The sequence below is a fragment of the Ciconia boyciana genome, chromosome 4 (assembly GCF_034638445.1).
Source record: "Ciconia boyciana chromosome 4, ASM3463844v1, whole genome shotgun sequence".
Lineage (NCBI taxonomy): Eukaryota > Metazoa > Chordata > Aves > Ciconiiformes > Ciconiidae > Ciconia > Ciconia boyciana.
Genome location: NC_132937.1, coordinates 29,807,975 through 29,880,063, shown reverse-complemented (window position 1 = coordinate 29,880,063; position 72,089 = coordinate 29,807,975).

Genomic DNA, 72,089 nt, shown 5'->3' with positions numbered 1-72,089 from the left:
GAATCACTTGGGAAAGCAGCAAGCTTAGTGGAGCCTTTGCATTTTTACTACAGGAAAAAAAAAAAATCCCTATCTGCAGCAGGTGGAATCTGTAAATTAATCATTCCACAGGTGCCACAGTGGGCCAGACGTGTAAGAATATTTAGGGACTGTGAGAGAAGTACTCTTTAAAATCATAGCAACTATTGTAATTGCCTAAAGGTATGCACAGAGGTACCAGAATGCTCAAAAACCTTCAGATATCTGAGCACCCCCCACACCATTCTCACAGGCAGTTTCAAGGCTGCAAAAGTGAGGGAGAAAGTAGAGATGCAGTATAACTCGGCCTCCCCCAGCAAGCAGCTGGGAAAGATCGTTGCAGAGTATCCCTGGCCTTCAAACTCTCCTGCTCAGGCTGGGAAGGACTGATAGGTGTAGCAAGCATGACCTCTCCTACCCACTGCTTCAGACAGGGCTGGAGGAAAGAGCAGTGAAGTGCTGGGTCACTGCATGGTGCTTGCTGGTTTGAAGGAATCACAGAAAGAAGTACAGAGGTTAACGTGGACATGGAGGCTACAGCTACGCTATGCAGGGCAACTTGTCTGCTACAGTCAACCACAGGACTATGCAGCTGTCAGTTGTTATAGGGTTTCTAGTCCCAAGTGCTACTGTCCACAGGCATGTCTGTGGTCAGCATCTCTCCACTGCAAAGAGAAGGACAAGGGGCGATGCCTAAACGCTCAGCCTGATCACAAGCATCCAGACAGTTTAGGCTTAAGCCATCGTTGGCACAATGGAGACAGAGCTGAAATATCCCATTTGGTGAAGAGTGCCTGCTGCTGAGAAACTGGGTATTCCCTAATTCAGTGGTTTGAAGTTTTTATTAAATATGCAGAAGAGGCAGCTGGAGCTTGTAGACAGGAGGGTAATGTGTGTGTACCAACAGGTGCTTGCCTTTAAAGGTCAACTGCAAGAAGATTAAGCTGAGCAAGCCACACTCTTGGCTCAAAATAAAACAGTAAAACAAAGCAAGCCACTCTTGTCATTTCAGCACTGATTTCTACTGGAATAGTCAAATACTTAGATTTTATAACCAGATTACTTGACTTTTGAAACTCTCAGGAGATGCCATATCTTGTAGCTGATTCTGTCTAAGTAAATGCTATTGCATTATGGAGCTCTGGGTAAAGGCCTCAAGTAACTCCTGTATCCACACAGGACATAGTAGCTTCAACTTGCACATAACTATATAATGTTCACCAAGTACTTGTGTGTCTTAGTATTTACCTACAAATATATCTCCATTGCAAGCAACATTTTTTATCTTGAATTAGATTTTGGTAAAGATGATGAATTAACACCTGGATGAGTAACATCTAAACAAAACACTTATATTAATTAACCATGAACTCCTTTGCTGTTTAAGCACCAGAGTTAACAGGATGAGGGTCAGCTAATAGATAAAATCTTAATTGTTTTCAAGCCTAGACTCCTTTAAATTAAAGCAAATCCACTGTTCCTGTAAGAAGCTGAAGGTTCTTGCAAGTCAGCCACAAAGACAGCACTGAGGATGGTTCTGCAATCCTAACCAAAGACTGGGGATTCAGAGCTCATTCTGACCAAGTCCTCAGTGGTATAGTCAGTAGGCTGAGGAAGTGATTATTCTCCTCATTCAGGCCACACCTGCAGTACTGAGAAGGCCAAAACTGGAGGCAGTGCAAGACAATTGTACTGACAAGGCAATGTCAGACATTGACATCTTGGAACAAGCCCAGTAAACAGCTATCGAGATGGTCAGGGGCTGGAACACATAATGTAACAAAGACAGGCTGAGAGATGTGTTTGTCCAGCCTTGAGAAGGCTGTCTGGCTCTTCACGCTGTCTACAGCTCCCTAATGGGAAGGCGTAGAGAAGGTGGAGTTTGAACCTTCTCAGGGATAAAACAAGAGGCAAAGGACAAAAGTTAATACAAATTCTGCATTTATCTGCAAGTACCTTCCATCTAAGGTACTAGCACTTTTGGGCTGAGACCAATTTTTCTACTCTTATTTCTTCAATATTAGCAACAAAATTTGTAGTGTAAAGATGCCACTCAGGAAGAGTAAGGCAACCAGAACCTGATCCTTGATTGAAGAACACTATTTATTTTAATCACAGTTCACTTATTTTTTTATGAAGCACAAAAGCAAGGAAGGAAAGTTTCATACAAGCTCGTGATAACATTTACATAGGAAGGACAACTCAGTCCAGCTGGATTTATGAAGTTATCAGAGTTTAATTAAGCTCTGGTCAAATGTAGCTGTTACTTAAACTAAATTAAAGGGTAGATCCAAAATTTTTTTTTTCCTAAAAATGATGCATGCCATCTGAAAGAAAGAGGCCTTGTTAAACAATAGTGGGCTCATGTACAGCAATCCTATCTGTATCACAAGGATAATATTACTTTGGGAAGCAAAGCAGAAAAGCCTGCTTTTAAAGGCACATCATGTATGCATACAGAACAAAGAAAGGATGATCTTCAATACATCTCTGTACAAGAATAACCTCCAAGACCAAAGAAACACTGTTGAACTCTCTTACTAGGCATTCCTATGAACTCTTCCTTCAAGTAATAAGCTTTATCATTGACAGAAGGAAATAGGAAGCACATCTACAAATGGTTTGGCTCTCCTGATAACTGTGCAGGTGCCTGGGATCCACCTGGCACAAAATAAAATGATGTTTGATCCTCAGCACTAGCTCCAATCATGGGTTTGCTCTAACATTCTGTGTATGTGATCCGTTACAGCTCCATTTTTCTCCCTCACAGCTAATACATGCCCAAAAGAGCTTCGTCCTGAAAATAACAGCTCTTTCCATACAGCAATGTGTACACAGAGAAGGGCATTGTACTTTTGTATTGTATAAATATCTTCCTTAAATGCTGTTATGTGCACAAGGTGTTCTTCATTTTTCCTACAGAATAAATGTTTCACATCCAGTTCCTTCCCCTTTCCATTTAGGCAGGAGCAGCAAAGAGGATACCACCCATGTGGTCTGTGTTGCTGACCAGAAAGACATTTTTGTTCTGCTGCTGCTGGCTGCTTCAGTTGCCATGCTTGGAGAACTCCTGCATGGTATTCCATAAAAGACAAAACACATGTCATCGTCATCCCTGCAATGCACACACACACATTCTGCCTCCCTGGGCCTGCAGAGAGTTTGTGCAATATTACTACAGGAGCACCTCTTTCCTGTGGTCACCACCAGCTTCAGAATCCCTGCTGTGGGATAGTCCAAGTTTCATCTTTGCGTGTATCCTCATTGTTAACGTATATGTGATTGTCATGCATCAAATCAAAGATTACTTCCTTCATGAGTAGGTTTGCATGAAGAATTTAAGTTCTGTTGCAGCATTGCTTATATCTACATTCATAACACATCTAGGAAGATTTCAGAATTCAACACCAGCCCCTATGGAATGAGCCTGTGGAGGGAACCAAAGAGCCCAAGTGCTTTCACCGACCGCACCTACAAGTAGGAAGAGAGAAAGTGCTCTTCCCCAAAGTGTTAACCCTCCTCAGTACATAGCATATCCTATATGTGATTCTTTTTGCTCAGTAAAGGGATGATATGGCTCTGTAAAAGTACAGCCTTTTTATTAAATCAGTAAGAAGTGTAAAGCATAGATAGACTTTCTGATTACAGCAAAAGTATAAACATTACTACTTTTGAGAAACTTACTCTGCTGGTCTTTCAAATATAATGCAGCAGTTGTCAGCCTCAGCCAGCTCCCTATGACAAAGTCAGCTTCTGCCACTCTGGTCTATTCAAAAATAGTAATTTCTGAGTTCTCATTCAGAACAACATTTGAAAATATCAGTTAAACAGCCAAGAAACCTGAAATATGTCTGAGCAGGCCACATGGAAACATTTGAACTGCATTTCTCTGAAAATCAGGTGGGAAAAGCCTATTATTAATCCCAACTCATCAGTCTGGCTATTTTAAGACATGTTTGTCTCCTTGTTACTATAACAACATTTTGGTTTCACAAGGGGTCCCTGCTTCATCTGTTCCAGGCATAAACTGGAAGTCTTATTTACCACTTGTCTATATCCAGGATGGAAGCTGCTGCTTTGCACCAAGTTAATATTACCTACCATAAATGAAAATACACATATTCAGAGGTTAGGCATAGGCATAGGTACCTTCCCTACATATGTTTAATCCTCTGCTGGAGTTACCCATGCAACAGGGTCAATTCTGCCTGTAATTTAAATGAGCTAACTTTATTTCAGGGAAACTACTCCAGAAAAACATAGATACCAGGGACACTTTTTCTAGAAAGGTAGAATGGATGGCTTTTGGACTACTTCTACCTCTGTGAAAAGGAAGTACACCCTAGGTAACATCTAGTCTGTGCAGAAGAAGTTGCAAGTACGTATGAACAAACGTAAAAGGACTGAAACGTCAAGAACTGGGATGAGAAAAACAATCTTTGTTCCTATAACCATTCTGGGAGTCAGGGGAATTGAAAATACAAATTTAGGAAAAGAAATTTGAGTTAGCTGGTATTACTCAATTGCAGTGGTATGACTCACATGACTGGATATTAAACTCATTCGTTACAGACTATTTAAGAAAGACAGCAGGGATATTATATAGTTTAGAGTTACAAACGATTCAGAAAGACAGGACTGTGATTGTATACTAATTCATATATTAAATTATAAATCACAAAATGGGACAATGCTAAGACACTGTAGTAGGCTATTGAATAGGCCGAGGAAATAGAAATAGCAGTCCTCCTACTTGCTAAAACATTCAGGAAAAAATGTGTCTGTCTACAGGACATCAATTTAGGAGGTTTGGGTGCTATGTAAGTACAAGTAGATGTAATTATATTGATGCTTTCCCCATGCAGAAATAGAATACAGTTCTGATTAATATACATACTGGGTGCTTTAAAAGATCCAGTATCTCAAAGCTGAAGACAAAAGTTGAATGGAAAGAGACATTTAAGTACAAAGAACTGGAAGGAATTACCTCTGCTGCTGCGTGGTCTTTCCGGTGTCACAGCAACCATGTTCTTGAATTAGTTGAGCATGCTTCACCAAAATGTCTACTCCACCTACTCCATATGCTACAGGCCTCAAAAAAATACAGTGGTTTCTGCCAATCTGATATGGGTGGAAATTCTTTCTTAACTCCTCATCTGGAGATCAATTTAATTTTGAGTACTTGAGAAGATATTAAGCACCTATAAGGCCTATAATACTAACAGTGCCTTGCCACATAGTTGTAGTCAGTTACTAAGTACTCACAGGAAGGCACTCTGCCTTTTTCTGCAGCTCATAAACAATGAATAAAGAACAAAATATCTCCTACACCACAAGGCGATCAGTAGAAACCCTGGGACTGATACAGTTTGGTTTAACAACCAGAACAAATATTGATCAGGAATCCTTCAAACCCTTTTTGGGATACCAGAAAAAATATGAAAGGTAGTTGGAAATTGGTAAAGACGGTTTTCCTAGATGCTCCAAACTGACAATCATTACTGAAGCTGGCTGTGACTATAAAAAACAACATCAAAAGGAATGAAGATATTTGTAACAGCTGAGTATGTATGTGGGTATGGAAAACACCAGGCCACCAGAAAGAATAGTATTGGATAAAAACACAGATAAAGGAAAGAGGAAGTTAAAGAAATCACTGAAACTCCATGACCATTAAAATTAAAGACTAAAAGATGGAATTACTTGAACTTACCAGGCAAAAAATCTTAGCTAATAGTTATAAATGTGGTAAAATTATTGAGCATGTCAGCTGGTGATGGTCATCAACAGAGTAATTTATACATCAATGTTTTTGTATTGAGCTTGGAGTGAAGCTGAATTTGGAATTAGTTTCTTCCAGTGAAAATTACGTAAATTTTATTCCAGAAAGGATTGAGAGGATCTTAAACACTCTGTAAACTGCATTTTTGTAAACTTGCAAAATGGCAAGCTATCATCAACCACAGGCAAAATAATGGAAAGACTGTTCCATCAGAAAAATATTAAAATGTTATAACACAATGAATGCAAACAATTTTGTCTTATGGAAGCCCTGGGTAGCTGATATATCAAAAAGAGTATGTGTGAAGGGGAAATGTAATGGGATCAGTTCAAATCACAATTTGACGAAAACGTATAAACTCCTAGCAAAATCTGCATTTATCAGTATGATTCATTGGAGAGGTAAATGAGATGTGAACTGATCAGTTATATAGGCTGGCCTGGGTGTCTTCTTAAGATATATTCATTTCAGCAACATCATTTTAACACAGCTAAATGCTATGCCATATACCTAGAAACACAGGACGTAAGGCACATTGTTAGGGTAGAAGATTGTATCCTGGAAAGCAGCAACACTAAAAAGCATATTCAAACATATGCTGCCTGTGCAAGAAGTTAAATGCAATTCTCAGATGCATTAGCAGGAAACCTGAAGGTGGAAGTAGGGAAGTACTTCATACAGAAATTACAGAGCCTCTCTTTGGAATAATCTTACCAGATCTGGTATCAACACTTTCTTTTAATAAGGCAGCTGACAACTTGGAAATTTTTCAGATAGACCTGCAATAGTGATTCAAGGAATTATAGCGAAAGATTGAAGAAGCTCAATTTATTTTGCTTGATCAAAAGATGTTGTAAAATATGTGGGGCAGAAAACTTTCCAGTAAGATCAGAGACTTGTGTGTGAGAGTGGTATGTCATGAAAGATATAATCTGTCCAGGCTTATAGTACATGGAAAAATGACTTGAACTCCAGACTTGTGAAAACAGGATTTTTCAACCATTTATTGTTTTCTAAATTTCTGTTGGAAAATCAAAAGCATCTATGGATTTTTGGCTGGAACTAGTCAAGAGGCAAATTCTTCATACTCCATGTATCAAAGGAAGATCCTTCCAACAGATAGCGTCTCTTTAGTTTAGAAAAAAAGGTATACTTTGATAAAAAAATGAGGAATATTTTTTGTCTTTTGCCCTATTTTTGAAAACACAGGAAATTTCACCAATCCTCTATCCTTTGAAAAGTTTCTTGTTATACATCTTGAGAAATGGAAGACAATTTTAGTGAACAGTTGGTGTATAACAAATAAATTTTATACCCTGCTAGCATATTGTATTTATATCATATTCAGAACCTTCAGTCCTAAAAATGAAGCTCTGTATTACCTGAGTTAAAGGAGAAGTAGTTACTAGTGCTCATCTTCTGATCATTCAGGACAGGTCATTAGTAGGTGAAAAAAGCACATTTGCTTAAACAAAATGTTATGTTCCCAAGTGAGTCCTGTTACTTTTCCAGTAATGGCAAAACCATCCCACCCCACCTGTATCATTACTTCACTGAGATTTGGTGAGGTAAATTTACTACTATTCTTAAAAAGCCTTAATTTTCCCTGGAGCTGAATTAGAGAGTGACTACAGCAAAAGAATTGCAAAGCCTTGCAAGAAGAATATGAAGTCACTCAGTTTAAGAGTTGTAAAAGAGCCCTAGGATCTTGGACTTGCAGTCAGATGCCTGGAATCATAAGTAATCATAATCCATAGAGGAAAAACATAGGAGAAAGAAGTCTTTTGTGGATGTCACAAAGGAAAATCTTGTAAGAAACACTTTCTTTCATGAATTTCCCACTCTCGGGATCTGAAAGCTAAGTCAGGAATGAATGGTTTGAATTTGCTTATGTATGTCAGCAGCTCCTCATTTAATAATCACTTCTGCAAGCAATGAAAGAGTAGCGAATATGTATTCTCAGAACTACAAATTAGCTCAAACCACAATTTTGGTTTATTGGAGGCTTTTGTTATTCATATATGGAAATATTTGACTCATACAGATTTTTTTTCAACACAGGGAAGATGCACTTCTTTATAAACACATGCAATGTAATTTTGAAAGTACACTATACATATGATGAATGGACCATGTCTCTGCATACAAAATAATCCATGGGTTTTTTTCAGACAAAATCTGAATTGACATCGCCACTGATTTTCATTCAACAATACGGCAGCCTGCTTCCTGTAGCACAGCAACTGTGAGTGATGTTGAGTCAGATTCTTGTATCAGATACGGTGGCATAAAGTCAGGATTACTTCAGTTACAAATCAATGTAACTGATAGCAATGTTCAGTTTATCATGCTTTGGTTTCTGAGAACTTCACATACCCCATGAGCCCTAGAAAGCCTGCTTGAATTGTTTTCTTAAGAAAATGTAACTGCAGAAACATAAAGATACAAGCCTATGAAGGCATGTTAGCTGTGTTCTTGTGAGGGACGGCACGAACAAAAGAACACGAATTCTTCCTGAAAATAGTTTCCTGTTGGAATTCATAATCTGAGACTATGGAACATTTTCTGTGATGACTTTATACTGTGACTTATTTCTGTTTCGGTGGAAAATGACAAATTTGCTCTTTAACCATTTTTCTTTTTATATTATAGTGAAGTTTCTTGATTAACAGCTGCATTATCATATTTACCACTGCTTATTTTCTGTCTTGTGTGAAAAAAATACATCTGTGATCCTTTCTTATTTCTTCTAAAGTGTGTGTTTTTAGATAAGTAATAAAAGGGAAGAAGACACATACATTTAAAAAAAAACCATGAAAATGCTCATTAGTAATCTTTTAAAGTGAGATAACAGGATGGTTTTCCTGTGTAGGAAATACCATAAAAGAATCCAGGAAAAATTATCCGCTGAGAGTGTAATCAGATGATTCCCACAGGGAAGAAAAAGCCTGGTTGTTTAAGGTCACAGTTCAAGAGACAAAGCAGTTGATGTCTGTATCCCATCAAAGCTGAGAGCTTGAATTGCACTTGTAAGACATTCTAAAATTATACCACAATGACAAGGTGTGACTGCATGGTTGGGCCACAAGGCTAAGAAAAAAAAAAACATTTTGTATGTGAGATTGTTCCTGGGGAAAACAAATTATTAATAATATAGTAATGGTTTTCATAATCTGGGTTTTCAAATTTTAGCTGAAATATATTATTGTAAGGAGTAACATTTGTGCAACTGGCTGTGACAGAACTCTCAAAGTAGAGACATGCACCTCCACTTTTCCAAATGGAGCATGTTAACAGAATAGTTTCAAGTGGCAGCTATATAAAAACTTGAAGAACTTATCTTCTTAAATAGCAGCAGTCTGTAAAAGAAATTTATTGGGAAAAAATATGGGGTTTATTTCACATGGTTTCCCTGATATGGATTTTAGATTGCACTGAAGCTTCATTAACAATATATTATAAAATTATAATTGAGGACAATGTCATGGTATCATCAGTTGTTTAACAGTATAAAACTTCCACTTGAACAACAAAGTAAAATGATAACAGTATGCTCTATATGAACTATGGTAAATGAGAATTGATATTTCCACTGAAATACTAATTGATCGTGTTCAGCCAGATCCGTAGCTGGTGGGCAGAAGCACATTTCTGTTGAGGTCACTGTCACAGATTTTCCTGGATCACAGACCTATGATCACTGTTTTTGGAACTCTGCAAAGAAAAGGAGAAGGCCTGGGGAGGCCTCTCTTCACTGCATAGCCTCTTTTCTAGTCTCACAGCACTGATTATTTCAAAGCATTGCTATCTTTGAAAGCTGAAGTTCAATTCATGCTTATTCTCTTAACCTCATACCAATTCCTCATAATCCAGAGGAAAAACTGATGTATTTTATTCCAGTTCCTTTCTTGGTCCTGTAAAATATTTGTCAAGAACCCTTGGAGCAAAGAAGGAAACTCAGAGCAAGCCGTGAAGTGAGATGGTCCATGCAGGAATAGTTTGAGCCCAGCTAACATCTCTCAGCCGCTAAGTGCCTGTCTCCACAGACTCGAGTCTGCTGAGAGCAGTGTCCTTTGCCATGCTCCCTCACCCTGCTTCCATTTCCTTTGAGCGGGCATAAGGGATTAATGAAGAGATGAAAGGAAAAAACCACAACTGCAATGTTAACACCTGGAATGAGGGATGGTGAAGGGTCAGTTTGTGATTTTAGCCAAAAGAATATAGTGAAAAAGGTGAAGATCTTGCCTACCTAACTAATGGGTCTGTTCTGATAAGAGATACATTGGTTTTCTGGTTTCAGTTTTGATTTTTGCATAATTGCTAAAACATTTTCTTTCAGAACCTCCTGCCAGCTGGCCATGTCTTCCTCTCCCTCTTCCACACTGTGTAAGTCCAGTGGTTAAAGCAGCACCCAGCGTGTAGAATAACAGATTCACATCTCCTCTGTCCAGCTTGGAGGAAGGTTTTGATTTCTTACTTGTCAGGCGAGCATCCTAAATTTTAAACAGTGCAGTATGAAGTGGAGGGCCTATCCAAGTGTCTCCCATTGAAGGGACAGCAAAATAAGAGACTGAAGCAGCAAGGGATAAATTCAGAAGAGGTATGAGAGGAGAATGGAAATGCCAGCCTGAAAAACTCGGATTCTCCAGCTCTGTTGGAAGGCTCCATTGTCACCAGCGCATGGTGACAACTGACACCATGGTGGCATAGACACACATGCACTCAAACACCAGAGCTGGCTGTGGGCATAAGGGGGAGGAGACAGTAACATAGGGAAAGAACAGAGAGACCTCAGATCAACCATCTTCATTCCTTCTTTTCAGCATCTGGATCTGGTCTTTAAGCTCAGTGGTACCACTGTCTTTGCCTCTGACCTTTGAGACTCAAATCATAGTTGCTTAAGTGCAGGAAAGAGAAAATCATTAAGGCAAAATATTTTTAACAGTGAGGCGAGGAACACAGCACTGGCAATGAGGAAGAATTTATCTAAAAACAAAATAATCAAGCATCCTAGAATAACTTCCAGACTGTTTCATTTTATAAATGAGGACTACCAGCACAATGTCTGTATCTCAACGCATATTGTCTAATACACACAACTAAATAAATGTTGATAACCTCTAGCCTGACAGAACATGAATAGAAAAGCCTATGCTGCAACATTAATTTGATATATTGCTCTACTTTATTTTGTTTTCTGCAGGTGCTATTGGCAGCTTTGCCTACTCTGAGAGGAAAATTTCCAAAAGTCACTCTTTCCCTGCCAGCACAATGTTTATATTCATGCTACAACTTGTTGGCATGTAATACTGATTACTATGAATGATTATGCACTGGTGCATTTTTTCTTAATGAGTGGGATACATACACAAAGGATTAATATTGGCCATTAATTCTTGTCCCAAAGTTATTTTTAATTTTATTTGTGCAAAATATAGGAAATTCAGTTCATAAAGCGAGATTCAACTTACTTAACATTAGCCATCTAAAAATTAGAAATTTAGTATAAACCATTATATAACTTCCCTTTATAATCAGTGATCTATCCATCTAAAAAGTCAGGTAAGGTTAATTTTCTTCTAACAGTTCCTGTGACTCTACAGTGTTGGTAGAGGAAACGACTAGTTTAGGGTACCTGTTCTAAACTGGTAAAGCTAGGTGAGATAGATCCCAGCTAGCTAACGCCTGGGTAATATATACCGAGAAAACTGTGACAACATACGAATTCTATTCACTACCTTGGGATAAGACTAATTTTCTCTCTTACGGATCAATCTCCGTCCAGTAAAATCCCACTGAATATGACTAGGAATTAAATGAGAAACAAACTTATTTGAGTTCATGGAGCAGATCATCCAAAATTCAGCTGCTTTTTCAGCAAACTGAGGAAGCAATGGCCAGCAGAATCACTTTTCCTGAAATATAACCACCAAAGTATTAGCATTATGAAGACTGAAGTAGCCTCTGCAGTGTTTTGGCACTTAGCAACAAAGATAGTATTTCCTTGACTCAGTCTGCAGAATACCAATACATTATCTTAGAAAACACATTGCTAGTTTGGATTCTTTAGCTCCATAAATTACATGAGAGCAATGGGCAATGCTGATTGTCTAATTCCATAGTGAAAGTTACCCACAAGAAGTGATACTACATAGAAAACCAAAGTATTTGGGTAATAATTCATGTCTGCATGCACACAGGCAAAGAAAGTAGCCAGTGGTGCCCACTTGTGTGCACTCCCCATTTAACCATCTGAATGGCAACAGAGTTGAAAATGGCATTTGGATATGAAAACATAAATATATAGAACCAATTGGCACTTCTCATGTTCACATATAGTTGCACTAAGCCATAGTGTATTTTCCTGATAGCTCAAAGCCCATTCCACTGTCATACACTGTTCCTTTACAACCCGACAGAAGTTGATGACATAAACACATCCTTTTCCCAAACGCTTGGGTTGTGTGTGATTTAACCTTTAACTCCTGCTTGTTGTTATAGGTGAGATGTCAAATATTTCTTGCGAGTCTTTGGCAAGGGTTTGAATATGTTTTCATTACTCTTCCCCTAAGTAACGTAGGCTGCAGTTGGAGAAGCATGGCAGGGAGGCCTCCCTTCCCCCATCCCTCTGGCCACTTCCTCCAAGCTCAAACAGGAAAGTGAGGACAATGCAGAGGGAGCAGCCATGGGCTCACAGTAAATCTGCAATTACTTGAAATGTCACTTCCTGTTTTTGAAGCCTACAGAAGAATAAATACCCTTCTGGGCCGCGCTGCGAAGCCAAGGGGCCCCGGCACGTGCAGTCCTGGCGCTGCTGGGGCTGGGGGTGGCAGGAACACAGAGCTGCACGGCTCGGCCAAACACTCTGACACGTCCAGGGGTGACAATCAGTCTTCCTCTAGGGGCATATAAATGCTCTTTGAAATGTGTAAATGGGATTTTATCGCCACTAACACTGCTACTTTGGCCTTATAAAACTGGGCTTTGATGGGAGAGTAGTTTATACAGATAGTAGAGGCCAATTTTCACTGCCAATCTGTATGGAGTTTAATTTACCAGAAGTCTTGGGCCATGGAAGTCTCTGCCACTCTGTCCCTTACAAACATCTGTGTAACTTTTCATTAGATCCTGATGAAAAATACCATGCCCCCCCAAAGTGTTTGCCCTAATGTTTGGGGTGAATTTTTTCCAGCTGTATGCGGTCTTGAGTCCAGTTTATCACAATGGCAGTCCAACGTAGGCTTGAGCATAGGCTGCAGAGAGGCAGGAATGGGTTAAGTCAACACTAGCTTAATAGAAAACTACTTATAGAACTGTGGTGTTAGTGTAAAGGATATTTCAACCCTGTAAGCAGTCTCCAAGCTGTTGAATATGAATTTACAGTAAGTTTTGACATCACATGAATGCTTTCCCAACCCCATGTGTTTGTAGACCAAGTTCTGTGCTTTAGGAGAACGCAGAAGAAAGCTCTGTGAAATACTTCTTCACACCTCTAAGTAATATGGCAAGGTGCAGTTCCACCTCTAGCTCATCGTGCCTTGCCAGATTCAAATATATTTAATTCATAAAGCAATACACATGCATGTTTAATTTCAACCCATGATCTGAGAACTTCAGATCGGGCATAAGGGGGAAGCCAGTGCTGCTGGTTTTGAAAGGCTGACAGTGGAAAACATGTTGCCAAAGTGAGTAGATATTGAGTAAAGTCAGGAACTGTTCTGTAGAATAAGCATATGTCACTCACTCCCTAAACTGTTTTCAGAGAAACACTGCTTAAAGAAAATTGCTTAAAGTTCTCCAGTAGCATTTAAAAATACTTAGTAGTATTTAAAAATACTGGATGTTGTTCCTGGAAAACCCCAATGAACCTAGAAATTCACCAGAATTTTTAATTTGTTGCTGTTTTCCTTATTTATATTTACCAGTTATTCTTGCTGCTTTTATCTAAATAGTCATTAAAGAAGGAAAAAAAATTACAAGGATGATATGAAAAATCTTATTTTGTTGTTGTTGTTGTTAGAACATAGTTGTTTTTCTGATATCAAAACCGCATGTACAGGACAACGAGGTGATCAGGCCCAGTCAGCATGTGTTTATGAAAGGCAGGTCCTGCTTGACCAACCTGATCTCCTTCTATGACAAGACGGCCTGCTTAGTGGATGAGGGAAAGGCTGTGGATGTTGTCTACCTAGACTTTAGTAAAGCCTTTGACACTGTTTCCCACAGCATTCTCCTGGCTGCTCATGGCTTGGACAGGCGTACGCTTCACTGGGTAAAGAACTGGCTGGGTGGCTGGGCCCAAAGAGTGGTGGCGAATGGAGCTAAATCCAGTTGGTGACCAGTCACAAGTGGTGTTCCCCAGGGCTCTGTGCTGGGGCCAGTCCTGTTTAATGTCTTTATCAATGATCCTGACAAAGGGATTGAGTGCATCCTGACAAGGTCCGTTCAGATCTCTCAAATTTACAGGACAACGTACTCTGTGATTTAAACTTTATTTAATGAGCTCATTAAGAAATATAATAAACAAACATGACAAACAAGGGCTCAATCCCCTTTTTCCCAGACTAGTCTATCACATTAATTCACTTATTCACCATTCAAGTCATAAGATTTTATAACTTATAACCTGTAACTCTTAATATCATGCACCTATAAGCAGAAGAAAAGAATTAGTTACCTAGCCGATGGTGAGAGTGCTCATCCTTCCTCTTCCATCATGGTGCAGGTGTCCCCTGTTCACACCAGGAAGCATGAAAGCCTCAGCAGTCCAGCTGCCGTTGCATCCACTTCCAAAGCTTTTTGGGTAAGCTGATGTTTTACACCCTCCAGCTTGAAGGTTTGGTCTGTACGATTTCTGTAAGTTAGTGGATTCTGAGGAAACTGCCAGACAAAGGATAATGGCTGCAGGAGATGCAATTTGCACATGATCATGGCTGCATAATGGCCCTTTAGTTCTTCCTGACCACCTGTCCTGCCTACGTGGTGCTACCACTTTGACCTAATGGTGCTGCTCCCAGCACACATCAGGCCTTAGCATGACCTGGGTTAGCCAAAATCTAAAGAGGAGTTGAGTGAACAGTCACACACTCTCAGTAAGTTTGCAGATGACACCAAGTTGGGCAGGAATGTTGATCTGCTTGAGGGTAGGAAGGCTCTGCAGAGGGACCTGGACAGGCTGGATCAATGGGCCAAGGCCAATTGTATGGGGTTCAACAGGGCTAAATGTTGGGTCCTGCACTTGGGTCACAACAACCCCATGCAACGCTACAGGCTTGGGGAAGAGTGGCTGGAAAGCTGCCCAACAGAGAAAGACCTGGGGGTGTTGGTTGACAGCTGGCTGAATATGAGCCAGCAGTGTGCCCAGGTGGCCAAGAAGGCCAACAGCATTCTGGCTTGTATCAGAAACAGTGTGGCCAGCAGGACTAGGGCAGTGATCATTCCCCTGTACTCAGCACTGGTGAGGCCGCACCTCGAATACTGTGTTCAGTTTTGGGCCCCCCACTACAAGAGACATTGAGGTGCTGGAGTGTGTCCAGAGAAGAGCAACGAAGCTGGTGAAGGGTCTGGAGCACAAGTCTGATGAGGAGCGACTGAGGGAACTGGGGTTGTTTAGCCTGGAGAAAAGGAGGCTCAGGGGAGACTTTATGGCTCTCTACAGCTACCTGAAAGGAGGTTGTAGAGAGGTGGGGGTCGGTCTCTTCTCCCAGGTCACAAGCCATAGGACAAGAGGAAATGGCCTCCAGTTGTGCCAGGGGAGGTTTAGGTTGGATATTGGGAAAAATGTCTTCACCAAAAGGTTTGTCAAGCATTGGAACAGGCTGCCCAGGGAAGCGGTGGAGTCACCATCCCTGGAGGTATTTAAAAGACATGTAGATGTGGCGCTTAGCATTTAGAGGTGGACTTGGTAGTGTTAGGTTAACGTCTGGATTTGATGATCTTAAGGGTCTTTTCCAACCTAAATGATTCTATGATTGTATAAAACATGCTACAAAAACAGTTTGGTTCCTGTTCTGAGGGAACCCAAACAGGAACCAAAGAGATTCCTTCCCATGGGGCAGACATTGGAGCATGCCCCAACTCCTTCCAGCTCACCTGCCTGCTCTGCAAACACCCAGCAAGGCGCTTGCCAGGGCCTCAGAGCTGCCAAATTCCCAAGAAAGTTCCCTGCCTCTCTGGGAGCAGCCCGGACAGGCTACTCAGCAAGGGAGGGCAAGCTGGGAGCTGAGGGGATGGTGAGGCAGTCAGGTCTGTGGCCTTGCAACAGTAGCCCCATCCCACAGCGACCAAACAAGATGAGCAGTGAAGGGATCTGTGCATTTAGGAAACTGATAAACCTTTAAACACAAATGTCCTTCCATAACACTGTTTTCCTCAGCCGGCCTGTTTTGCAGATGACCAAGGCAAGCAATTGTGGCTTCCAGTGTCCCCACCACTGGGACAGCCTGGCAGGACTGGCACAGAAGTCTAAGGCCCTTTCTCATTCACTGACAGTTTCAGCATTTTGGGGTTTCATCCCATGCTGGAATGAAACCAAAATACTAAATCCTCCACACCACAAATATCATTACAGAAAACTTTACATTATATAACCATTAAGAAACACAACTGAGACTGCTTGGAAATGGAGTTACACACCATGTTTTGCATTCACATTTTCATTCCACATTTTTTACCCTACAATCATATTTTATTCCACATTTTTAGATAGAGTGTTCTACCAGTACTCCTTTGATACTATTAGGACTAAGGCTTCTTCCTGTGGGATGTATGTCCCAAATATATCCATGCTGAGGATTTAGGGTGTATAAAGCCCTATTTATATCCCTGCTCAGTTTGTGACCACAGCCATACTAATGAGAGCAGAGGTGACTCCATCAGAAAATCCTCAATATTGTGTGCTTTTGCAATTCAAAACAGTCTTTTAGGAATACAAATGGGAGTATTGGAGACATACTAATGGGTCTGTTTTCAAAAATGCCGTAGTTTTTCATGAAACACTATTCTGCCAAAAATATTAGAAGGGTTTTTTTGGAAGCGTGCATTGTTTCCTGCTAGCTCACCTGTTGGCTCTGGAGGCTCTGTGCTCTGACATAAACTTATCACCAAGATCACACTGAAGTTAGGGATGCCAAGGTTTCCATATTCCCCTTTAGGGAGCTGGAGCCACAGTTCTACTGAGGGCTCTCAGGGTCCATGCTTAGCTGCAGAACCCCTATGAAATAGTTTGAAATAGGGATCCTAGGGTTTTGAGACTTTCTACACCTTAGCTGGTAACCTAGAAAATCATAAGATTCCCAAATTAAATTTGAACCATCATCATGTTAGAAACTTCTACTTCCCATTGCAGGACCCTTCAGCTCTGCCTTAATCAGCCAGGACCCCAAAGCAGTGGGAGATCTGAGGGACACCAATTGTTCCTAGTTTCTTTAAGAAAAAATAAAAACCAAAAATGCTTACATTTTTCCATAATTATAAAACTCAGAAATTTCCTTTCTGAAGAGAACATCACCATTACCAGTAAATTTTGGGGTTTTTAATTACTATAATTTACTAAGGACAAGAAATGCTAATTGACCACTTCATGGCTTATATGCTTTAGACTTCAGGGAATTCTGCAGGATATTTTTTGTTGCTGTTATTGAGTAAAAATGAAAAAAATAGCCAAAACCTACAGAAGCAGATGCATTGATATTTAGGTAGCCAATATGGACCTGCTGAGACCCAGTGGGTTCCACCATTTTAAGATGGAATTGCCCATGTTGTTCCACACCAATAACAGGTACATAGAGCACTTGAAAATCAGAGAAACAACTAAAATTAATGACTGCAAAACTCATAGGAGATATCCTTTTGCTAAGCACAAATTATTTGCTTCAGAGAAGGACATGGATTTTTAAGAAAAGTTGATTGGCTAAAAATGTGTGTACGTTAGGTAGAAAAGCACAGTGGTACATTTTCCCTCTAATTCTCACTACTTTTAACACAGGTGTACAAATACCTGGTACTTTATGGAGATCATCCTTACCTACAGTGATAACAGAGAGGACATAATCCCATTCACTGGGCCTAATTCTAAGTTTCTATTGCCACCAATCTGGAGCACAGGAATAATACTTATGAACTGCAGTGCTCTATAGATGTGCACAAATAGGGGCTGGCTGGATCCTGCTTTGCTGTTACTTCAGTGCTTGCACAGTTACAATTACAACACTTCTTTGTTTTTGTATGTGCATTTGATGCCTTGATAGTAAAAAATACATTAAGGAAGAAGGGGGTCATATAAGGCTAACTTTGAAGTTGGAAGTGTCCTACACAGTAACAAATATGTCTGTCATCATGTCGCAGCAATGCATAGCATAAGCAGGTATCAGAAGCATTTATGTAGGTTTTAACAGAGCTCTATCTGCTCTGTGCTGCTCACATCTTTTTTTCTTTCCTGTAAATGAGAAAACAGCACATTTTTTTCTTAAAAATCCATATTCTGTTTTGACCAGATATGAAACTTTTTGATTTGAAAAAAAAGCAATGTGAAATGATCATCCTTTGCTGTCACAATTCCTTGCTGGTTTTTAGCTGGCTGTCACAGCTTGAGCCAGTCTCCACATAAGCAGAGGTAAAACTGGTTCTCTGCATTGCACAGCAACTGCAATACTATGTGATTGATATAAGATATAAGGGGTGCACCCAGTGCACCTGTAGAGACTAAAGACAGGATTTGAATTCTTCATATCCTTCTCCCTAAGAATGAATCCCATATCTGACCTCTATATTGAACATACAGGGAGCTCTTGAAGATGCTGAAAATAAGAATTAAAGTGTACCTGCCTGATGATACATATTATAATCCTTTGAACAAGTGTCTTTGAAAGGCTTTTTATTTCTTATTTCATTGTTCATCTCTGGCTTTTTCAGACTCACTGGGCTACCCCACAGGTATTTATAACTGGGAGGAAATGCAGAGATTTAAATTTAGCTCGCCATTTATTTCTGGGGATTTGGTCAAACTGGAGTTCATACTTCCAGACATTCCCTTAAGACTATAATATGATCACCCTCCAAAATCAGAGGATTTAGGAGACTTGGTGATTCAAGAGGCTTACTTCTAGTTTATAGGAATACAATTAGCATCTGCAAGGAATGGTAATTTTACTACAATACTCCCATGTTAAGAATCTGTAAGAGCAAATTCACAGAATAATCACGATATTTTTCATATTAGTTCTAACTAAGGGGCTTAAAACTGTTCCTTTCTAATACACTGATTTAAGTGCTGTCTAAATGATCAGTGAGTTTCACTATTGTCTCATAGCAAGTCCATGGTTTAGTAAAGTTCAGTTAGGCTTTGATTTAGATGAATATATACATTCAGGAAGTCATTGACATGATTAACTTTATTTATAAGGACTCACTTAGACAAAGGTCTCAACTCCTGCTGTGAGCTGATCCATACTAAAAAAAGCCATCATTAAAATTGGCATTTAATCATCACCTTTTATTGATTCAGCCTGGAAAGTCTGTACAATTAATCAGGTGGAAATAAACTCCTTTGTTCCTCACTTCTCTGACTATATTAGACTTTCGTATTATTATTAGCACATAAGACCATAGTTTGTTAGCCAATATATCCTAGTTAGCAGGTATCCCTACCTTGATATTTAGTAGATTTAATTTCTTTATGCAGGCACAAAGGTTAGCAATATTTTTTGTACTGTTTCATACTGTTTTCAAATGGATGGGGGTGGCTTCTCAGATTTCAACATATTCTCGAGTATGTCCAAGGCCAGTCATAAACATAAAATAGCAGATTATATGAATTCCATAAATTATTAAGGGTCATCATCAGCCAACCTTTCTCCTCATTTCCATTTCTTTTTGACAGGAATAATGACTTTGTTATGAAAAACTTTCAAAAGTATAGGAATCTGAAAAATAGCCAGCCCAAATCTGTTTAATAAATTAGTCACAGATTAAAGTCCAGCTACACTGTAGTTTACGGGACAGGCAGAATAGTATCTAATAAGCCCTTTCATAAACAAGTCAAGCATAGGTAATAACACAACTTCCAGAAACTGCAATTTGTTTGTCATTAGTTCATATTAGCATTAAACATGAAGTACCTCCAAAGTGTAAAAGTGATTTGAAATGATACCTGCAGCAATATGACCAGTTGAAGTTGGCCTTTTGGGAGTATGGCTTGTCTATTTTGCATTACCTTTCACACAAAGAAAATCAAATGCAAACTCCAACCAAAACACTCTATAAAAAGTAAATGACCTTCCTACTTTATTTGGGCTGCTAGCTAGGTGATCCAGTAGTCCTTAATTCACTTGACAACTTACTTCTGTAGACAAAGCAGGCAGTAAAACAGGAATTATCAGCCAAGACAAAAGTTTGAAAAGTTCCTGGCGAGACAGAGTAGGAGAAAGCCCCCATGTGATGTAACTCAACATAGCTCAGTTGAAATCACCAGCTGAGAACCTTTATAGCTTGGTGAAGATTTAAAACAAATGTCTCAGAACATACATAGGCTTTATGCAGACTCTAATAATGTAAACTTTCTTTCAGTTTAAACCCTAATATGGGTTTGTATTAAACTGCTTAGCTCATATTAAGGGAGTTGCATGTTTTTTCCAGGCATGACAAATAGCTGCTGCTCTTTCATGGTCACTTGAAAGCACTGAAGCTTCACCCAGTCTAATTATGAAGTTGTTGTTGTTAGTTTATGCCTATATCTTTCAATGGAAGCACATTACAGGCTTTGCCATTGTATTAGTTCGGTCCTGTCTCACCTGATCTCATTTCAGCAAACATGTAAGGTACAGTGGCTTGCAGTCCACTGCTAGCAGTGTGTGTGAAAATGCATGTGAAATGAATGGGGTTTCCTGGGCTTGCCATTGCTTTGAAGGGATGGTCAGACCAGTATGGAGAGGTGGCCTACTGTAAAAGGGAAAAAGGTTTCAAAATACATATTCTATTTATTGTAGATTTTATTTCCTCAGTTCTGGCATTGGTAATTTTCTTCAGGAAACTAAGTGATGTCATTTCCTTTCTACAGGCAAGTTACATAAATGCTGGAATACAGCCACTTCAAACAGCCTTCAAACAGATGGCTATGTGTATAAATGCCAGAAAATGAGAGCAGCCACTTGCAGTAAAAAATGTTACCCCACACATGGTATAATGTTTATTTTATAACCTCTCTCATGGATTTACATGGCTCATTCTTCTAATTTTTCCAGGCACAAATCCCTTAGGAAGTGGCTGTAGAATACCAAAATAAAATAAATTAAAATTACATAAATAAAATAACTTGAGTAGAACAAAGCTTAATGGCTCAATAGATATCAGTCACAACAGAGAGCAGAATACAGACAGATCTCAATATCAAACATTTCGTTTATTTAGTTACTCCAGGCCTGAACTTTGAATAGTAAACCAGTGAGACTTAAAAAAAACCAATTCGGTTTAAAGGCTTTGTAAAGCTTGATAAGGAACTTTAACTAGAGGTGTGATAGCTGAATCCCTTGAACATGAACCCGATTCTATTTACTGTAACAAAAGAAAACCCATCCATAAGGCAATGAGCTAAGGCCAGATGCTGTACTCTGCCACATAGTGAGGAGGAGCAAACAGCAACTTGGTCCTTAGAAATCCAGCCATGAGGACAGAAGCCAGTACTACATGACTAATCTTCCTGGAAAAGCTCATGCACCGGACCGTGAGTAGCTGGCAACTACAGTGGTACACATCAGAAAAGAGAAGGATGACAGCACAAAGGAAAGGACCAGCCTACAGGATGCACTGCCATCCATCCCAGTAGACCTACAGCCAGAGCAGCTGCAGGAGGTAATGCTGCTCCTGCCTTTCTTTCACATGTCCCTCCTCACATTTTGCCATGGTGGGATGAGAAGCAGGCAATACCAGTGGGTTGGCTGCAGCACTCCGCTTACGGTGTCAGGAAGAGATGCAAGGACACCCTGAAGGGATAGGGCTAACATGAAGGAATCACAGAGTCCACCTCTGGGCGTTACAAAATCCCACGATGCTTTCCAGCACCAAAATCTTCTGACTTGATAAAACCATGCACTGAAAATAGTGGGTGGGATTTTTTTAAAGGAGTTTGACATTGTTCTGACTCTGTTAAAGTCTAACACAATGGGAGAAGTTCCTGACTTCAAAAGGAGTGGCAAAAGGCCAAAGTACAGCACTTCTGAAGTTTCTATCCAGGCAGTTTTGAGGCTAATTTCTTTCTTGCCTGCACTACAGGCAAAAATATTACCCTGGTTCCAGAACTGTGGCTCTGCCATGTGAAAATTCAGCTCTTGAATGTGACAGCTTGGTTTCCTTCAGGTGGGAAAATCACTGATAAAGGGGTCCAGGAATATATCTGCAGTTTAACTTGATTTACTCATTCACTGCAGCCCAGTAATAGAGGCAACCACAAACCCATTACAGGCAATTTCCTTTTTCAAAAGTTTCCACTCATACAGCAGTGTCCAATTCCCAGGAATTTTTTCTGTCCCAGGAGTCTCTTCCAAATACAGGGAATAAAATAAAAAGAAAAGTTTCTGCTGGATGCTGCAGCTTATTTCAAGGACCTTTGCATAACAAAACAATACAGCATTTCTTCAGAGCAGATAGGGGCACTGCCATTTGAATTCCTGGTAGTAATGATAACAAATAAAGTCTCATGATGTTGACAAGTATCATATTAAGCTTGTTGGACAAGGGTCAGCGAGGTTTCCAGGGGGCTGTGATTGAAGGCAGAGATGTTTCATTGTCCCTCCTTGCTCTCTGTTCCCCAGCCATTACAATGTCTCAGGGCATTTTCTGATTTTTCTATTTTCTGGGATGCTTATACTCTATTGTAGAGGTTGAAAAAAAGCAGCATTGAGAATGCCAGGATCCTTCCCCCATGAATCCTTGGGGGCACCACATGGGCAGCAGCTTGTCCTGGTTGTAAGGGAATGAAAGGCATGTTGCCTGCTGGAGCATAGGAAGTGAGAGAGCAGCCCATCTCCAGCCCCTTCCCTCTCCACACTCCCCAAGAAGAAAGGCCATGCACACAGCAGCATCCCGCCCTGGAGGAAGCAATGCAGGAGAGTGAAAACAGGGGCACAGCGGGGACAGGCAGTGTAAGTCAGAACTGGATCAAGACAAGACAAGAAGTGCAAGATGAGGCATATGACTGATATTGCAGATATCTTAACAATAACGATGGCAAATAACATCAGCATCACTTGATAACACAGTACTTCTATGCCATGGGTTTATTGTCCATCACTCCTGCAATGCTTACAAACTTACTCGCCTGCTAAGAACAGTAAATGTGAGATTCTGTATAACAGCACCACAACTGCCAAAGCCTGTTATGCAATTCTGTTCTTGGTTCAAACACTAGATTCACAAAGACCACTCTACACTATAGCAGCAAATGGCACCAACCTGACTTTAAAAGGTAATAATCCATTTTTAATACCTCAGTATCACATTTCGTCTCCTTGCACTACAGCCACACAGAAAGAGAACTATCCTTTAGTACAGTTACATCAACAAAATAAAGTCCCAAACCTTACCTTTCCATCTTTTTATGGGACAGAAAAAGTTGGTCAGAAGTCCATAAATACTACATTGGCCTGTAACACCCAATTGTATGAAAGAGGCTACACAAGAACAGGGTGTCCTTTTAATTCTTTGCAGTAGTGATCAAGGCCAGCAGTGTAGCGTAAAAACCCTGCACAGGCCACAGCTGCATGCTCAGAGGGCTGACAGAGTAGATGGGAGGAAGGAACAGAGTATAGGGTTGGCACAGGTTACTCCACCCTCCTCTAATTGTCTCCCCAAAGAAGGACTCCGTGTAACAGTCAGCTCTAGGTCTATCCCTGGAGCAGCAAAACTCAGTGCTATCTCTTGCCGTGTCTGACAAAGCCAAAATTTAATCTGAGTAATTTGTGCAGTTTGCCTTATCGTTCAACACTGCAAGGGGAAGATCTGCTCACTCTGGGGTCATTCTGTGCTCGCTGTGCGACAGGAACGAGGAGTCACTTGGAAGAAGGTACAAGGAGGTGCTGGAAAAGGGCAGGTCATTTGTTTCTCTCTTCTGCAGCACTGTCTTTTTTTCATCTCCACGGAGACTGATTGATCCTCACTGCCAATGCACCAGAGACACAGAAATCCACTGCAGTGAAACCATGAGTCAGAACTCCTCGATACAACTTGAACTATTAAAGAGCCAAGAATCAATATGCTCTGCTGAGGAAACAGAACCAAACATACCAGCCATTGCTGCAATCAAACCACTACTTTGTTACCACTATTAAAAGTTCTTAGGGTCTTGTGACTGTTTGGAATGTCAAATGTCCCCATTCAGGATGTTTCTTGCCTGTATTTTGTATGTATTTGATGGCAAAAGAACAGTTTAGATATCCTATTACTTTAAGGTAGAATTGTGTCCTCAAATGTTTTTATGCTTCTCTTGGGCTCTGCTGCCTGAACTCCTCCAGTCTAATAAGTTCCATATGCCCATTTTTTTGAAGAACACATTTTCAAAGCAGCAAATGTTTTGACGGATTGGCTCATGGAGAGTCTGAATGCTGTTATACACATCGTTTAGCATTCCACAAGGCCCCCACTGTTAAATTCTGGGAATGTGGCCAGAGTGACCTACCTAATACTGCACTAACTAGCTTTAAAAAAAAAAAAAAAAAAAAAAAAAAAAAAAGAAGAAGAAATTCTTAACCATTGTGCTGCACTAAAGCATATTTGGAATTTGAACATGTATTTGCTGCCCTGGTAATTTGTGTTTGAGGTGTGTGGGAATTAGGCTGACACGTAACCGGACTCACAGAATGAATGTTTTGCATAAAACTAAAAATATATTTTAAAAGTAGCTCACACACTTCATCTAAAGCAGAAACTGGGGCCCCCATCTTGCAAGAAGTTAAACACCACCTGAGAAGTTGAGCCTCCCACACACATTGAGTTTAGGGGAACACGAGCGTGTCCAACACTATCTAAAGAACAAACCAATTAATTATAGAGCTTGACATTTCATTCAGAGCATAGTGCAAATATTTAAGAGAATGCAGCAAACACATATGCCTGTAATTTAACTATATATTATGAGTGTATCCAGCATTGGAAAGAAAATGCTCACATTTATTTCGGTTAAGGAAATGTTCTAATATTTTTTTAAAGACTTCAACCCCAGCTTTGATTTTTCCATCTCCTTTCTCCTGTGGCAATTTGTTATTTCTTTCTTCATATACTACTCTCAGGTCAAAACATTCTGGAAAGCAGGTGCGGTTCTGCTAATTTCTTTACATGTTGAAGACAAGAGACTTGAGCAAACTGAGAAACAAATGATCATTTTAATACTGCAGCCTCTGATCCCCCATGCTGAAACCAAACGATGCTTACTTTTCCTACTGATGGAAAAAAATAAAGAAATGAATTACAATGCATTTGTTTATTTGGAAGGGAAAACTTCCTGACCTAGCATACTTATTCTGTGTATATAACCCACATAAAATTCAATATCTAACATTAGGCCAAAGAGAGGAAAGAGAAAAGCAGTGAGGAGGATATGTGGGTGCTAGGATATTCTGTGTCTCTGCACATATGATGAAAAGCAAGGCAGGGTTAATGACCCAGGAGGGTTCAGCAAGATCTACGTTTGGGAGTGGCAGTTATTAAACATGTGCAGTAGCTGATGTGGAAATCACTTGCATAGTTACCATAAGCCATATATGGCATAATTTCTTTCACCCAAGCCAATTAGACTACAAATACAGAAAGAATGAAGTGTATGCATACATTTGTGTGCATGCATGTGTGTGTAAAAGCATCTGTTTAATGCAGGAATACATGTACCTGCAACATGCAAAGTTTGGAAACTGCATTTCCAAATCTGTACCACTGTTACACCACTATATTAGTGTCACACCTCTAGGCTTACTTATTGGAGACAGTTTTCATTGAAGTAATGCTTGGTCCAACAAGTTGTATTTTAGGGAGGAAATAATACCTTGTAGACTGAATGGCTTACACAAAGTCTGGGGATATTTTATGGGCTGATCCTAATACCTGCTCCACTTCGAACGCAGGCTACAGATTTCTGTTGTCACCAGTGACTATGCTGACCTGTTATCCCAGAGGCTGGAATGCTGCTGGCTGTGCCTGTCACCAAGATGCTGGAGGACTGTAAAAAAATGAAACCTTTGCAAGCTCTTAGCAGTCTATAATGACAAATACAACATGTCTGGGACATGCTGTCAAGAATAAGACACCAGCTCTGGACAAAGATCAGTGGGGGATGTAAGTATTTGTGCTAAAGTACAAAGGTATAAGTGTGATGTTGAAACCATGTATTTGAATACACACAACAGCAACAAACTGGAGGAGGCAGAATAAGGAAAACCAGTAAATTTACTGTCCAATAGCTTTTGTTTGTTAGATCTCTACATCCTGCATACTACCTTGCAGTGCCTTATACAATTTACTGTGTGGTTATAAAGGACCACAAAGTCAAAGTTTTGACTTTGTGGTCAAAAACAAAGTTTGACTCTGTTAAAAGACAAATTCTTTGTCAGCAATGCAAATTTAAGAAACTCATCCTTCCCACCCATTACTCATGCCTGCCGTGTGCCACTCTCCTCAGTTGTGCTGGTACAGCTGTTTGTGCAGCAATGCCGTAAGGCACTGTGAACCAGCTTATACACAGATCCCATCTTTAGAAACACTCCCAAAAGTTGTTTTCTGAAGCTGATGATCTCCTCAGTCTGATTCATCAGCAGCTGCACAAACCGTTGTGTTGGAACATCTGAAGGGGTAATGCATTAACTGGTATAATTAAACTAGTATAATTGCCAAAGACCTCATCTTCTGAAATCACAGCCTGCTTTCTATGTGTATTAGATGTTTATTCTCCTAAGAAACTGATTAGTATTTCTCCTTTGAGAACTGTCTGGCAATTACTAAACCAACATATAGAGGTTCTACATATATACAACAACCCTCAGGTTTTACTGTCATGTGGTGCTTTCTAAAAAGTCCTGAGAAGACACAATTACAACTCCTGTTGCAGCAGAAATGTAGGGTTTAGAAAGAATACCTCTTCTGTATCACTGATCCTCAAGGGCTGCAATGTAGAAGTTTTGCAAAATCAAGAAAAACAAATGCAGGGAGTATTCAGGAATTAAATTTGGGGACAAAACAATGCTACCTGATTGCTCTGATCTCATTAATCCCAATAAGTGAGCATAACACTGATTTGCAGCTGGTTCTGCTGTTCCTGCTGCCATTACCACTTCAAAACTACTTTGCTTCAAAAAGTTTAAGGAATAACTTTGAAATTATTGTTTTATCTGTTCTGTATTTTGTCAGAATACTTGTTTTCAGAAGAAAAAGAAAACCTCAATAGTATATTTGAACAATCCACATTCCACTAGCAAGTATTGCCACAAGAAACATTTCACTTATGCAAATGGTGTTGCGGTCCAGATTGTTTGGATTTATGACGTTCTAGTGATAGGCATAGATGAGAGAAGGTTAATCACATGTTTTTTTAGCTCAGCTGTCTACTCAATCATGTACACCAATAAGCATTTTTCATATCATCCTTTAACAGGCAGTTTTCTGTGGAGAGAAGATCAAAATAAAGTTATTCTCATGTAATTACAGAAAAGACTTAGAACATTTCTTTCACAGACTGCATACACAAAGCTGCATACACAGACTGCATACACAAAGCACTATATTTCAGATTTCTGGATGTGGTTTTAGCTGGCCTCTCACTTTAAAATACTTGTTTATTTAAAGTCCTGCATGCCATTCTTTGAAGGAATGGGTTAGGGGTTTTTTGTTGTATTTTGGCTGATAAGAAAGCCAGTAACCAGAGATCTCCCTAACCACTGTGAAATCATGAAGAGTCACAGATTATGGCCTGTGATAGCTCTGGGATTCAGGGACTGCCTCAAAATTAAAATCCCCAGGATATCATGCTGTCCCAGGTCTTAGTGGGGTTTGGGATTTTCCCTGTGGCCTCATCTAAAGCCATGGCCAAAGCCAAAGTCTTTCCCAGTACCAAGACAAGGCAGGAAAAAAAGAAGAGAGTTCCCCATCACTGCTCCAGTGTGAATGTCACATAGCATAGTTATGGAGCAGTGTGTCACCACCCACCATGGGGTCCTATATCCTGTAGCAAAACCTTCAACATGGAACATACTTTCCCTAAGTCCAGTTCTGATTTTTTCAGCCTGGTCATCAAGTTAGCCCTCTCCAACAGTCCATCCTAAAAGGTGGGAGAGCAGCTAGGTATGCTAAATATATTATTCTGTACTTTCTGTCTATCAGGGGTCTGTTAGTAAATGGCCAGCTGAAACCTACAGGCAGTTCAGCTCTGCTCTGGGTTGCTACTGGGTTTGTGACTTCAGGCAGCTCCACAGTTATGTGGTTGGCACTGGCTCTTTTATGGTCCATGCTATCAGTTTTGCTCAACAGAGATGAAAATGTGGGTCTGTGCTGCAAATTTAGTAACAAACCTTGAAGGAGTGAAAGATGAAATATTCTTTTTTTAAAACTAAATATACATATGATCCAAAAATGTAATTAAGATACATTTGAGTATTAGCACAGGACATGTATAGAGCAATTATTTGTGTAGAGAGAAGAGCTTGACAAGGCATTTAACTGCAAAATCTACAAGGCTTAATTTTGCCACAGAAATACCCCTTATTCCTTCAGCAAATGCTGTTGCCATTCTAGGAAGCCCACATCACCTTTGCTGTTGCTACTTGTAGTTATTTGGAATAAGCCATAGCAGTTATTAATAACCAATGGGCTACTAAGAAGTAGCATTTAAATCTCCACCATCTCCTCTATCTGGTACTAAATATTTCTTCTTAAGAGAATTGCAGACATTCATTTGAACTTGTCTGCATGTTTAAAAAGTCATTTACATGTAGAAAGAACAGTACGTTTGTGGAAGTCCTTTACAAAAAAGCAGAGAACCCGCAAGAAAAACTAAGCAGGATCTGTGTCCTCTGTGACCTGGTTTATCAGGGCGTTCACTTGGTCAAAATTTAATGTAAATAATGGTGGCTTCCTCTTGCTGACAGTCTGAGGGGTTTTGCTTGGTCAGCACTAATAGGTAAAAGGGTGAAAGAAAGATTAAATGATCAGGCTGCAAAGGAAAACTCTATGTGTAATACTGCAGAGCAGCAAGGACCTATCAGGGATGACATTTTCTTATTTCTTGAGCCTATTTAGCACTGCTGTGATCTTGGAAACCAAAGCATATGGAGTTACATACATCTCATTCAGCTACCGGTACCTTATATTGCCACAGGATGATTCAAAGCAGGAGATCATTTTGAAGTGCAGGAAACCAGATGAAGGTGAGGACCACACTAACAAGCCTTGCTGGAGGACCTCAATGCAAGGGGACCTGTGGCTGAAGGGGCCCAGATGGCAGGACAAGCTGGCACACCCAGGAGGGGAGGCTGATGGCTGGTTGTACATCTGCCTGGAGACCCAGGACTTCACAGGGCAACAGCAAGGAGAGCCACGTTCCTCTGGGCACCACGCTGGAATCACACCTGCATAGGAGGCAGGTTAGAAGGGTTCACCCACGTGCAGTCATGCAAACTCCACCCTGGAGGCTTTGATTTCCATAGGATGCAGTCACTGGTCTCAAACCAGTTTCAAGTGCAGCATCATACTTCCTCAGCCTGCTTAAGGGTGACAGTCACATCACAGTGCCCAAATTTGGGTGAGCCTGAACTACTCACAATTTGTCTTTATCCCAGTGGTGACTGTTTTTAATTTCGCTGCAGCAGCAAGACACATCCAGGTGGCAAGGGAGAGTGGGCATGGAGGGACAGGAGGTATGTGGGGAGTTCAGATGGGAAAAAGAGTCTAGAAGGGATCAATATTATTGCAGAGGCTTTCAAAGCCTGAAGCCCCTTCCCCTGCCCATTACATCCTTCTGCCTGAACACTAGTGCTTTTAAATGATAAAGTATACTAAGATAATAAAAGGAAAATGGGACATGGAGGAAAATATTTTCCCAGCCATAGAAAAAGTACTACACCTATCAAAAAGATCTGCTCAGATCTACCTAAACAAATCTGAATGTGTTGTGTTTCAGCTGTTAAATACATCTCTATCAGGACTTTGCAGACCAAGGCAAGAAGTGTGTCAAGGCACCAGGGTCAAGATATAATTACCTTGTGACAGGGGCCAAGAAAAGCCTGTGCGCCAGAAACCCATCCCTAGAGCCCAGGTGGCCTGAGAGCACTAACCACCCAGGAGCGTACCAGGCCAAGAAAAGCTTGGCACACAGGAGAGGAGGAGACAGAGGAGACAGGAGCAGGCTGCTGCCTGCTTATGCAGGGAGCGTGGTGAGAGAGGAGGGGACTGTGATGCTGCTTTCAGAGCTCAAGCTCCCTCACAGCTCCTTTCCCCAGTGCAGCCCATGGTCCTGCCAGGCCCCTCTGTTCCCTGGCTCCTTCCAGGCCCTGTACACTTCCCCGCTGCCAGACTCCTGCCAGTTGCCTGGCACTTACTTCTTCCAGCCACCATCACCATGGACCTGCCAACCCTTCACCTTGGATGGTGGCAGCGGAAACAGGCAGAGGTCAGATATATTTTCTGATATTCAGTACCTCCCTCCCTTACAGCACAGCTATTTTTGCTGAACCTGAACACTGAGCACCAAATGTTAGGGCCACTACTTTCCAATTCTTTTCTCTTTCTTTGTCCTTCTCTTACTGAGGACACCACAGCCTGTTCTGATTCCAGCCCACAATACATGCCCTATCTGTCAGAGAGTCCCATGGTGAGAAAAATTGACTAATGGATATATTTTTAGTATTTCACTTACATGTCCCAGCTGGTCATCCAGCAACCATATGCCCTGGTGCTAATAATTAAAACTCTGTAGTCTATTACAGCCCACCAGCAAATGCCATGGGACCTGAATAACAGAGCCAGCCACACAGCTTTAGCAAAACTTGGCAGGAATATTCAGCTGGTTCTCTTGCTTGTCTTTTCCTCCTCCACTTCCCTGCCCTGACTTCTCTTTTTTTAGTTTTGGAGACACTCAATGACATATGCAAACACGCCACAGAAATCAATACTGAAATTCCACAGGGTTCTGGAGGAGCTGGAAAGAACTCGTAATGGTGCTAAGATGGGCAATGTTGTCCAATTCCATCCCCCTGGTGCTAATTACAGCAAAATAAAAATTCAGCTCTATCCCAGGGATGGTGCTTGAGCCACAGCCATCGTTCTCACTCCTCACCACTTCCACTGTCCAATCCACCCCCGACTCTGAGTCATCAAAATTGCTTTTAGCCTTCTTCACTACTGGCAAATGGACCAGATTTAGGCAGGCAGCAAGGCAGCAACACCAGGTTGTTGCAACACTTCGAGGTCTTGGCATGTTAGTCATCCAATCAGCAGAAAATGAGAAGAAAGAAGAGGCAACCAAGTTTCACTTTTGGCTCCATTGAATATTATGACATTGTCATTTAAAATGACAGCAGATGCTGAAGAAGGTTTTGATGTTACTACAGTGACCTGGAACATTTGTCAGTAGGAGCAAAAGTAACTGGTCAAGATAATGAAACAGAAGTGCAGGAAGGAAGCCACTAGCCCAAGCCTCCTCTCAGTTAAGTCGACGGAAAGGTTTCAGCAAGAGGAATGTTATTACAACAGGTCTGAAACGTCTAAAAAATCCATAGATCTCACAAAGCAAAGAAGGAGACTTCACCATTACTGATGAGCCAGAATAAATCCTGAATCGTGGCACACTGAGAGCAGAAAGGGTAAGGCATTTCCATTTTGTGCCTGCAAAGCAAAGAGTGAATGCAGCCCAGAGCTAGCAGAGCTCCCTGCCGTAATGGAGACGGGGCGAGGGAGAGCTGTTCAGCCTGGCAGCACCTGGCCACCCCTTCAGCCAGCACATCGCACTCTCCCAGCACCCTGCAAGACATTCGGGGAGTGCAAGTGCTCTGCTCCTCTTCCTTCCTGGCAAGGAGAGGACACAGGCATTACCCCGAGAGATGTCTCTTACAGCAGTGTGAGGTCCTGGTTTAGCATGGTACTGAGGCAATAGAGGTAACCAAGAGGTTAAATCTGGAATGCTGGCTGGATGCTCTAAAATCAGGAATAAGTCCATATATGTCCAGAAGGGAACATCATCATCTAATTATGCATTGGTGTTAGAAGACCCAGGCCTCAAAAGTTCCCAGGATTTTCTTTTGTTCACCTGTAGTGGTATAACTTAACAGTAGAGAAGTACAGCTACTGCAAGACTTAAACATATTTCAGTAAGGAAGATACCATTACCACTTCATGCTAACACAAACAAAAATTTGCATTGATATCTGTAGTCATTTCCTCTCAAAATGGCAGTTCGCACCTTGCTATTTTCCTGCTTTTATATCTGTTTACAGATTCTGCAAAAAAGTTCTGGAATGTTTTGTACAGAATCCTTAAAAATTAATAAACTGCTACCATAAGAAGTAACCACCAGAAGAAGAAATAGTAATTTTATTTCAATTTAATTTTAAAATATCCTACTTCATGTGTTATTTTTAAAAAGTAAAAAGAATTTTATGAAATGCTTTTGCTGTCATGAAAAGGATCCTGTGACTCAGCCAAAGGTGTGCAGGACAGTGATATTTATCTTATTTCATTTAATGTTATTCAATCACGTAATTATGCTGGCTGCTGAAAAATCACAAGGAATGTCTTAGGAGGGCTGGCACAACATGCCCTGTAGGCAGTGTTCTTCCTCCTGTCTACTGGAAAGAATCCCTGTTTAAATATTTAGAAAAACAAATCTTGTATTATTTTTAACAGCTGTACTTATGCTAGCCTCAAGAGAGAAAGAGAGAGAGAAGGGGGGGGGGGGGAGGGAGGGAGAGAGAGACAGGCAAAGATAGGAAGAAGAGATAATTTTAAAAATATAATTAAGAAAGATATAACAAAAAAGAGACAAAAGTAAAAAGATCAAGGTTGTTTTTCAGATTACCCAAACTCATGGTATTTGTTTCACATTTTACAGTGCTGCTCACTGACTTGATGGTGAAACAGACACCTTGGGTCGCCTTTATGACACAAATCATTCACATTTGAGTAGAAATGATTTAAAAATAGGAGAGAAACGGGTTGAAGACCTGAGAAAAACAAGGCTGGTGTCTAAAACAGCAAGATTATTACAGTAATGTTCTGTGACTATGCCAGGTTTTGGGTCTATATCTGGAAGGCAGAAAATGCTCTCAGTGATGTGCTGTGAGAATTTAGGTAATCTAATTGATCTCCCTCTGTTTTCCCAACTGTAAAATGGAAATAATTATACTTGCCTCCTTTTAAATATCATTTGGGATTTGAAAGATGAAGACTTTGTGCCTGATTCCAAGGGGACTATGACTTCTCCTATTCAGCCTGAATACCATTTTCAGAAAGGCAGAACTTGCAGCAAATTTGATTGAAATCAGTGGCTAAATGAAACAGAGCTGATTCATACTGCAAGTCTGGCCCCAAAAGTTTCCATTTGTACTGTCAGGAAATAAACCAATACAGTCTTATCTGTGGTTGAATAAAAATTCGTTATGTCTATGGGTACAATACATTGCATTAAAATACATTTTATGTTGACAGCTTTTTGTTCCCATCCATACAACACCAAATGGTGGTTGCCTATATAAAATGTGAAATGATACAGCATTGAGTTAGCTTTTTTGTTCTGTTCTTAAGAGAATGATAAACATATCCCGAAGGAGATGATAAAGAGTTAAAGCAGAATGGACTCTAATGGCTAGTGTATGTTTACATTTCTATGCAACTCTCCAACAAGTTTTCTTTCATATTTACATTCCTATAAATGCCCCATTTCCTGTTGCATTTATCTGTTATGCCCTGCTATTAACCTAAATTTTGACTGCCCTGGATAGAAGCTGCCTTCTTAGTTCTTTTTTTGTAAAACCTTTTTTTTACTGCACATAGTAAAGGGCAACCTCACTGATGGCTGAATACTGCTCCTTACACAAGTGATGCAAGTTTATGAATGTTTTGCAGGTTTGGGCCCTAGTTTAGTTGGTAGTGGTGCCAGAATGAATATCCATGATGGACTGGGGTGTCTGCAAGGAGGGAGTGTTTGCAAAGGCTGAGGATAGCCTGATATGCTGAGCTACCATAGTGTCCTCACTACCAACGTGGGAGATCAAAGCTGACATGGTTACATCTGAGCTGCTCAGTGAGGGTCCAGCTCTCCATTTAAAGGAGCATCTGCCTCCACAGACACTAGAGAAAACTTACGGAGGCTACAGATGCTAAGCTGAGGTTAGCCTTAGCAAATGCCCCTCAGGCAGCCACATGGAGCTGTCAAACCTGGCAACCCCTATAGCACAGCAAGACTCCTCCCTATGTATCTTTACATCATGTTCCATCAATCCTAGAAAAATAAAGCTGACAGAGTAATAATAATAATACTAATGAAGCCTACTTGTAAAGCTGTAGCAGGTACTTGGAGAGTAATTGTAAACAAGCTCTCCAAGTATTTGTTTACATGACAGAAAAACACCTCACCACAGCATTTCAATAAAAAGGAGATTTTAAATTTACTCTTGACAGTAATGGTATGTAGTATGAAATACTAAACAGACATTGACTTTAACAGGAGTGATTAAACATCAAGGTTTATTGATTTACAAAGTAAATATTGGTGCAGGATGAAGGCAAGGTTAGTATTTGCCTCAAGGGACAATGAATTTTGGTGATCGACAAAACTTCAAGTTAGCCAAGGCCCCTAACACCCTCCAGGTTAGAGTGGTGTTAATCCAGAACAAGTCTATTGAAGTAAATGGAGTTGTAGCAGTTTGAAAAGAAGACTGGAGTTAGGCTTAATGTATTTTCTCTTTTTCCTCAAAACAATAGCCTGATATCACAGGTATAATTTTGAAAGAATCTTTTTAAAACCTTAGTCCTTCAGTAGTTATTGTTAAATAGAAAGAGAAAATGTGGAAGTAGATCTATTACAGTGTGACATGACTGAAGAATCAATGCAAGGAAAATTATTTTTAATTTCTGAGATGGCAGCCAAAATGAAATAAATTAATTTGTAACCCAAATGAAATAAACAGCTATATAGTTTGAATAGGCATTAATTGTAATGGTCACAGTTTTATAAATCAATAGCTAGCTTCTGAAGAGATTAAAAACAAGAAAATTTGCATTGAATTGTGAACCCCTGAATCTGCCTTGAGAATAATCCCACTAAACTCAAGTAAAACACTGTTGAATTCTAATTTTAAAGAGTTTCCCATCTGGCCTTTTCCATCTCATTACTAATGACAATTTCATTTGCATATAATATAAATCTAGATTTCTTAAGATTACTCAATCTGATTAGCTATTTTATTACTTAAATGTCATACAGATTATTTCAACGGAATTAAACTGCAAAACAATGGAAAAATGCCATTGCAAATGAGGCAAACTCATCTCTTTTCTGAAGCCTGCCTTTTCTGCCAGAGATGTTGAACAGGTCATATGACCTAAACTCAAATTTCACAAAAACAAATCTCCAACCCAAACACTGTAAATGTCCTTTCAAGACTTTCTCAGAAGCAAGAATTTCCCATCATCAATAATACATCAGGTTCTTGTGCAAAGGGCAGCCACGGAGGATTCTTGCAACATCAAAAACAAATCCCTCCTTGAGGGATCTTTAAAGCATATTTCAAAATATGTTCTAACCAAAACAAGCAGCACACACGGGAGAAACATTTTATTGTCACTTCTCAGCCATTAGCTACTTCTGTGTGTAAATGATTTCTTACACTGTTATTCTACTACCTGAATGTTATGGTGTTCTCCTCAGTTCCTGAAAAGATGAAAAAGAGGGTTTATTATGTCCCTTTCTTTACATGTAAGACTGATAGTTTGATAAAGGTTTTGCAATTGCTTTTCCAAGGACAAACAAGGAATAAAAAACATCCAAATTCATATCACCAACGTGTATGGAGGACTTTGATACCAAGCTGGTTTGCCCAATGTAACCTCAAACGGTACAGCGTAAGAATAAGAAAAACATAGCTATGAAAGTATATGATGTTGGTGTTGGCAATGAGTACTGCTGAACTGCAAAGAAATACAGGATGCTTCTGCTGTTTCCTTTTTGTAGAATACATTTGCTTTTGGAAGGGTTCTTTTAAGGCATTTTCTGCAATAAAAATTGTTTGATGTAAATGGGTTGTTTGGTAGTCTGGTCACTTGTTACAAAGAATTAATTTTTGCTGAATCAGGAATAATTGTGTCTGACAAGGGCACATTTAAAGTTACAAGCAATAGAGAAAGAGATTGGGTTTTTTTCAATCACGAAAGTTGAAGTAGTGTGTATTATACACAGAGATTCAGGCAGTTTGGCACATGCATCCATGTAACCTTAAATTAATGTTTATTTATCCTAACAGACAATAGAGCTGAAATATTCCAAGTTGAGTTCAGAATTCATCCTTTTACTTTCAGGGGGAAATTGCTCAATCCAAAACCACAGAATTGATCCCAAAGTCAGAAATTGTATCCTTCTAATGACAATCCTAATTGGAAGGAATGAGCTACGTCACATTATATTCTAATTCTTGGGCTTTTTTAGTAGTTAAAGTCTAGCAGCCAGTCTTAAAATATCTCAGTAGTGTATTTCTCCATGGAATAATGTGAATGGGAAATAGCGTGGAACTGTGCACTGAAGTGAACTCAAGCCTCGCCAAAGACAAAATTGTTAGTTCATGACAACTGCAAATATTTGTAGCTTCGTAGCACCTTTGTTCCAAAGTGAACTTCAACTGTCTTAATTATCTCTACAGCTGGTGGATTGACTGGCAGAATCTGCAGATTATTTATATTTGCCTCGGCTGTCTGGCGTGTAAGATCTGGACACATACACACAGCTTGTGCAGATCAACTAGGCTGCAAACAAGCAGCACATCTGACATCTGAGTTACCTCTCACACCCAAGCAGTTTCCCTGCATACAAGCCTGTCTTCCAGAAGGTACCAGACCTTCTGTGTACTCACTAGACCACTGACAAGAGCCTGATCTCCCAAGACAAGGGCAGCAATAAGAGCAGTTTGGCAGGAATCAGTCATACTTGCCAACACTTCTAAAAAGCCCCACTTCCCCTTCCCTTCTCTGTGGCTTTGCAAGTGTCTTCACAAAAGGCGGGACTCGCTGTGCACATTCTGCTGGGCCAATGAACAGCGACGTGTTTGGGAAACCCCACAGAGACTGTGGCTGCCCTGTATAATAAGTTTTACTATGTGCCAGCTGTATCTATCTGGGAAGTCAGAGTACAGCCATTAGCGAGTGTGCAAGGAATCTGCTTTGCACTATCTCCTCTGCAGAGAGAAGCTTCAGTGCCAAAACTGGTTTCCTCAAAATCCATACTTAGCCAAATGAAGAACCACCTAAAATCTGTAATTGATCTAGTTTTTCACACTGATGCACTCCAGGCAATTAAAGTTCTGCTCTTCAGCAAGCCTAGAAACATTTCTCGACCAGTCTGACTTATTCAGATTTATCTGACCACTTATCTTCCCTTTAAGCCTAGAAACTCGGTAGTCTTGCATGCACCTACCCTAATCTAGGCATGATGTGAACACAGCAGAAAATCAGAGTCTGCATAAAACATGGCCAGAAAGAGATGGGACAGAGATTCACTTTCAGCCAAAGGCTCCATGGTTAGACTACTCAGGCAGGAGCCTGGCCTCAGATTCCTTCTCTGAACCTGGGAAACTAAAATATCAAACCCACATTTTCCACAGCAGATAGATACCCTTTCTGCCAACCCAGAGACTCAAGTGCCCCCACTGCTCCCTGGAGTTTCATTTTTCCATGGCAAGTGGAAGAGCTTCATTGGAAGAGATTAAACCTGATCTCCCCCTTTCTCTCCACTAAACAGTCCCTTGTCCTCTACTCAAAATACATTCCTATAACAAGAGAGGTGACTCTGATGCCTGTCAATCAGACAAGCTAGTACCTGGATACCTAGCACCTGGGTGAACGCCCTGCCTAGTTACAGGGGGAATGGCTGATGTTACCTCCTCTTCTGGAGGTATTTTTATAAGAAAAAAAAAAAAGACCTGTGTTCCTTCTCTGAAGAAAGACTGTTGGCATCTAATTTGGGGGATGGGAATCCCAAGGCAATTCCAAGTGAAGGGAGGCTCTTTGCTGCAATCCAGCACAAGTTAACTATGCCCTGAAGAAAAGTAGCATTCAGTTCTCCTAGATTATTTTAGCTGCAAGTCACTTATTGTAAAATCACTTCACATGTTTCAACTGTGTTAGAGATATTCAGGCCACTTCCAGGGGAAGAAGCAAGTTTACACAGAAGAGCACTAGGGAGACAAATTCATCAGGAAACCTGAAGGTTCCCAGGCCACCAGGGCTTTCAGACCAATTCACCTTCTCTGAATATCACCTTGGGACCACTATTCTGTCCGTGGTTGAGGACAGCTGCTAGTCAGGAACCTCTGCACTGTCCCATACTGTGGGTGGATATGCCCTAATTCAGACAATGGATCTTCTGCAAAACATGAATTGCAACCCCAGATTTGACTTTTGTCTACCCACCATAGCTGTCAATGGAAATACGACACCAATTTCATTTGGTCTTTTACTTTCTAAGTCTGAATCATCTCTAGACAGAGGGGTAGGCTGCACACAGAAACTGAATGTTTCAAACAGCTTCAATTTAGTGAAATGAGAACTACAGGACAAACACATAGGAGTAAATTATTTTAGACTGATTAATTGCTCTTCAGTTTGGCAGCCCAGTGTTATATCTCCACACAAAGGAGTTGAAATATTGTAATAAACTGATGTAGAAAGTATTTTAGAAGTTATTTTATGCAATGCCTGCATGTAGACTTCATATAAGACCTTTTTGCATCATGGAGTCTGTAAACTGAAAATTAGAAATTGTTCATTTTCATAACACAAATTACAATTTGAAAGGTGTAAATCTGCTTTGCTGTAAATAAGTCTAGCCAGAATCTATTTTCTCTTTTTTATATTTAATAAAAAGGAAAGTATACATATTTTTAAAAAATATTCATAATTTAGAAAACTTCTTATGCCTGAGCGTACTCAAAGTGAAAAAAAAAGGCTTCGGCTTCTCTTTGTTCTTTGTTAAAGAGTTTTGTCACACAACTTGTTATAAATAATACCCACATTCTGTGACCATGATGAATGAAAATTAAGAGACAATGTCCATGGGATTCACCATTATTTATTATGAGACAATAGACTCCTGCTGCTGTGTGAATGGGACTGGGCAAAGCTGAGGCCTTTATGGGAAATAAATATTGAAACAAAGAAGATGATGATTTCATTTCTAAAACTGGAGATGCTTTCCTTTTCTATACATTATGTTGTTTGTTGTAATATACATGTAATATAGCTCTTTATATTTTTATCTTATCAAAGTTGGCCCTGTAGAATAAGAACTTACTATTTCCACACCTCTAAAGCCCTTTATAAGTCAGTCTTGTACACATAAGCATAAGTTCTATTAGAAATAATAAAAAGATTTCTCCAAATGCAGACTAGATCAGTGAGTAACAGTGTAACACCAAGTTCTCGGGGGCAGATTGTGCCTTTAAGACACAGTTTTGCATTTCTGCAGTATGGACATGCCTGATCCATCCCAGAGATTTCTGAAAGTGGTTGTGTATCAAAGAGACCACAAACATATCCAGACAGATAGATTTATGCCGTGTATTCTGACTGAAAGGAAACTACTGTGCCGCAACCAATCAGGGACAATGGTGTCCATAAATAAACAATTATCTTAAGTGAGCTTTTTAGCTTTTGCAATTAAGTTATATCCTCTTCTGTGAGCACACTCTTGAACTCTAATTGGATACTGGACTAAAAGCAGGGGCATAGATTTTCAGAACAATAGGAACTCAAGACGATAGTTACCATAAGCTAGTCATTTACCCATGCAAACAGACAATTAACTAATGACATGATGGCACAAACTGCTGGAGAGATACCTGTATCTTCCTTGATCTTAACTAGAGAGGAGCTTTTTAGTGTCTCAGGTAACTCTAGTGGATGGTCATTATTTTCCACCAGCTGAAAATGAAGGCACTGTGACATAGTGAGATGTAGGAAGTTGATTTTCTATGAAAATAGTCCTATATGTTGTGTATATGACCTGTTTTGTCACAAAAGAGCATGTGATGAAACCCTGAAACCCATCCCTTCTTGTCTTACCATCCTCAGGTATTTCTGCTTATCATTACATTAATTTTTGTAACAGGATACAGAGGCCTTCATTGTTGATCACCATTTAATGGTGAACCCACATCAGCTGAAGGACAAAATCCTCACTATCTAAGGACTGCTGGTGCTTTATATGATCATGTGTTTCGTGGCTTTTAGTCCCATTCTTCTGTATTCATGTGATATACTGGCCAATGGTTTTGTGTTGTGTCACTAGCCATAATGTAAAGATCTAAGCTTCATGAAAAAGATGAGGTTTTGATATATGTTTGAAGTTTTTTGTTTCTGTAGTGAAATAAAACCTAGAAGTTTTGAAAAACATCTATAGGAGAGCTAGGAAATAAAAAGTCTATGAGAGATCTGCACCTAGAAGAAGTGGGGAAATTTTCTAGCTCAGCTGTAGAAGGAGGTTTGGCAGGAGAAAGAGGAATCACCAGGAAGCTGCCTTATTTCTTCTATTTCCCATTCCCTCCTCTGTCTGCATTTTGCAATCTGCTGTCCCTAGTGGCACGGTCATTTCTGGTCTATCAGACCCTTGTGCCTAGAATGGCTTAATCAGTAGTCTAAGTTACTCTTTTACTGTAGCAATGAAAGAAAAGCAAATAGTTAAAAAGTGACTAGGAGTCTTTATAAGTGCTGACCTTCAATAGTCTATATAATGTGACTTTAGGCCACTGAGTAATAAATAGACTAGTGTAATATTTACAGACATGTCTGGAATGCAGTGAGTTCCTCTCTTCTCTTTCACAAAGTCATTAATGGCTCTGTGAGGAATCAGACTACTGCTGTTCATGTTCCCCCAAAACATTTTTATCACTGACATTTTATGCTGACCTTTTTATTTTGTTTTGGTTTGTTGTTCCCTGGTCCATTTCCCAAATCCTGGGTTTTACAAACTTTTCTAAGGGGTTAAACATTTTCAGCAAATCATTCTGTGAATTCAGTCCTAACCATGGATCAGAAGACCTCATAGAGACAGTGTTTCTCAATCAGTTTCTTTCAGGTAGAAAGTACCATGTTGTTTGTACGAATCGAAATTTTCCTACTGAAAGTACACAACTCTCCCTCTTTCCCACTCCAGCAGCCAGTTTCCACTGCTTTGAAATTCTGAACACTGAGGCAAACAAGGAAAAATAGGAAATGTGTTTTGGAGAGCAGGAATGAAAACATATGGGGGAACAGTTTCTTGCTTTCCTTCTTTCTTTGCCTCTAAGACAAAATCTGAATGTAACGATGGCTTCTGAAAACCCCAGTGTTCCAGAAAGAAAGAGTGGTCTTTGGTCTTTGAGCTGTATCAGGTACACAGGATTTACTTATAAGAAGAGGGAAGGGATTAGGGAAGGGAAGGGATTTATTCCAAAGAATAAAAATCAGCACTTTTGAAGAAGCAGAGCAGATTCATAACATTGTAGAGTTCCATTAAAAAGTTTAGTAATTGTTTGCAGCTGCCCATTAAAGCTATTTCCTTTAAATCCCATGGCACTGAAGGCAGAAAGTCTTTATGCCAATTTTTATGCATCCTAGTGTTGGATATAAACCCCTCTATTGTGGTCCCCAAACCATTTTTGGTTTGTTTCTGTTTTATTCCAAACACAGACAATACACACAGCCACTTAATGTTCCCAAACAAAAATAAAATAATGAAGAATTAAAGGAATTTACAGAAAATGCATTAAAATCCTTACAAAACAGAAGAGAAGCACTACTAGAAGTGCTGAGTACTGGACAGTCCATTAAATACTGAATCTGTATCTGCATCAGGTCATGCCTACTTTACAAAGATAGAATTAAGCTTGGGTAGACTCCCTGTCATATTATACTACAGTCCAAGTCAAATCTGAGATTTAGTATCCACAGAGATTTTCATTCCAGCTTGTAATATTTGCTTTGATTTTAAATGTATGGTATGTTGCACTGTGACTCAGCAAAGAATTTGGCCCATGGGTATATAAAGAAATGTTGCCCTCAGCTAAACTCATTTGCTTTGTAAAATCTACATTGTGGAGCTAAATTTGATTTTCAATAGAATGCTTTTACCTTTCACATAACTATTCCATTGCCTAATTACCCACAAGGACTTCACTTCCTTGGAAAACAACAGCATTAATTAAGTAAAAGACTAAGACATTTTGAACACAGCCCAGAGACGTTGGATCTAAACAATATCTATTTTCCAAGCACTGCGTGGAATGGAAGTGAATGGAAATTTTTTCAAGGAATTCCTCTGTGAGGTCAGTACAAAGGCAATATCACACTTGGTTATTTTTGCACAATAGCAAATAAGGAAATGTGAGAAATCTGTCTCATGTTATCATCTTCCTCTGATAATGGAAAAGATATTCTTGGATTAGTTCAGCAATTTCTTTCCCTTCCATTCCTGCCCCCTCCATTTCTGCACATGTGCAATAAACATCTGTGTTAAGGCAATCACACATTTCTCACCTCAGACCCATTCCTTTCCCTTTTTAGGGAGAGCTGCTCTCTAGAGGACTCAAAAAGTGGCAGCATGTTAGTATTTATTTGCACTTATTATAGAAAAGACAATTTTTCAACACTATAATGTCACTGTTTGGACAAGAGTGTGAGATACAGAAAGGGCTCAGAATGCAATTAAAGGTAATTTTAATCCTGCTTAAATTCAATCCACTTTGCCAAATGTTTCTGTCTGACAGAACTGCTACAGATGATACACAGTAAGGAGGAAAAGAGTAAACAGATATAACTTATGCAAAGACATCTTCAGCAAAGGAAGGGAAAGAGCTGGAGTCTTCTCAAAACTACTGTGTGGTTTGTTGAGCTAGTCAATTCACTTTGAGAAGATTTCTCTGATGCAGTGATTGGAATGACACAAAAGGTCAACAGCAGAGATTCAGTTAAATACATTTTTCACAAGAAGAATTTATCATGTTGTCCCACAGAATCTGTGCAATACATCTTGTTTGGTAACTGCTCCAATACCAGTTCATAGAATCATAGAATGGTTTGGGTTGGAAGGGACCTTAAAGATCATCTAGTTCCAACCCCTCTGCCATGGGCAGGGACACCTTCCACTAGACCAGGTTGCTCAAAGCCCCATCTAACCTGACCTTGAACACTTCTGTTATCCCACAAGTGTGAGGTCGTTTACCCGGTGTGCGAGACGCCAATATACACACAAGGCAGATGTATTTTTATTTCATGTCTGCACAGAGATGGGTGCTAGGTGGTAGCTCCACAAAGCTAGCACAAAGTTCGGTCATGCAGGTACAGTATTTACACAGTCTAGTTATGCATATGCATAAGTAATTACACAAGGCAGTTTTCTATTGGTCTACATTTCTCTTGTTTCAACTTAAAGCTACAGTGCTACTTTAATATTCTGCGCATGCTCAAAGGTGAGGGGTCTCTGCTTGGGCTGGGGTCTCCAGCTCAAGACTTTTAGTATTTTAATGAAGATAGTTCACGTGAGGGTGCTCCTTATCACACTTCTACTAGTAGTTTCAGATGGTTCCCAAAACATGTTAATTAGCTTCCATATTTCTCCAGGATGTGCTTTACTCCCAAGGACAGTAATTCTTGTTTAGACATTCTGCTTTCCAGCCTGAATCCCCCTTATCAATTTTATGTAAGCCTTGGCCTTCCACCAGCTCCTGTTAGACTACACTGTTAGACTACACTTCCAGGGAAGGGGCATCCACAACTTCTCTGGGCAACCTGTTCCAGTGCCTCACCACCCTCACAGTAAAGCATTTCTTACTAATATCTAATCTAAATCTACCCTCTTTCAGTTTAAAACTGTTACCCCTTGTCTTATCACTACACTCCCTGATAAAGAGTCCCTCTCCATCTTTCCTGTAGGCCCCCTTTAAGTACTGGAAGGCTGCTATAAGGTCTCCCTACAGCCTTCTCTTCTCTAGGCTAAACAACCCCAACTCTCTCAGCCTGTCCTCACAGGGGAGGTGCTCCAGCCCCCTGATCATCTTCGTGGCCCTCCTCTGGACCAGCTTGAGCAGGTCCATGTCTTTCTTGTGCTGGGGGCCCCAGAGCTGAACACAGTACTCCAGGTGGGGTCTCACAAGAGCAGAGTAGAGGGGGAGAATCACCTCCCTCGACCTGCTGGCCACGCTTCTTTTGATGCAGCCCAGGATACAGTTGGCTTTCTGGGCTGTGAGTGCACATTGCTGGGTCATATTCAGGTTTTCATCCATCAGTACCCCCAAGTCCTTCTCCTCAGGGCTGCCCTCAATCCACTCAGCGCCCAGCCTGTATCCATGTTTGGGATTGCCGCAACCCAGGTGCAGGACCTTGCACTTGGCCTTGTTGAACTTCATGAGGTTGGCACGGGCCCACCTCTCTAGCCTGTCCAGGTCCCTCTGGATGGCATCCCTTCCCTCTAGAGTATCAACCATACCACTCAGCTTGGTGTCATCCACAAACTTGCTGAGGGTGCACTCAATCCCACTGTCCATGTCCCCGACAAAGATGTTAAATAATACTGGTCCCAATACAGACCCCTGAGGGACACCACTCGTCACTGGTCTCCACTTGGACATTGAGCCGTTGACCGCAACTCTTTGAGTGCGACCATCCAGCCAATTCCTTATCCACCGAGTGGTCCACCCGTCAAATCCATGTGTCTCCATTTTAGAGACAAGGATGTTGTGCGGGACAGTATCAAATGCTTTGCACAAGTCCAGGTAGATGACGTCAGTCGCTCTTCCCTTATCCACCAATGCTGTAACCCCATCGTAGAAGGCCACCAAATTTGTCAGGCACGATTTGCCCTTAGTGAAGCCATGTTGGCTGTCACCAATCGCCTCTCTGTTTTCCATGTGCCTTAGCATAGTTTCCAGGAGGCTCTGCTCCATGATCTTGCCGGGCACAGAGGTGAGACTGACCGGCCTGTAGTTCCTTTTTTCCCTTTTTCAAAATGGGGGTTATGTTTCCCCTTTTCCAGTCACCGGGAACTTCACCTGACTGCCATGACTTTTCAAATATGATGGATAGTGGCTTAGCAACTTCATCCGCCAGTTCCCTCAGGACCCTCGGATGCATCTCATCAGGTCCCATGGACTTGTGCACCTTCAGGTTCCTTAGATGGTCTCAAACCTGATCTTCTCCTACGGTGGGCAGTACTTCATTCTCCCAGTCCCTGCCTTTGGATTCTGTGAGTTGGGCGGCGTGGCTAGGGCACTTGCCGGTGAAGACCGAGGCAAAAAAGTTGTTGAGTACCTCAGCCTTCTCCATGTCAGTTGTAGCCAGGTCTCCTGTTTCGCTCATCGGGGGGGTACAGTTTCTTTCATCTTCCTTTGTTGTCTTATGTACCTGAAGAAACCCTTCTTGTTATTTTTCACATCCCTAGCCAAGTTCAGCTCCAGCTGTGCCTTGGCTTTCCCGATCCCCTCCCTGCACTCCCGGGCCATATCCCTATAATCTCCCCAGGATGTGTATCCCTGCCTCCACTGCCTATGCATTTTGGTTTTGTGTTTTAGTTTGGCTAAGAGGTCTTGACTTAGCCAAGCTGGCCTCCTGCCTCCCCTACCCGACTTCTTGCACGTCGGGATTGAGAGCTCTTGCGCCCTAAGAAAAATGTCTTTAAATATCTCCCAGCTCTCGTTCTCTCCTTTGCTTCTGAGGGCAGTTTCCCAAGGGATCCCACGCACTAGCGCCCTAAACAGCCGAAAGTTTGCCCTTCTGAGGTTTAGGGTCCTGACTCTACTTTTTACCCGTCCTGTACCCCTCAAGGCTGAGAATTCCACCAGGGCATGATCGCTGCAGCCCAGGCTACCTCCAATCTTGACCTCTCCGATAAGTTCTTCCACATTAGTGAGCAACAGGTCCAGCAGCGCCTCTCCTCTGGTCGGGCTCTCCATCACCTGTACTAGGAAGTTGTCCTCAACGCACTCCAGTAGTTTCCTGGACTGCTTGCAGTTCGCTGTGCCGCTTTTCCAGCAGATGTCCGGGTGGTTGAAGTCCCCTATCAGGATCAGGGCCTGCGAGTGCGATGCTTCCTGCAGTTGAAGAAAGAACTCTTCATCAACCTCCTCTTCTTGATCGGGTGGCCTGTAGTAGACACCAACCACAAAGTTTCCTTTGTTGGCTTGGTCTCTAATTTTCACCCATAAGCTCTCGACTTGCACATTGCTGTTCTTCAAAGATAGCTTTGTGCAATCAATCCCGTTTTTGGCATAGAGGGCAACTCCCCCACCTCTCCTTCCTTGCCTGTCCCTTCTGAATAGTTTATAGCCATCAATCACAGCACTCCAGTCATGCGATTCATCCCACCAAGTTTCTGTGATAGCAATCAGGTCATAGTTTTCCATCTGGGCAGCAGCTACCAGGTCCTCCTGTTTGTTTCCCATGCTGTGTGCATTGGTATAGAGGCACTTCAGCTGGGCTATCAGCCACATCCCCTTTTTAGAGGAGCTCACCCTAATTCCCTTGAGGCAATTCACAGGTGCTTCCCTGTTGCTTCCTAATGCCTCAGCAGCCCCTAGCTCTTCTTTAGTGCTTAGAACTCCATCCCCTTCCCCCCCAAATCTAGTTTAAAGCTCTGTTTATAAGTCCAGCCAGCTTGTTGCCCAGGACACTCTTGCCCCACTTGGTCAGTTGAGCCCCATCAGCTGTCAACAGGCCCAGTTTCTCAAAGGTATGCCCAAGATCGTAGAAGCCGAGACTTCGAGTATGGCACCAGCTACACAGCCAGTCATTCACCTGTTCAATTCGTCTCCTTTTTCTCAAACCCCCTTCTCCAACTGGGAGGATAGAGGAGAACACCACCTGTGCTCCCGATCCCTTTAACATTGTTCCGAGGGACATAAAGCCTCTTTTGATATTTCTGAGTCACCTCGTTGCAGCATCAGACCCTACTTGGAATAGTAGGAACGGGTGATAATCTGCAGGCTTTACCAGGCTCAGTTGTGCCCGCCCAAGTAGTAATTCTTCCGTTTCAGATTATCCTACAGTGCTCTCATTTCCCTGTTACTTTGTATTGCAATATCCCAATAAAAAATGTATCAGCACAGGCATTTGTAAAAGAGAAGCACATACAATCCAGCTTCCATCTCCCATAGACAAAGAGATTACTTTTGCTACACAGCTTTGTGTTTCTCCATGAAATATTTTTACTTCCTTTACTACAAATACTACTATAAAAATAAAAATTACTGTCTTTAAATATACAAGAAAGAAAATGAGTAGTGCACAAAGTAAGTACTTGCACAACCTGAAGAGACATAGCACATGAGACAGAAAAGCCATGTAAACAATAAAAGCAGAGGAGTGAGAGAAGAATGATGGGAAACTGTGACAAAAGGAGAAGCAAAATGTAAGCCAAGGCTTACATGGTTTCCAATGTGTTTCTACTTTGCAAAATGTATTTGCTTCTCCCTTTATCTACTTCATTTCTCACTAAGCTTTTGTTTGCTACTCTCTTCCTCTTTAGTAAGAAAGACAAACAGCTCTGCTGCAGCCTGTGTCTTTTCTTTGTATCTGTCTGCATGCTGAAAGTATCCTTGTCATGTGCACAGATGATTAGAGCTGCACCTCCATTTCCCTGTCATAATCTCACAACAGCTGATTTCTCCCTTGCGATCCAGAAGGCTTTTTGTTGGTTTGCTCTGTTTTGTGTATCCTCCTTTTAGCTACATCATCTGCAGCAGTGCAAAGGTGTCCTCCCGGAGCTGAGTTTCTGGGATCTCATTCTGTTCACCTTCAACTCTGACTATCGTTTTTGCACCATGACATGGCTTTGAATATTTTTCTTGATTAAGCCCTGTCTGCCTCTTAGTCCTTCTCTTTGAACTACAGCAATTTAGCACTTGATGTTTTCTAGGAAACACACAAGTGCACCCGAAATCAACACATTTTTTACTGTTTTTACTTGAAAACAACAGACTGTTTTTACTCAGGTCCAGACCTTTCATATCCTGTCAATTCAGTTTTCAAATGACAAATTGGGATAATTTGAGATGAATTTAAGAAGCCTGGCTTGTAGAGTTTGTACGAATTTACTGTTCACAGTGATGGCCCAGGAATGTCTGGGTTTCATAGTTTGTTCTCCTTATTTCTTGCTTATTTTTTTAAAATACTTGAAATGAGAAATCTTGTCTTCAGTTGGTTCTCCTAAATATTCTGCCAACTCTCGCTTTTTGGAAAGGGATTTTGAACATTCTCACTAAAATTCCTTCCTCTTTCACTTGTTTGACTCAGGAGACACCAAAGCTGCATCAGTTCTGCAGTCTGCTATCAGCCACTTCTAGAGACACCACTGCATTTTCATATGCAAAAATCAAATAGCTTTCAAAACAAAACAAATACCCCAAAGTTTCAGACCATCTTCATAGATCATGCAAATATGCACTCTCCAACTACCTCCTCAGAAAATGAAACAAACAAACAAAAAACCAAAATAGAAAACCCTTCTTCTTTCCTTCCAATGGTTTCAAAAATCACAAACTGTTTTACATTTATCTACATTTTAGAAATACAGGAAAAATAATGATCAATTATATTTTTATTTCTATTGTACGGTGCTCTTATCAGACTCCCAGGATTCTTTTTACCACTATATTGGCAACTCCACAAACCACTTACCCCATCATTGTCATCATCAGAAGAAGAATCGCAGTTCTGAATGAGCCCAAATGTATCACTAGCCTATATCCAACAGTAGTCATAAGTGGATGGCTAAGGAAGAGTATAAAAGAAAGGCAAGTATACAGTATTTCCCATTACTACTCTCTTAGCTTCCCATACTTTTCACCTCAGGATCTTCCTGAGATGGATGTGGTTTCCACATACTTAGTAACCCTCACTGGATTTTTCCACCCTGAACTTGTCCAGTCATCACGTGAGCCTAGGCGAGCTCCTACCTACCATACCGTCCTTTGGCAAGGAACTCCGAGATGTAAAGAACCACCTTCTTTTGTCTGAGCCTGCTTGCTCACTTGAAATTATCTGGTTCTTTTACTGAAAGAAAGAGTGAGCCCTTTCCACCCTTCCCATACCTTTCAAGATTTTATAGACCACTAGCATATCTACCCAGCCATCTCTTTTCTACACCAAAGAATGCTGGATTACTAAGAAATTCCCATATTTTTGTGACAAGAGATGCACACTTCTAAATATTGGTAGCCCATATAGATGCACACTTTTAAATATTGGTAGCCCATATTGATGCGCACTTTTAAATATTGGTAGCCTGGGAATAGAGTTTGTCCCTGAATGTAAATGCTCTTCAGCCACCTGTGGAAGTTCAACACTTTTGCCCTCTGATTCCACCATGTTTATGTTAAGCTTCCTTGACCCAATGTACATACTTAGAGTTGGTCTATAAGTATCTGTGTTTGCTTCTAAAGCCTTACTGAATAATATACCTACAGTTTTCTAGCAGGCAAATAGAAGCTCTGTTCTGTGGTTTCAGTGTGAATTAACTTCATTTACAATGAAGAGTTTAAGGATTAAAGGGAAACAAAACCACCAACAATTTCCAGGATGACATAGTATGGTATCTCTCACAATCCGCAGGAATTCACAACGAGCAGTTTCTCATATGCACAGGCAGATCAGTTTGATGTGATACAGAAAACTAATACCCAAACAATTACGTCATTACAGCCTCACAAATAACATTTTGATTGAGGACAAAATTTCTGCCCTGGACAAGTGGTGGCTGTTCTGGTGGAAGACAAGGAGAGCTACACCCAAATATAGAAGAGCTGAATCTGAGTCTTCCTGCCTGCGGGGAGAAAACTGGACTCCGCACTACTCCTTCAGCTGTGCTTGCCAACACCTCCTGAGGCAAAAAGCTTTTTAGCATAAGTAAATACTGAGATGCAAAATTGGGTCTTATCATATTGTCTTTTAGTAAGCTAAGTAATTGCATGTAGTAGTCTAATTAACCCGGATTCATAGCAAGCACAGAATTATCTGTTCCATTTGTACGCTGCACCCCAGGTGACACATTTTATCTAGCTGTAGAGACACATAACTGAAAGCTTTAGAATAATCCCAAGTATTATCTGATCCACCCAGTTGCATCAGGATTTATTTCTACACTTATCTCACAAAGACTTTCTCTCACCTACTTTTGAACGCCACTCAGCTGATGACTGGCATGATCCTGGCTGCATGACAGTTATAGACAAATTTTTCATAGTATTTCAGAGATACCCTCAAGGAGAATGTCATCTGTGCCATGTGATACCTGCTTCCTTATACAGCAGAGATAATGACAGTCTTAAAAATATTAATTACTGTCTTTTTCAACATAGGCCTGACATCAACAGAGACATGTAGGACAGGGTGCAGCTGCAGATACCCACTGTGCTGCTCTTACATGAGACATTTTCCTACCTGTCATTGCCCACAGAGGGGTGCTGCATGGGCACTGACACTTAAAACTGCAGACCAGCCACAGACTTCCCTCCCACAGGGAGATTAAGCTTAAATTTTGCAAACTGAAGCCCATGAGGCAGCAATATCCCTACCGCTCTGCTACCTAAGACAGAGGCCCTTTATATTGTAGCCACAGAGCCACCTTTGCAAAAGCAGGTGGATTTGCTGCAATATCTAGTCTAAGCAGATGGATTTATCATCCTATACAGAGAGAAATGAGGAAATTACCAGAAGATCTCCAACTTTCCAAGAAAACCCAAGGATTTGCAGCCTTCCTATCATAGTGACATCTATTACAAAGCTCCACAAGCTGTGCAGAAGGCTCCAGCCGCTCCCACAGGCATGAAGAGCCCAGCACTAGCCACAGGTTAAGTAGGTAATGTGCTAATGCTGCTTTACTGCACTCATGATGGATAAACCGGTCCACCCTTACTCTAGGGAATTGTCCTGGTTTCGGCTGGGGTAGAGTTAATTTTCTTTATAGTAGCTCATATGGGGCTATGTTTTGGATTTGTGCTGAAAACAGTGTTGATGATAACACAGGGATGTTTTAGTTGTTGCTAAGTAATGTTTGCACTAGTCAAGGACTTTTCAGCTTCCCATGCTCTGCCAGGTGCACAAGAAGCTGGGAGGGGGCACAGCCAGGACAGTTGATCCAAACTGCCCAAAGGGCTATTCCATACCACGTGACGTCATGCTCAGTATATAAAGCTGGGGAAGAAGAAGGAAGGGGGGGACATCTGGAGTGATGGCGTTTGTCTTCCCGAGTAACCATTACGTGTGCTGGAGCCCTGCTTTCCTGGAGATGGCTGAACACCTGCCTGCCCATGGGAAGGAGTGAATGAATTCCTTGCTTTGCTTTGCTTGTGTGCGCGGCTTTTGCTTTCCCTATTAAACTGTCTTTATCTCAACCCTCGAGTTTTCTCACTTTTACTCTTCTGATTCTCTCCCCCATCCCATTGTGGGGGGAGTGAGTGAGCAGCTGTGTGGTGCTTAGTTGCTGGCTGGGGTTAAACCACGACAGGAATACAGCTCATTTAGGCACACCCTCCAGCGGAGTCAGACCTGCCACAAAATGCAATAAGTCCCCCTCTTCTTCCCAGGCTGTGCATGGCTTTAACCCTTCCTTTACCAATATATGTGCCAATTTTTCTTTGCTCTTTAATTGCAAAGATTTTGAAGGGAGATACTTAAACAGTTAAACCCAGTCTCTGAACAACAGAAGCTGTAGATGCAGGACTCTGTAAGTATAACTTGTGCTTAAACATTGAGGATCACCAGCATGCTGGCAAAGAATTGGAGATTTTTTTTGCCTTGACAACTACTGTAGTTAGACACAAATAGATAACCACACCTGTCCAAACGTCATTCACTTTTAACCTGTAAGGTTTTTTTCCTTCAGTGCCATAATATACACTGATTCATTTTTATGATGTCCATTTATGCAACTTCTGCATTGTTTTCCAATTACATTAGATTATAGCAAGATTTCCTCACAGTATGTCAATTACTTCTCTGTATGTATTATTAACTGAATGCAGATTAGACCTTTATTGCCATACAAATAAAAGATCACCCTGATAGACGACGTGTAGGATGAACAACACAGTTAACAAATGAGTAAAAAATACCAAATTAAAAGTCATAACTACAGCTACTGATGCAATTAAATGAAACACACACTGATTATAATTTATTTTGGTTTATTACAAAAAGAGTTAATCTACTTCATCTCATTAGCTATTGAACTTCAGTCACTAATTATATACATTAGAAGATTTGCTTTCCTATTATGTGAATGCAAGTTTCCATTCGAGATCACTGATTCTTATTTAAGTTCTACTGACTATCAAATACACCTTCCTTGTATATCTATACTAATTTGTCTTCATTATATGTGCAGGTGCACTCTAGTTCTCTACATACACATGAACACGTGCATACTTGCACTTAATCACGTCACTTCAATTAATATGAGTTTCCAAGCATACAGTTACATTCTTTGGGTCCTTTTTCCTGTTAGGAATGCACCTTTTGACAAACAGAAAAGCAGCAGAAACAGGAGTTGCAACACACTGAAAATAGCCAGTCTACAATCAATATTGTCTAAGTCAACTCTCCTGGAAAGAAAATAAAAATATTCACAAGCAAGATAATTCAGAAATTCAGAACACTCAGTTCCCCATATTGCCACAGCTGTAACGCTGAACTGCTAATGAACAAATATCGCTGTGTCATAGCTATCTCAATTTTCACTTCTCCATGAACCAACTTTAGTCTCAGTCCTGGAAGTGGTGCATCAGTCACTCTGCACTTCCCAGAGCTAGTCACATTCATAAAGCTGCACATGTAAGAGCAGGATCTCACTAGCTTGGACCAAACTCTGACTGAGGCCTGTCCTCACTGAAGCAGAGAAACATTCAAGGGGGACCTTGAATGTGGCTCCTCCACTCTAGCAATGTGGTGGGAAAGGTCTAGCAGGAGGTAACGCATCTCCATTACCTTATCTGGCAGAAGTTCTCCAGCTCCCCAACAGAGAAGTTCTGCCACGCACGTATCATCCATGGCCCCCAGAAAAAGGGGTAAGAAAAGGAGGGAGGTATGCTGAGGAGATCTGGGTGGGGGCCCCAGAAACCAGAGAAACAGATAGTGGAGTCCCACAGGGCAAATTCTGGTCCCACACCAAAATCGGATGATTTGAGAACATGGAAATAATGTGGAATAAGTGACATAATGGAAAAAAAACTCCTTGCCCCTACCCACAGCCTCCCCTCACCCCAATTATAGCTAGTTTAATGGTTTCACAATACTTTGTGGTATTGCAATACTTTTTTGGTGTTGGTTTTGAAAAGAATTCAAGTATATCACTCATCACAACTATGTACTGATTTAGCAGAAAATCAACGTACAGAGTCTTACTTGACTTTCACTTCTCTATGCAGACAAGCCATGGGGCCCCAGATTTTGTCTTGTACCCTTGGCTGAATTGATTATTAGAGACTTGGACAGCAGTGGAGGAGTGTAAATGCTTCTCAAGTCAGTAGACTGGAAAGAAATAGGTAGAGGTAGTAAATGGAAGGACACTTTACTCCTCGTTCCTCTTTTCCCTTTACTTCCAACATGGGCTAGAGCAGCTGCGAAATCACCTACCCCATGCAGTGAAGGACCTTGACATCCTGACACCCTGACATCCAAGTAGGCAGGGGCACAAGAGGTGGGCTGCTCCTGAGGCAGTTTCACTGCGTAAAATTGCAGTCTGGATAGATAATACACTTCCCTCTCTTACTCGTTATACTTCTGGATTTTGTGCTGCATATATATAAAACAGAGGAGCCTCTGTCAACTTCTGTTCCCAGTTCCCCATTTCAGTTACAAACTCCTGTTTTCAGAGGTTGATGATTGGGTTCCAGGATATTTTTACTGCACTGAACTTAGATGTTCTTTTCAGAAAGCTGGAAGGAACTGGTGTGGTTTTGTCACCTTATGCAAGAAGGCAATAAATAAAATTAAGTCTTCCAATACTCTTTGAAACACAATTTTTTGCTTGGACTTCATGCTTCTGCAAGTGCCAAGATGATAACAGCAAACAGCAAAGAGTGCATTATCTACAGAGCAGATACATTCAGCTCCTTTAGCACACCCTGCAAGTGTACATTACCCCTTGCCAGGGAGAGCTATGCTGTCATCATGGTCCTCCAGTGGTGTCGTCTGTTCTGGAACTACAGTACTAATACTAGTACCAATTCTGACAGAAATTTGGAGAGTATCTACCAGGAACTAGACTGAGACCAGTCACAGTATTTGGCATACAGACCCCACAGCTGACAGCAGCAATGGCAGCTTTCACAAAGGACTTTTCACCAGCTGAGGCAGTGTGCTGGCCCAGCACACCTGCAGTGTAGCTCAGGTTCAGTGTTCAGCTTGCCCCAGCATCCTTGGCCATCACAAACCTTCCAGATGGAAATATGCATGCAAGCTGCAACTTTTGCTGAATTTAAATGTCAGGCAAATTCAGTTGCAGTTCCTTTTTGAACTCGTAGCTATCCTATGACATGGATGCAGTTTATCTCTCTCTAGTTTGGAGGGGTACAATTAGGCTATTGTACCACTTAACAGCAGCTCTGGCAACCTGTGTCTCGTATTGTCCTCTCTCATCACTTTCCCATGGCTTTTCAAATCTCATCATAAGTATCGTGGATTTTAGCCTTCTTTGTGCCTCCTAATTCTTCTAATTTTCCCTCTGCTGTTGGCCTTATACTCATTGAAAGTTTTCTTTCCTATCTGAACAACATTTGTATACCATTTTTGTTGTCCATAATTTGTACCACATATTCTGTCTGGTCTGGTCTTATTATAGTAGTATTATACTGAGATGTTGGAGTCCTACTCTTGGATTTGCTCACACTTAGCTGTACTGTTAAGGACCTGTTGTCAGGATACTGAGATACTTTGCTGATGATGGATGGCAGCAAATTACAGGGCTTTTTGAAACATTTTATCTTATGTACAACAAGAGTATGTACAACCATGTACAACTTATGTACAACCAATCTTTGCTCAACTGTCCAGTCCCTACCAAAATAAAACAGTAAGTAGGTAGCTAGGGAGTTGCAATGGGAGCTGTATTTTGAATTGTTAGTGAAACTAATGCCAAAAAAAATCATGATCCATATATGCAAATCCAAATATCATAACACTTTTAAACATCCTTATTGTCAGGGAGATATGATAGTGGGGCTGCTCTGCGAGGGATGGCAAGCAGGGAGCCAAGGGGATGGCAAGGCAGGCAGGAGCCCATTCCCACAGTGCTCAAACAAGATGAACAGAGCAGGTCCAGTGGCAGCAGCCAGCGTCAGCCACAGCCCACTGACTGCTGGACATGTTTGTAGGGATGAGGCAAGCCAAAAAAATCATACTGGCAAGGCAAAATGAGGATCAGGAGAGCATGAGTGCCAGCCCAGCACACCTGCAATGTATCTCAGGCGAGGACCGAGAGCAAGGGCCAGACCCTGAACACAGCTCCTGAGCCAAGGGCCCCCACCCCAGATGAGACTTCTGACAATCAACTGTTTTCACAGCAGCTTGATCCAAGGTTACGCAGCTGTGCTGTATCAAAGCTGACCTTGAACACAGCTTCCTAGGATGGGAGAAAAAATTTACAGCGCTGGTTGGTGCACTCAGTACCCTGGCAGGTTTCTGGTGGCTATTGCTGTGGGCTTTCTTTTTTTCATTATCGGTCCCCGCACTCTGCAGCTGACCTGGGCCATGCAGGGTGATATCAATGGGGAACAGGACTAGACCCTGGGGTCCAGCCAGTCTGCAATAGTTTTGCATTTGTTTGATGTCACAGAAGTTTGGAATTGCAACATCACCAGCACAGCATCTATCACTGGTAAATAGTTAGGTAGAAATGTGAATAGGTACAGAGGGTATTTCCATGCAATGTCCCCACTGAATCCCCAACTATATCCTCAATATGCTGAAAATCTACAGGAAAATGTCTAACACACCAAGGCACAACTGCACTAGAGAGACCTGCTAGCTTTTGGCAGTTGTCTTTCAGACAGTACTCCTTTCGTAGAAGGAAGTAGAGGCACACATTCCCCATAATTTATATTACTAGTTTACTATTATCTGGCTACTCTTTTCCTATAGAAGCTACATTCATTTTCCAGACAACAACAGGAGAAGAGCTCTCAACCAACACAAAAAATTAAAAACATAGCAAAATTTAAAAATTCATTTTTCAAAACATTTTTCTGCTCATGCTTTTTGTTAAGGATAATACACAAAGCCTGTTACACTTATGAGAGGAGCAAGGAAGCTGGTGTGGAAGGTGTTTTCTAAGCTCAAAACAGACTGTGTAATCAGTAGAGCTTCTAAAGATTTAAGTGGCAAGTAGCTAGATAACTTCTAAGAGCTAGTGTTGTCCTGTATCCAGATTGTTTGAATGTATTGTGAAACATTTAAGGACATACTTAGAGAAGGTTGGAAAGAGAAGGCAAAAACATGGGAGAGATGAAGACAGGGCATTATAGTATACAATTGCTGCCTGCTTTGGAGCAGTACACAACAAGGTGTGTATGGGCAATGGGGGAAGATCTCCCTCCAGCACAGGCTGTGTAGGTTCAAAACGGGGGCTTCAAAACGGGTAGGTTCAAAACGGGATGAGCTGAAGACATAGCTCATATCAGTCAGGTAACAGAGCCATTCCTACAGTGGCCCTTCTAACAACCATTAGGAATATGAATGTGCATTATCACCCCTGTGTCAGCCCACATACTTAAACAATGTTCCTTATAGGAGCTATATCAGTAGACTCCAAGTTACCTTCCTGTGAGTTTTCAAATTCCGATTATCAGGTTTCTCCGAATTATGGAGAAATGCCATCCTTGTAGAAGATGGACATGCTTAAAAATGAGCAGATGGAAGCAGCTTAGTCTGGCCTGTCACTAAAACAATGTGAGTTCTGCATGGGACACTGTTGCAGCAAACTCTTTCTGCCGTTCATCATCTCCCATGCTCTGATTCACAAAGCTATTGGTTTTGTGAGATCTTGAGAACAGGGACTATGGGTATTTGTATATGGCTCAGTACAGATGGCCTGATGTCAGATGACTGCTCAGTGTAAGAAACCAGTGGAAGACAAACATTTATTTGTTGTTTTCAAAATTTTTATATTTCTTTACTCTTGGAATTTGAATTTTTAAATTTTATATTTTTGTCCCTGAAAAGGGGTTAAAAAATAGAGTTATTTAAAATCTGAAATTGTCCAATTTTTTAGCCCATAACCAAGGCTAAACAGTTTGTACCTTCCAGATTTGGGGATTCTCAAAAGCTGAAGTGGCCATGCCATGAGTTAGATCATTCTCAAGACTTATAGATCAAGATATAGATCTTCCCCAGCACAGCCCCTATGTGGAGTCTTGTGAAAGGGCAGTGCAACACCAGAGAAGGTCAGAAAATTAATAGCTGCTCTATTTTCAAGAGTCCACACATAGCAACCTCAGCAGTGGAACACAATCCACTCTTGAGATCAACTCTGTTGCAAATGAAGACAAAGTTTCTGGACTCACAGTGCTGGAGAGGACTGTAAGTCCGTGCTCCTACAGTCACAGACAACAATGTAAAAGAGTTCCTTAGTCCAGAAGGGTCCCCACAAAGCACAAAATACTTCCCAACACCCTGTAACAAGCCTACAACCTATGGTGTGAAAGACCACAAAGACTCCAGTGTACCACAGGAAGAGGGCAGAAGGATCCCGCTCACCATCAACATCTTTGGTTTCTGCAGAAGCAATGCTCCTGGGAGGTGAATATTTTGTGAATTTGTCTTGGGTTGTGCCTTTTTGATTTGACAATTGTTAGTTAAATAAATTTCAACTTGTGCTAGATACCTAAAATAATCTGTAAAATAAGCCCAAATATTATATTTCATTAGGAAGATAAAATTAAATAGCCATAAGTTCCAAAAATTATTTGCCTTTTGTCTCAGCTTTGTTAACTACTACTCTGTTGCTTCCAAAAGGAGCTGTGCATTAGCAAACATTAAATACAGGTATAAGTATTGATATTATACTAAAGTGTCCTTCCCTGTAAGTAGCAACTGAAGACAGCATTCTTCAGCCTATCTTACAAAGTGTATTTGTGAAAACCTATCAGAAAGTGTGTTTGAGACACAAACCTGTGGTTTTTCTTTTCTATTTTAAAGCTCCCAAATTTGGAGTGAAGCCCAAATTTGGATTTTGCCCTCTCAAAATATCCTATGAGCATCTGGTTGGGTTGGTGGTTGGTTTGTTTCTGTAATTCCTACATGATAAATTATATCCATGGTCACATGTAACCTAGCACATATTTTTATCGCATTTGCAAAAGAAAGGCAACAATAACAAGAGCAACAAAAGTTTGATTCCAGAGAGATGTAGAGCCAATTTTGACTTGGCAGGCAAATGTTGCTTTAAAAGTGGCCTGACAGACCTCCCAAAACATAACGAATATGGCATCAGAATATGCTGAAATGGGAATTTTGGTTTGTTGCAAAATTTTCCCTTCATTGCAGTTTTGCTGTCTAGTATATAGACTATCTTCTTAAAAAACTCTGAATCCTGCTGTTCTCAGTAGGAGTTGCATATTACGGCAGTGCTGTTGGAAGTCTTACTTAGAATGACTGAAATGTTTTTGCAGGGTGTCAACTTCCAAGTCATCATCATTAATGTTTACAGTCTCAATAGCAGCTTGCATTGCTATAGTAACCCTTAAAGGAACATTCCTAACAGAAAACTAAAATAAAAGGAAGCCACATTTTTACCAAACACTCATAACACAGGGATTGTTCCTGGGCTATTTCAGTAATTTATATTTTAAACAAAGGCGACCTAAAGAAAAAGAGGGCCTCTCATACTAGCAAATCAGTTTTATACACTGCTGCATGATGGGATGTGACAGAACTTGGATAGATGCCCCCTCTTAAAAAATATAACTTCTGTCAGCTGCGATTGAAGCAAGTATGGGAAGGGGGTTAAGGAAAGTGAGGCTTCTTGCCAGCAAACATTTTTGTGAGGAATTCTGTGGCTATTAGTACAGAAAAGAAGTCTACCATGATCTTTATATTTACCTCTAGGCCAAGTTATACAAAACAAAGCTGTCTTCTGAGTATTTAGTGCCATGCACTGTAGAGAAATCATTGATATAGTAGTTTATGGTCTATAGCGTCACTTCCTCAGCATGAGCTACAGTATATGCGGTAATCATTTTCCCAAGCACAAGCAAATTGTGTTAAACCTCATACATTTTTATAGTCAGATTTATGTAGTTGAATTTGTTCCATGTTTCTCTAGTATTTCACACTGTTTATCCAAAATCCAAATTTATTTCACAGAGCAGTGGTCCAGTAACTTGCATTTACTAGGAAAATCCTGAATCCATTTTACAAACCATTTGTCTCCTAATAACAACAGTGTGTTCTTATCTTCCAGGCTGCTTGGAATGCTACAGCTGGGGACAGGTGATCAAATTTGCGTGTTCTCAGATTTGTCAAATCATAATCATTTTATGACATTGCAAATGTCTTTTAACAGTGTTTTACATCAGTTATGACAAAGGGAAGCACAAAGTCTAATTTGACTTGTAAAAATATCAAACTCTGAAAAGCAGCAAGAGGAAGCTTTTTATGAAAAAAACCTTTAGCAAACAGGAAGTCTGGAGGAATGAGCAAAGGCCGAGAAGTAAGAGTCATATCCTGATGCTGATCTTAGAAGTACCCTACAAACTTTATTTAGTTTGAACTCACAAAATGGCTTTGCCCCAACTTTCCTACCAGTCTGAGTAAAGCAAAGGCAAACTGACATGGTCAAAGCCACAAAGTGAGTGTCAAAGCTCCAAGACCTCAGGTGTCTAAGATTAAAACATCTCAAATGAAACAGGAATCATCTTAGGCTGTTAAAGCTCAGTGCCCTGAAGACAAGTCATAAAAGGCCTGTTCTTTTCAGACTTTCAACCTACAAAATGGGGAGAATGAGGTGACCTAGTGAAATGAGGCTGTGGAGCCTGCATATTTGACAGCAATTGTATTGAACTATTTCTGTTTCTTGTCTTCTGCACCCAGTATTGTCAAGCCTGTATCTTCAGGGCCCAGATGGGCTCCCATAAAATGAATACCAATTAGAAGAACAACAAAGATCACTGTTTTTCCATCATAGGCAAAGCATGACAAAGCTGAGCCTCAGTTTTCTGGTATAGGTCAGGAACATGTAATAGGAGTTTGTATAATGTTCCTCTATGTCCCTTTCTGTAAACTAAAACCAAAGATATTAACTCTGGGTGAAATATAAAAAGTTGTAGATGGCAGTAAGAATGGGTCAACTTGACCAAAATATTATTAACAAAATTTTGTAAATTTTGGAATAAATGAAATGACACATACATGGGAAGAGATGGGTCAGTGTAGATGGTCTCCAAACATGCACCTGTCACTGATGTGGAGATATGTCTGCTCATGAAGGCTGGTACAAAGCTTGCATTTGATGAGCTGATGCCAGAGACTGACAAAATAAAGAAGAACAAAAAAGGAAGAGGCAACAATTTCACTGCATTCCTCATGATGTGCTATTTACAAGGTAGAAAAGGAAGATGCAAAAATAGGAGTTGCCAATAAGGCAGCAAGGCAAGAAGGCAAGGAACTCCTACAAGAAGAAGCTATTCTAGAAAATCTGGATGAAGGACAGCCACACAATCCTAGCTGGAGAGGTAGTTCCAGAGAATTAGGGAAAAGAGAACCAGACAACACGCAAAGGTAGTACATGTTGTCTTACATGAAAAGAACAGGAATAGTTCTAAGAAATGCTGAGAAATAACCAAAGTGAGAAGAAAACCATCATGAAAGGTAAAGGGCACAAAGAGGATTGATTCTTCTCCCTAGAGCATGTATCACATGAACCAACATCTAAATACCATAAATGTATTATTAATTTTCTACAAGTTATAACCTCAAGAGTGTTAATGGGATTAAGAGTATGGAAGATTACAATTTATCCAGGGCACTGTTAGCAAACAAGTGAAAGCCTTTGCTCAAGCAGACTAATTTCAATATTTGCATAGGAGACCTGAGCTCTAAGCCCACTTTGAATGTTAAGTTACTCTGTAGCATAAACTACAACTCTGAACCCTACTCTATCTAAAGTTCAGGCAATAAAAGCAATTTACCTATGAAGTGCTCTGTGAATAAAAAAATAAAAATGTTATGTTATGTTCTCTGTTCAGATGGAATTGGAGCTCCACAGAAAATAACCAAAATTTATTCCACTATGTTATAGTATGTGTTTCTAACTTAGAAGTACAAGGTACATGAGATAAGAGAAAGAAGATGAGCAGATAAACTGTTTAAATCAAAACTCCCTACAGGACTACATTGCATATTTTCATCCAAAAATGTTTTTGGAAAGTACTTATGCCACCCTTTGAGTCTTGTTACATAAATATGCCAAGGCTGGCCCTTCAGAGCGATATACTGCTCTAGGATGCACTAACTGAATCAGAATGACTTAATCTACATAGTAAACACCATTTGAGGAAGATTTCTGAAAGTACACGAACACAGAAAGGCTGTAACCAAAGCAGACAATAGAAGAAAGAACTGTGTGTGTTTCTTCTTCTGGATAACTGATCCCAACAGTGTTGTTTCCTGGCTTTGACTATTTCTGAGGTAAACACAAAGCTAATGTCACAGTCTCACATAGATGGAGCTGACAACTTTTGGGCTCTAGTTTGTACTTGTTCAGGCTCCTTAGTTACGTACACATGGCCAAATTCAAAGGTGAGGCTTAATTCTTAGAATTTCAGATAAAGTTATATTATCTCAGATTCCTTTATGCTCAATCTATCTACTTTCTAACTACAGAGCCAATCTTTGAAAATGTAATAGAAACCATATTTACAAGGATGTCTACACCTGATTATGTTATATCAAACAAGAGTCTGTGGGTTTTAATGCATTCTTCTAGATATGCTTAGATCTAAATTGGGTACAATGTGTAATTTATGCAAACTTCACTTTACAGATCACAAGGGTTAAGGACAGGATTTCATGTTGATACATATAGGCAAGGAATTATACAGCATGCCAAAGACAGGTTTCAATTAACTGGAAGGAGTAAGACTAGGTTTATAAAGCTATTTAGATGCCTAAAATATCAAGACATTTTTAGCAGAATTTGCAAACACAGCTAAGCAGATTAACTGTCAAACTCCAGTTAACAATCTGTACAGGTTAGGAATGATGGGCCAGACCCCAGAAGAGGCTCACATATTTGGATGCTAAATATTATTAAGCCCAAAAGTCAGGTGCCAGCTGTGGACTCAAAAAACAGAGCCAGAACATAAAACTGCTGTGGTGGGTTGACCTTGGCTGGCTACCAGGTGCCCACCACGCCACTCTATCACTCCCCTCCTCAGCAGGACAGGGGGGGAGAAAATAAGATGGAAAAAAACTCATGGGTCAAGATAAAGGCAGTTTAATAAAAGCAAAAGCAAAGGCTGTGTGTGGAAGCAAAGGAAAACAAAAGATTTATTCACTACTTCCCATCAGCAGACGATGTCCAGCCACTTCCTGGGAAGTAGGGCTTCAGTACGCCTAGCGGTTGCTCTGGAAGACAAATGTCGTAAATAACAAATGCCCCCCTCCTCCTCCTTTCTCTTAGCTTTTATTGCTGAGCAGACGCCATATGGTATGGAATATCCCTTTGGTCAGTTTAGGTCAGCTATCCTGGCTATGTCCCCTCCCAAGATCTTGCCCACCCCCAGCCTACTGGTGAGGGGGGATGTTGGAGAGACAGCCTTGATGCTGTGCCAGCACTGCTCAGCAGTAGCCAAAACACTGGTGTGTTATCAACACCTTTCTAGCTACCAATACAAAGCACAGCACTATGAGGGCTGCTATCAGGAAAATTAACTCCATCCCAGCCAGACCCAATACAAATGCACACAAACAGAGGGAGCTACAGCCAGCCAACATGAAACTCTGCCAAGAGGGATGGGTCTGAAATTCTCCCTCTCTTCTGGACATAGCACCTCTACAGGGAAGAAGCACACAGTGGCCAAAATCCCTTCCTGTTTGCAGGAATGTATGTGCACACGCACTGTCATGCGGGCCACAGATACTGGCCGCCCTTCCTTCAAGACAGAAAGTGGTCACCTCCCACTATTTACAGAGTAGCCTCACAGTCAGAGAGCGTGGCTTGGGTATTGGCCTTTCTTCATCTTGATGGCTGCCAGACAAAATACTGTGTTTATTTATTTAATGTGAGTGGGGGCAGTGTACTCTTTCAAATGAGATGATATTGCCTACCAGCATATTTTTTACTCAGATGAATTCATGGTCCTGATTGACCATACCAGTGACCAAGCACTGGGTTTCAGTGATGGAAATATCACTGCTGCTTCAACTAAAATCTGCTGGCCATTGAGCCGAGCACAGCCGTGCTAGGAACAGAGGCACTGCGTAAGCTGCACACCATGACCATGTTGTGTGACGTAAGAGCATGCCTACCCTCTATGCTGGCACACATCCACAGATAGGCCTGAGGCAAACTATGGCTGCAAATGACAGGAGATATGAAAAAATGCTGAACAGCCCCACAATGTCTCTCTTGTTTTGGAAGCCTGCATTGTGCTGGTGACCACATCGGATGGGTAGAACCTCAGGGCTGGAGAGCCACAAAGCTATAATGGCAATGCATGAGCTTCCAGTCCTAAAATTCACCATCTCCTCCTGAAGTATCCCTGCCTGAAGCATGGCAGAGCATAAAGTGCTATGGGATGTGACCCTTTCTCAGCCATATATTAGAAGTCTTCAGCTGAGAGAGAGGTTAGCTCAAATTGTTAGCAAATACCACTGAAGGCAATTTAAAATAATTGGTTTTAGCTTGCATTGCAGCTGGTTAAGGCACAGACTGAGAGAGCTGTTGTACCTTGGCTGAGGGGTGATAGCTCTTACACTTCTCCTACTCAATCACTTGTAAATGGCTGAACATATTACCAATTTAAATCCCTGTGGCAGTCTAAGCCTGAGATGCCCAAATTTGGACCTCAACAAACATGCCTTGGATTAAATAATTATTCAACTCTATTCTTGATTCTAGGAGAAACTATTTTCAAGACAAGTTTGAGGTCTGATGATGATCCAGCATTTGGGTACCAAGGCTGTTAACGTGTGAACTGCGTTTCCCAGAGATATGCCTAGAGCTGTACTAAAATGAACTATAGATTGTAATTTAAGATTTTAAAATAGCAAGGATGCTTTTTGCTTCAGATATCCAGTGGACTTTAACTGAATTTATAAAAAGAAGTGGTCAGCTGTCCTGGTTTCGGCTGAGATAGATGGATAGAGTTAATTTTCTTCATAGTAGCTAGTAGGGACTATGTTTTGGATTTGTGCTGAAAACAGTGTTGATAACACACTGATGTTTTAGTTGTTGCTAAGTAGTGCTTATACTAAATCAAGGACTTTTCAGTTTCCCATGCTCTGCCAGGTGCACAAGAAGCTGGGAGGGGGCACAGCCAGGAGAGTTGATCCAAACTGCCCAAAGGGCTATTCCATACCATATGGCGTCATGCTCAGTATATAAAGCTGGGGAAGAAGAAGGAAGGGGGGACCTTCGGAGTGATGGCGTTTGTCTTCCCAAGTAACCATTACGCGTGCTGGAGCCCTGCTTTCCTGGAGATGGCTGAACACCTGCCTGCCCATGGGAAGGAGTGAAGGAATTCCTTGTTTTGCTTTGCTTGCTTGCGCAGCTTTTGCTTTCCCTATTAAACTGTCTTTATCTCAACCCACGAGTTTTCTCACTTTTGCTCTTCTGATTCTCTCCCCCATCCCATTGTGGGGGGAGTGAGGGAGTGACTGTGTGGTGCTTGGTTGCTGGCTGGGGTTAAACCACGACATCAGCAAGTCCAAGTCACGTGAGAAACTTGGACGAGAAGTCCAAAGGCTGAAGTACAAATTCTTCCTTCATGTTTCCTTTGACATATTTCACCTTCTCCAGTTGACAGCAGTGAAGCTTCACTGAAAATGTACTTTCTAGGCCAGTTTTCCATTAATTTTCATTCCCATATACTCCAAAGTGAGAATTCTCTAGGGACAACCTGAGCATCTGAACTACTACTTCATTCCTGTCAGCCTTTTTTTAACACTAAGGCACAAGTTTGCAACTCCTCTTATATTCAGTCACTTATTGTGTGTCTGCAACATCTGTAGCAGCACAGGGAAGTGTACAAGAGCAGACAGTTTACCTTATGGCAAATTCCAAGGCAGTATTTAAAGTTCAAATGAAATTCCAGCATTCAAAGTGGGAGGTTTAACAAAAAAAAAGTCTCAGGTCTGTCAGTGAAAATTTTAATTATGGACAAGATGACACACACATAGTAAAGCCCACAAAGGCAGCAACACCACTGTGGAAGCACATTCCAATAAAATCTTAAAAGACTACTTTAATAATAAACCATGCATTCCTGAGCAAGCCATCGCAAGATTAGCTACCACATTGCTTTGCTGCAAGCAGATTTCACAAACTGTTATTGATACCACTTTCAAGGCACTCAGGTTTCTAAAGTTAAAGTTGATGTCTTCTGAAGGTCTCTGCACTTTGGTGTTTTTATTTCATGCTGCTACCCCAGTTTCCATCCAGACTAGAATCCCAGTGATCCTAATGACATACTGTGGTTTGGGCAGAGTTAATGTCTGGAAAAGTGATAGAAAAACTCACTGAGGTGAAGGTTTCCAGCTGCAACTTCAAGATCATTTTAGACCTGCTGAAAAATGGCTTGTGTTTGGGAAGTGGTGAGGCTGAAACTGTTCTGTACAATAAGCAGTTAACTTAAAACAAAAAAAAACTTTGTGTAGGGACTGAACCTATGCCAGCAATAGTAAGATCAGACACAACAAATGTGAGAAAAAAAGTCGTCATCCTGGAAAACATAGCACTCTCTCTGCTATAATATTTTAATAGTCAGGCTTAAAGTCATAATAGCCATTGTCCATTTGATTCTGTTTTTACTGTAGAGAAATAAAAATCCTTTTACTTTTCATAAAGTGTAAAGCATGCCCTTTAAGTCCTGCAGTGCAGTATAGATGAAATAACTGAATTCCTGTGGGGCTTTCTGCCTGGATTCCTCCCATGTTCAGAAGGCAATCCTATTACATATGTTTAATGTAACAGTTCTGAATTTTAGCATTTAGCTCAACAATGTGGGACATCAGGGCAGCTCTTCTAAGTTGAATTACAAAATAGATAGTGCAGTCCTTTAAAGCTTGAGACATTTTTTATTCTCTAAGAAAACTGTAATTTTTTCCAGTTAGTTATTAACCATTTATCACTAAAAAAGTTTTTCTGTGAGATTGTTAGTGACGTCCCAAGTGCTGGTAGATAGTGAAGGACCTCTTGGCATTTCTGTAGTTGATATAATTTCATTGCTCCTCAAAAAGGCTCTTAAACTGTTCTCTATTGGCAAATGAAAAGCATTTTTGCCTCTTCCAAATTCAAGAACAAATAGTATAAATCATATTTGTAACCATTTGTGCAACTAGTCAAGGTATTTCAGTGAAATGTGCCTAGGTTTTGTGTTAGGCAAAGCACAACACAAGGTTAGGTTAATCCTGCTTATGCCAGCACCAGGCTGGGCATTATAGAAGTTGCTTTATAAAGCATAAAGCATTATAGAAGTTGCTATCTATAAAGCATTATAGAAGTTGCTTTGCTACTGCACCATGTTTAAACTAGGCACACTCTCATCCTTCATGTTAGGCAGTCTGTGTAACTCTCACAAAGCATGCTGAGCAAAGTATTATTGTTTAAAATACATACTGCCCCAGGACCAAGAAGCTCCAGTCCTGCTGGTAGGTCTCTAAGCGCAAGGTGTTCAAAACAACGTAAAGTGCAGTGCAAACTGTACAACACCAACATTGTTAAACGTGAATACAACAGTGTCCCAAAGAATTCAGATCTAATCCTGCAAATACCGACATGTGCGTAGCCAGCAACCTGTTAATTGTAGCAAATGCCTCTTTACTTATGTAGCATGCACTTCCTTCTGTGAATACTAAGCTAGTGTATAAAAATACGCCCCTCATGAGTCCTTTTTGATTAAAATTAGCACTTCTGAAATGAAAGACAGATACAGGCAAGTGCGACGCAACTATCAGCTTTTAGTCACCTCAGGCACAGGGCTCCTACCACTTTTGCTATTCCAGGCCTGAGTGGTAGGTCATAAAAGAAAGAGTACCACACCATATCGAGGAAAATATCGTATCATTTGGTATCTTTGGACATGGATGATGCCCAAATGCATCCAGCGCTTTTGAACCCTGAAATCCTCGGTGGTAAAATCATTTTGTATTAAATATTTCCCTCTTCCAAAACACTTAGAAATATCTATCGAATGTATTAAAACTGCAGGAAAAGTGTTGCTCTTTTTTCTCTCTTTAAATTGGGTATTGCTGTAGAGGGCAATATCACAGTTTTGAAGAGAAATATTTTGCACTGTTTTGAGAAAATAAATGTTAGGCTAAGTTTGCAGCCTTGAAAAAAAAATAAGAAGCTCTGCTACAAGGACAAAAATGTGATTTTTTATCAGAGGCTCTTTCATACAAGTTGGAAAACAGCTGTACTGCACTGGGAAACAAAACATGATAGATGTTTGAATAAAGATGAGTGGGAAGTACAAAGGTCAGGTCTGGATGTGACCCAGAAACTGAATTGCACTGACCCAATATTTTGGTTCAGCTAGCCACCGATTGGGGTGGGGTGGGGTGGGTGGGTGTATTTTGGTTTTGGTGGTTTTGGGGAAAAAAAAGAGAGATGTTGGTTTGGATTCGGATTTTTGAACACCACCACCGCACCCACGTTTATACAGACACATGAGGGGACTCATTTTCTAGAAGGGCGTTTAGGGCCCATTGCTGCCTAAGAAGCATAAATACCCGTGCCCTGCAAACTGTGGGCGCAACACGTTTCCGTGCCCCCGCAGGGTTCCCCGCCCTCCCACCGCCGTCCCCTCCCGGCGTGTCCTCCGGGGGGCTCCGACCCCCTCTGGAAGGGGGCTGTCCCAGGCCCCAGCTCCCTCCCATCCGCAGCAGGGGCCGAAGCGGCGGCTCGCAAGGGGTTAAGCTTATGAGCACCGACACGTTGAGGGGGAGTAGCCAAGACCAAGCAGCAAAAACATCATAGCACATTCCTGGGTAGTCTTCAGCTGCCAGCATCTGATTAAAACCATATCTCTCGCTGTGAGTGGCTAACTAATCTGAAGGCGAGAGTACAACTGAATATTTAACCGGGCCCCCAGTCCCAGCCAGGTTACTGGCTGCAGTTGTCGGATCATGCACGGAGCAGCGCGGATCTAGCCTGTAAGTAGCTTTGCGAGCGGGGCTCGGCTCCTGCAGAGCCTGCGGCGGGGGGAAGGGGCTGTCACCGGCCTAAGGGGGGGTGCTTTTCCCCACCCCAGGACGTGACAGACGGTGCTTGTGGCGGGGCTGCCCGGGCCACTGGCCTCCTGGAGCGGCTGGGCCGCGGGTGGTGGGCGCTAACAGAGATGGGGCGCCGGGGGAGGGGGTGCTCCAGCCGCCGCCGGGCCGGGGCTCAGCCTGACTCGGCTGCCCGCATCTCCCCGCAGCCCCGGGCAAAAGGCGCCGGCGGGGCTGCGCTTCGCTGCCGAAGCCGCCGAGGTCGCGGCGCTGGCCAGGCGCCGGGAGCGCTTGTGGCGGCTCCGGCCCCGGCCCCGCGGAGGGGTCTCGGCCGCGCCGCGGGGGCGGTGGGGGGAGCCGGCGCTGCCCGAGCCGGCTGCGGGGAGCGTGTCCCGGCTGAGACGGGGCGGGAGCCGCCTGCATCCTGCTCCGGGCTCTGGCAGGGCCGGCGGCCTGAGGAAGCTTGGGTGCAAAGCAAATTAAACATGCGTTTTCACTTTTGTGTGTGTGGAGAGGAGGAGATTAAGACATGGGGAAAAAAATGTATATAAGCACAAAATTTCATGTAAATAACTGAGATGAAAGAATCTCTCTAGTAGCAGAGAGGAGGAAAGTGTTAGGATGCTGTGAAGCAGGGGTAGCTTTTTGTTTTGTTTTTGGATGGAGCATCGTTGCTGGGCAGCCCTCTGTCTGCAGGTGAATCTCAGGATGCTACTTGTGTCTGTGGTAAATGGGTATAGTTAAAGATGTCCAGGATTAACAGAAATGTCTTCCATCTTGTCAGAAAAACTAACTTCTTATTTGGTGAGACTTCAAGTCTAATGATCATCATGTGATAACACTTATGTTGGAGTAGTGCTTGTTCTCTGACCAGTAAGATAAATGCAGGTGTTGCCAATACAGCTGGACTTCCCTGTAGCAGAGCTTCTACCCCTCAGACAAGCTGATGCTGCTTACTTGAGTACTTACTAGGGAAGCATGTAAATTCACTAGTAAGGTAGGATTAACTTTGGGGGGGAGGAATTGTTTCTATCTTCTCTTAATGAAGGTAGTTTGCCTTAAAAGGCTATATTTTTGCCTTAGAAGTTTTCTGTAACTTCCATAAACAAGACTGTCCAAAATGGACCAAATGTGAGAGCATGTAGGCTTAGATTTGTCCATTGTATGCTAAGGAGTGGGCATAAGTATGCTTAGGGACAGGAACACCTGTGTAGCTAGGCAAAATAGAGATGTGGATTCAATTAGAGAAAAGTAATTACAAAGCTATGTATTCTAGCTGGCTGTGAAGACTTACCAGGCACTAGTTAATTGAAAATATGTCCTGGTATCTGATAGTGACCTGCTAGGCAGTTATAATGCTAGTAGGTCTTCAGATCAGTTTCCACTAGGTGATTATAGGACCTTCCAGGAGGTGGGTGAAGCAGTAGGTGGCTAGTTGGAGAGGCAAATCAGAATCCAAAGAAAATCTCTTCAGCTGAGAAGGAGATTGTCTGAGGGAGTCATCCACCATGTCTGTTCAAAGAATCACTGCAGTTGCATCCAACAACAATGGTACTTGAGGCACAATCAGGTTTCCAGAATTCTCTGAATGGTCTGGGGATGTTGTCAAGTCTAAAGCAGAAATTTTTATTAATAGTAACTCACTAGAGTTTGCATTTGGAGGATTAGAAATGGTAAGGAGGATATAAGTGCTAAATGAATGTCAGGTGAACCATCAGAATAGAAGCTTAACTAGCAAACCTCATGACTTGGCGCATAGGAAGGCTCAGGGTAAAGTGGACTGAATGCCAGGAACTCCAAGTCTTAAATAGAGAGGGTTCTGCTGAGGGGAATCTGACAGGGTCTTTTGTACTTCTCACTGCAGACAGGAGACTGGGAGAATGATGAGCACTACTCTGATAGTCCTGTGACTTATGATACTTCTCTCTTGTGCTCTTACTTCAAACAAAGCTATTGGCTGAGCACCAGAGGTTGTGCTCAGCGCTATCAGTTGGAAGGATGGGACAAATGCCAAAAATCGGGCATCAGTTTCCTTTTGTGAAGGTAGAGATAGTTATCCCTTCTAACACGTGCCTCCTACTATGGTTCTAAGTAACTCTATGCATCTGCAGTACGCAGCCCACTTTCTCATTGAGAAGTGTTACTTGTCAAAGTGCCTGCATGACCCTATTATTGGACACTACAGACCAGTAGCAGCTATGGATATACTTGCTTAAGGCAGTGTATATATATAAGGCACTTCATGAGCAGATATGGAAAGAAGCACTCTAAACAGGTGAATATGATATATGCAAAGGGTGGCAAAAAGCGCTCTTAGATTTTTGTCTCTGTGGGAAAGCAAATAAATGCACTTAGTATCCAGGAAGGGGGAATCAAGGGCTGGTGTCCAGACAGGATGTTTAGGATAAAAACCATAGCTTGAGATATGAAGTAAATGAAAGTGTATAATATGCTATCATCATTGAGTATTATTGCCAAACCTACAGATTTTTCTCTCCTATTGATGCTCTTCTCTCTTTGTGAACTTTACACTGCTAGGATGTTTGCATGGCCTGCTGGGTTAACCCAGTTCTTGGGAATGTTTGTGGACTTTATTCAGCAAGGCTAGCAATATGTGAGCACTACAGAAGCATGAATCTACTTGGACAATGAAGCAATAAATTCCACATCCAGAGAAAGCCAGCTTGTTCTGGAAACAGTACTGATGGTGCAGATCCTGCTCACTGGCTAGATTCTATCAAAAGAAATGATGAAGAGATAGCATGAAGGTAACTTGTAATCTGCAAGGATTTTGGAGAAAAACCTAGATCTTGCATGTAGACTAAGGGATTATTAGTAGAATTGAGACACACACACACCCCCATCCCTGGGAAATTTCAGAGTAGGAATGCTAAGAGGTCTTAGTGAGCTTCTGCTGTGAAACACAACCAAGAATAAGCCACTACTCCTCTACCTCAGCACGGACTCCACAGAAATACAACTTGGGGTTGTGCTAGAAGGATCAAATAGAATAAGGTGTCTAAGTACCACAACTGACAAAACAAACTAACTTTAGAAAACTGGTTTTGAGGCTGTATCTGGGTTCAAGGGTCTCAGGGTTATAAAGAAGCTGGATGAAGCATAGTGGCAGGTCTAGGCAATAAACAAAAGGTACCAGTTTCAACAGGATTAGCTTGTTTATACAAGCTGAGTGCTGAACAAAGCATCTTCTTCCATCTAACTCGTCAGCCGTGGTTGACAGGGGCATAGACCATTCCAGTTTCCCCTCTTCTGAAAGGATGTGCCTTGCATATGCTATGGAGTGCTTGATGATGAAGTGTCTTAGCTGAAATGCCCTGCAGACCTTTACTCACAACTATCTGTGGGATTTTTTATTTTTTTAAAAGCTTCTAATAAAGCTTTGTAGCTGGTGCACGTCACCCTAAATCTCAAAGCTCAGACATTAGGGGGCCAGTTAAGGACAGGCTATTGGCTTTGCAGCTGAATTTCCTGCTGCTCTGTCCATTCATGTTGCATCCTTAAGCAATAAGATAAGTGAAATACTTGATGAGGATTATCTCTTGAACAGAACAAGTAGGTCTGAGAGACAGGATAATAGACTTTTACCGTGGCAGTCAGGAGGCTTCATGACAATGTCAACTAGGAACTAGCTCCTCCAGCAAAGTGT